Source organism: Lathyrus oleraceus, chromosome 3 (assembly GCF_024323335.1).
Source record: "Lathyrus oleraceus cultivar Zhongwan6 chromosome 3, CAAS_Psat_ZW6_1.0, whole genome shotgun sequence".
In the NCBI taxonomy this organism is placed as follows: domain Eukaryota; kingdom Viridiplantae; phylum Streptophyta; class Magnoliopsida; order Fabales; family Fabaceae; genus Lathyrus; species Lathyrus oleraceus.
In genome coordinates, this window is record NC_066581.1 from 270,086,342 (window position 1) to 270,158,430 (window position 72,089).

The 72,089-nt window shown below is 38.8% G+C and overlaps 4 protein-coding genes across 6 annotated transcripts; 2 read left to right on the forward strand and 2 right to left on the reverse strand.

Moving 5' to 3' along the window:
* Positions 1-25,366: 25,366 nt before the first annotated feature.
* LOC127126905 (uncharacterized) lies at positions 25,367-31,388 on the forward strand. 3 transcript variants are annotated; one of them, XM_051055935.1, is made up of 2 exons: positions 25,367-26,099; positions 31,063-31,388. In XM_051055935.1, exon 1 carries the CDS (start codon positions 25,700-25,702, stop codon positions 26,081-26,083), a length of 384 nt encoding a protein of 127 aa, XP_050911892.1. In that variant the 5' UTR covers positions 25,367-25,699; the 3' UTR covers positions 26,084-26,099; positions 31,063-31,388. The 3 variants fall into 3 exon arrangements, with proteins under 3 accessions (XP_050911892.1, XP_050911893.1, XP_050911891.1); XM_051055936.1 differs by lacking the exon at positions 31,063-31,388 and adding an exon at positions 28,020-28,574; XM_051055934.1 differs by lacking the exon at positions 31,063-31,388 and adding an exon at positions 26,451-26,875.
* LOC127130782 (triacylglycerol lipase 2) lies at positions 29,141-29,849 on the reverse strand. Its single transcript, XM_051059747.1, has 3 exons — positions 29,762-29,849; positions 29,572-29,667; positions 29,141-29,469 (listed from the first exon to the last, which is right to left on the reverse strand). Exons 1-3 carry the CDS (start codon positions 29,847-29,849, stop codon positions 29,150-29,152), a joined length of 504 nt encoding a protein of 167 aa, XP_050915704.1. The 3' UTR covers positions 29,141-29,149.
* On the reverse strand, positions 29,955-31,017 carry LOC127130783 (triacylglycerol lipase 2-like). Its single transcript, XM_051059748.1, has 5 exons — positions 30,826-31,017; positions 30,593-30,733; positions 30,405-30,515; positions 30,175-30,318; positions 29,955-29,999 (listed from the first exon to the last, which is right to left on the reverse strand). Exons 1-5 carry the CDS (start codon positions 30,940-30,942, stop codon positions 29,955-29,957), a joined length of 558 nt encoding a protein of 185 aa, XP_050915705.1. The 5' UTR covers positions 30,943-31,017.
* Positions 31,389-67,471: 36,083 nt separating the features above from the next.
* LOC127126907 (uncharacterized) lies at positions 67,472-70,998 on the forward strand. The gene is made up of 5 exons (XM_051055937.1): positions 67,472-67,662; positions 67,784-67,880; positions 68,182-68,260; positions 68,367-68,448; positions 70,657-70,998. Exons 1-5 carry the CDS (start codon positions 67,630-67,632, stop codon positions 70,795-70,797), a joined length of 432 nt encoding a protein of 143 aa, XP_050911894.1. The 5' UTR covers positions 67,472-67,629; the 3' UTR covers positions 70,798-70,998.
* Positions 70,999-72,089: the final 1,091 nt, after the last annotated feature.

A 72,089-nucleotide genomic window follows, 5' to 3' on the forward strand; every position in this document is an offset into this window, starting at 1 on the left:
TGAAGAAAAACAGAACAAATCCTTCACTTCCAGTTGGTATTCTACACTTGGAATGAGCTTGCAATGATGATGGATGATGAAGAAATGCTAGCTTGCTCGAGGGTTTTTGAGGTTTTGTGCAGAAATTCACTTTTGGTCAAAAATGCACAATGTGAGAGTGAGAGAATTCTCGTGGAGGCTGCAGCTAGCTAGGTTTTTCTAGGGTTGGAAACTCAGAAAATGAGCTTATATGTGACTGTTTAGAGTTGGTTTAAGGAATGGTAAGCTTGCTTATGTTTAATGACATGATTTGCATTTTGCTAAGTTGAACTAAATGGACATGGAGGGTGCAAGTGGTACACGAGTTGGGCCTTAAGACAGGCTGCAAGGGACCTATACTCTTGCTGTTTTGGGTCTGCACATGAAATGCTACACTTGTTTTACTTATTTCACACCATTTGCAAGAATTGCCAAGTTTGCATTTTTGTCCAAAATTGTGGTATGGTGATGGAATGGGCATGAATTAGGGCTTGGAGCAAGTTTCAAATATGATTCTAAACATTTCCCAATTGGCCAAAGTGAGAAAAAGTCAAAGAATCAAAAAGTCAATGGTTGGTCAAACTTGATTTTAAATGGAATAGGTCCAAAAATGCCATTTTGAATGGTAGGGTTTTAGGACATGATGAATGAATTTTTGGAAAGATGGTGTTAAATGGAGTGTGTAGGAAAAAATCCCACCAAATTTGGCCAAAGGAATCATGAGATATGCTCATTTGAAGTTCACAAATTTCTGAAATTGAATTGATCATATCTTGACAACCACACATGGGATTTTGATGTTCTTGGACTTTTTGAAAATGGGAGAACAAGATCTTCAACTTTCATGTTGGGCAAAAATTAATTTGAAGCTTGTATCATGGTTCAAGTTTAAGATCAAGAACTTTCTATTTTAGGCAGTTGAAATTACAGGTCCACTTGCTATTTCTGGAAATTTTCTGATTGACTTGATTTTCTTCCATGATGAGGTTGGACATGATATATGAGACTTATATAAGCATGAATGAACTCCTTCAAATCAATTCCATCCATCAAATCACTGATTAAATCCACAGTTGACCAAGTTTGACTTTTCTAGGGTTTTGGATGACTGGACCTCTTCTGATGAATTCCAAACCCTAATTCCTTGAGAACTTGATCCAAAATGATATCACAAGTTGTATGAACTCTTGATTAATGATCATGGTGCCCAAATTCTGCAAGAATGGCCACCATCCATTGCTTTGACTGACTGTTGACTGTCTTTGACCTAATTGTTGAGGATTGCTTCCACTGCAAGCAACAAGGTTAGAATGACAATATTTTTGTACTTTTTGGTTAATAAACATATGAAAGCAAAGATATACAAATGCAAGGTATGCTTGGTGATCAAGAAACCAACTCACAAGGCAACCAACCCACTAGGAGGAAAGCTAGGGCATGCAGTGATCCTTGAGGCCATGATATGAGATGATATGGCCCATGAGGGATCTTAGGGCCAAAATTGGGGTCTTACAGATGCCCCTATTTAAGGACATTCTAGTCTGAGAAGTGAAGTTTAGAAATCTTCATCTCGACGCGGTAGAATGGGCTTAAATAACAATAATGAGACAAATTTTGGTCCCTAAGAGACCTCATGATGCGAATGTATGCATGCAAAAGCAAATTCTGTGGGGAATAATTCACACAGAAGAAAAAGACGATCCATCGGAGTAGTATACTCACCAGGAACAGAGACTCTGACAAGACTCTTGTGGGGATAATAAAAGAAAAAAAATGCGTGAGCAGGGCACGACTTCAAGTTGTAGAAAGACAAAACTGACATAACGTGAACAAGACACGACTCTGATTAGGGAATACAGAAAACAGACTGGAGAACTCACTGGGGAGTGAAGGACTCACACTGGGGAATAAGAGAATTCCAAAGGAAAATAAATCCATTGGAGACACAAGCTGACTCCTGGGGAGAAGCAACAGGAGACTTCACTGAGGAAGTACCAAGGAAATGAGATGTCACCGGGATGAGGGTAACAAACTCGGGAAGGAACACCAAGGATACCGGGTTGTAGGTATGTAACAGGTGACCGACCAAAGGCGTGAATTGGTGTGTGTTCCAAAACACTCATCATCCTGAAGAGAGCGAAAGCAAACTTGTTTGTAGGATGGCTATTTGATTCTGTAAAGAATGCAAATCTTACTCAGTTGGGGAAACAAACAAAGTGTTCGACAAGAGAGTGCATGAGATATATTATTCACAGCCGTCAAAACGTGAATAATGTACTCGCATGGAAAATTATCCTGAACCGGGTTGTGGGTTGTTTGTAGGATAGGATCCGAAAACGTGAATTGGTTTGTGTTCCAAGACACTCATCACCCTGAAGAAAGCTAGAACAGCAGACTTGCTTGTAGGATGGACATTCGATTCTTCAAAGAATGCAAATCTTACTCTGAGGGAAAAATAATCAAAAGATTGACTCGAGAGCGAACGAGATATAATATCCATTACCGTCAGAACGTGGATAGAATTCTCACAAAGGAAGATTATCCTAAACCGGGTTGTAGGTTGTTTATAGGATAAAATCCGGAGACATGAATTGGTTTGTGTTCCAAGACACTCATCACCCTGAAGAAAGCTAGAACAGCAGACTTGTTTATAGGATGGACATTCATTTCCACGAGGAATATGAATCTTACTCGACTGGGGAAGATCAACAAAAGACTCCAACCAAAGAGTGCATGAGACATATTATTCATTACCGGCAGACCGTGAATAATATACTCGAAAGGAAAATTATCCTGAACCGGGTTGTAGGTTGTTTATAGGATAAAAATCTGAAAACGTGAATTGGTATGTGTTCCAAAACACTCATCATCCGTAACACGAATTGGTTAAAGGATGGATATTCGATTCCACAAAGAATACGAATCTTGCTCAGCCGGGGAAAATCAACAAAGGATTCCAACTATAGAGCGCATGAGACATATTATTCATAGCCGTCAAAACGTGAATAATATACTCGCAAGGGAAATTATCCTGAACCGGGTTGTAGGTTGTTTATAGGATAAAATCCGAAAAGAAAGGCATCGGGATACCAAACTAGGTATATAATGATGACCAATCAAAAGGAGCAACAGACATTACCAACAAGAGGGTAAATGAAAGGCGATCTGCTGAGGATAAATTGCAAGCATCCGGCAATCATCCACAGGGACTAGCTGGGGGGAACATTGATGAACAATCAATGGTCCGGGGAACAAATCACTAGCAAACGGTGAAAAGACCCACTGGGGATAAAATTGCTAGCATACGGCAATTATCCACAAAAACTTGCTAGGGATATAAGTGCTGATCTGAGCAACTTATCCAAGCGAAAGGAAAATCAACATCAAGAACTAGATGAAGATAACCCCACAAGAGAAATTGTCATCGGTTGGGATGACAACAAAGTTAACTCTGCAAAGAGAGAACAGGGTTTACAACTACCGGTTATGGGGTAGAAAACCAAAACTCCGCGTGGGGATAGAACAAATCACAAATCCGCACGGGAAACCAAAATAGGGTTTATAACAAACCACAAACTGCTGGAGAGTAGGAAAAATAGGATTTACAACTACCGGTATGAGGGTAGAAAACCAAAAACTCTGGCTGGAGAATAAAAGGGTGTATAACCACAAATTCTGTCGAGAAAGCCAGGAAAGATAGGACTTACAACTGCTGGTTTGTAGGCAGAGGCCCGAAACATTCCGCTGGGGAACAACCCACTGGGAAGCACAAGATTTGTGACAGATGGCCAATTCGGGAATTATCCGAAAAGACAGACTGAATTAAGACACGTCCTAATGAGGATATAACTCAAGTAGGAACATCCATCCCAATATATGTGTTGGGAGGAAACTGAAGAAACCGTCATCCACGAGGATATATCTCGGTGGGGAACTGCAGAAGGAAATACAAACATTTTCTGCTTACGGGGCGACTCTATATGGAGAGATTTTTAACACCCGACATCTGCTTGGGGGGGGGAGATCTGTAAAGAGATCTATATCACCATAGCAGGAGACACGACAAACAAAAGATATATGGCAAGAAATGCAACATGGATATCTGAATGTTTATGAGTATGCATGAATATGCGTGATTTATGTTTGATGAATGCTGACAAAACAGACAAGTCTAACACAAACAGGTTCAGGAACAACGTCCGGTACTATACTTCCAGGGAAATAAACCAACTGGAGAGTCAATCTGCGGAGATCTACATGCTGTAAAGCAAAGATCTGCGAGCACTGCTGAAGAAACAGAGAATCATAGACATCACCCGATCAGGGTACAGAGAGTCACAACGGGCAAAACAGCCACCAAGACAAGTCTGTAGGGGATAAGAGAAACAACCCAAGATATCTGTCGGGGATCTCAGTGTCAACTGAGAAACAACGAGTGCATAAGCACGAACTGCTGTAGAAGCAAAAATCCACAAAAACTCCGCTGAGGAGTAACCCACTGAGGGAGAAGGATATCATCCAAATAGAATCTAGCTGTAGAAGCAACTCTAATGGGGAAAACTGGAAGACTGTCGGCTACACTCTTGGGGAAAAAGCCACTGAGGGAGGACAGATCAATCAAGTAGATTCGGCGATAAACCACTCCGCTTGGGGAGAGTGCACGAAACAAACGGATCACAGTAAGTAGAGTCTGCAATACAAGCCACTCTACTGGGGATCACAAATAGTTAGGGAATCAATCCGTTCACTGGAGGATAGAGCCATCGTCTGACCATACCGGGGATTGAAGGAGTATTCAACGGGCGAAACTGCCGCAACAAACACTCTGCAGACTTATGCTGAGGAAAAGGTGGTTGAAAACCACTGGGATATCGACCCAAACAATCACCGAGGAGGAAAATAAATCCTGCTCTGCTGAGGAGAAATAAGCACTCTGATGGAGAGATAGCAACAAATCCGTGGACGACCTCGCCGGGAAAGGGGTAAAGTACCGGGTATTAAACCACTGATTTACCAAATCTTCAAAAAGAAAACGATCATGCCGAGGAAACGACAACCCTACTGGCACACTGCATGGGGAAAAGAGATAACAACTCTGCTTGCAACTCTGGGGGGGATGTCAACAACAGTTCTGCTCATGACTGTGTTGAGGGGACAAATAAAGTCCGGGGATGTCAACCCACTGAAGAAAGTGACGGGGCACCAAGGTAACAAACCATCAGCCGCCGAAACTTCTACAAGAAAAATCATCCATACTGGGAAAAATTGCTGCTGGAGAAAATGAAGTCTTCAACAACACTTGCTTGCGACTGAACTGGGGAACAGCCCCACCAACAACTCTGTTTGAAGAACAAACTCAACAAAGATCTGAAGAAAGAAGATACAACCAAACCAGGAACATGAACAAATGTCTTACCTGTTGGAAATCATGCAACCCTTGGGAAAGCACTGAGATGTTCTTGAGTATCTTTTCAATCATGTGAATGTTCACTTTGTCTAAACAAAAAAAATTTGAAAAATTGATTCGTTTAAAACAATGATATTTTATCAATTTAAAACATGCAAAACATTTGTTGAATTGAAACAAATAAGAGTGCAAATAATTGGATAAAAAGCTCAAATTTATTTGATGGAATGGTAGCCTGTAAATGGCAAGACTCCATAGATCTGTACAAATTTGAAATCAGTGATATATATTGGAAGAGGGCTACATTGAACATAATGATCCTTTCTCTACCAATTTGAATCTCGATGTATCCGAAGCTTCGGTTGACGACGAGTCGAGAATCTTCTGATGAAATGACGACTGGTGGAACAGAAAGTCTTATCAGGATGCAGTTACTTGCCAAATCCCCAATTTTTGCCTAGATTGCCCCAGGGTGAGGTACTCAATCTAGCGGGATGCAAATGTTCTCTCTTTTTTTCAAGTCTCTAATTTTTGCCTGGATTGCCCTTGCGGGTTCTCCACCGAGACGCTCATTTTTGCCTAAGCCGCCCTTTCGGGTTTTCAACTTAGCGAGCTATTCTGTTTTTTTTTCATTTGCATATACTTTTTTTTTTTTTTAGGCAAAGTATCTCTTAACTGCATCTGAATTCACAGGACGAGTGAAGTCCTCTCCATCCATTGTTGTAAGCATCAAAGCACCGCCTGAAAAGGCTCTCTTGACAACATATGGACCCTCGTAGTTTGGAGTCCACTTGCCCCTGGAATCGGGCGCGAAAGACAAAACTTTCTTGAGCACGAGGTCTCCTTCTCGGAACACACGAGGCTTGACCTTCTTGTCGAATGCTTTCTTCATTCTTTGCTGATACAACTGACCATGACACATGGCAGTTAAACGCTTCTTTTCAATCAAATTCAGTTGGTCGTAACGACTCTGAACCCATTCAGCATCAGTCAACTAGGGACTTGAGGGTATCATTCTTCTTTTTTTTCTCTTTTGAAAAAATTTTCCTGATTTTTTGATCTTTTTCTTTTGATTTTGTTTTTTTTTTCTTTTACCCTCTTTCCTCTTTTTTTTAAATTGCATTTGCAATGCCCCAGTTTGACTGTTTTGCTGATTCTCATGATACAGCTGAATGAGCCTCTTTCGTGCTCAAGAAGTTGGGTAATCTCATCAGGAATCCCCTTCAACATCATCTTCCTCTGCTTCGAATACAAAGACTTCAAGACTGGGAGATGGCGTTGGATCATTATGTTCAATGGGTTTTAGGATCAACCTGCATAATGATTTTGGTTAAGAGAAAAACTTTAGAATTTAAACAAATAAACCATTATGCAGATGAAAAAATGTTGCTTTTATTGCTTTTGTTTTTGTTTTTATGGTTTTTTGTGATCACTGATTTCATAAAGAAAAGCAAAAAGTGAAAACAAAGGAAAAACAAATGTTTTGACAATGCAAAAATTGAATGAAAATATCATTGTATATATGCTTTGCCAACAATGTCATCACTTCTCCTTTTGGCATGGGAGAAGGGTTTTAAACAAAATGAACAATTACTCTGATCTATGGACAACTGCAGGAACATCTACAGCGACCCAATTGTGGCAGACACCACCATGAATGATGAAATTGTTCAAGTCTTCTGCGTCTTCTTCTTCAATGATAGCAGCAGCTTCCTCTTCGACAGGTTGATCAGCATGGATGAATCCTCCACTGGTGAACAGACCTTGCTCGTTGAATGCCCCAGAACCATAGCCAATGCCAGCCCGGGATCGGTTATCTTCAAGTTCAAGCACTTTCCCCAATCCAGCAACTGCACCACATTCGATGGCCAGCTTTGCATCTTTGTAGGAAGTGAATGAAGGAGACTTCTTCTCGACAGGTTCATCTATAGATAAAGCTTGGAATGGAGTTCCAACTTCATCCTCAGCATCAATGTACGAGAAGGAAGACAGATGACTGACCAGGAGAGCCTTTTCTCCCCCTACTACGACCAGTTTCTTGTTTTTGACAAACTTCAGCTTCTGGTGTAGGGTGGATGTCACGGCGCCAGCCTCGTGAATCCATGGTCTGCCTAAGAGACAGCTGTAAGATGGGTGGATATCCATTACTTGAAAAGTAACTTGGAAATCACTTGGTCCTATCTTGATTGGGAGATCAACTTCCCCAATCACGGTCTTGCGCGACCCATCAAAAGCTTTAACAACAACCCCACTCTGCCTCATAGGAGGACCTTGATATGATAGACGAGAGAGTGTAGATTTTGGCAACACATTAAGGGACGATCCAGTGTCCACCAACACATTGGATATTGCATCAGATTTGCAATTCATTGATATGTGTAAGGCCATGTTGTGGTCTCTTCCCTCCTCAGGGAGATCAGCGTCACAAAAGCTCAGAGTGTTGCAAGCGGTGATGTTTGCAACAATGCTATCAAATTGTTCCAGGGTGACGTCATGATCAACGTACGCCAAGTCCAAGACTTTCTGCAGTGATTCCCGATGGGGTTCTGAATTCAGCAATAAAGAGAGGATTGAAATCTTGGAAGGCGTATGTAGAAGCTGGTCTACAATGTTGTACTCACTCTTTCTGATGAGCTTCAGCATCTCATCAGATTCTTCATCAACAATGCCACTCGGGCCAACAACTGAAGAATCTGGAGTCTTTTGTACAGAAGAGGAAGGCTGGGCGACAGCAAGTGCCGGGTTCTGAACATTCACAGCATTCCCTACAGGGTGCACAACAGTATCAGAAGCGGTAGCTTTGGCAGGCGCAGAAAAGATACGACCACTGCGGGTCAACCCACTAACATCAGCGATAGTGGTTACGGAAGTGGACGGCAATGGTACCTCAACCCCATCCTGGACAGCAACAGGATTGTATCTGAAGGGTATAGCTTTGTCGGAAGAATACGACACAGGGCCGGCTGGCTTGATAATCAAAGCAGGGGAAGCCTTCGGCTTGTTGCTATTATAACGAATAACAACCGGCTCGGGAAGTTTGAACACCGGGGAGATGACACTCACTTCGGGCTCAACCGTATCAACATTGCGATTCTGGAGAATCTCAATGGTACCCTCATTCAACAGCAATTGCAATTCTTGGCGGACTCGATCGCAACCCAAGCGATTGACCGAGCAGACGCGGCACTTGTCATGGTTATGCTCCAAATGACTGCGCTGACACAGCATTCTATGTAAATCAACCAATGACTGCCTGATATGGCTGATGTATTTCACTTTGTATTTCCCATGGTCCTCCTGGATCATGTTGACAGATTTCCCATGCGCGGGCAATGGGTTCTTGGTGACGTTTGGGCTTGAGTCCTCAAAACCCAGAATACCGCTTCTCACAAGGTCTTGAACCTTGGTCTTCAGCTGGAAACAGTTGTCGATATCATGGCCCGGAGCGCCAGAATGATAAGCACAGTGTAGATCAGGCTTATACCACCACTGGGGGTTGACCGGAATGGCCGGAGGGTCTCTCGGAGAAACCAACTTCCGCTCTATTAGAGAGGGATATAGCTCCGCGTACGACATAGGAATCGGATCGAAACTGATCTTCTTCCTTTCATAACCTGCGTTTGCTTGATTACTCGTATTCCCACGAGGCTGATAAGCCTGTTGCTGTGGACGAGATTGTTGATATTGAGGTTGTTGGTATTGTTGCTGATGTTGATACTGTTGAGGTTGATATTGCTGCGGTTGAGGAGTGTTGGCCTTGAAAACAGGTGCTACGTGAGCCACCTGGTGCTGATGTCCGGCACGACGTGCAGGCTTCCTCTGAACAGAGGGTCTTCGTTGTTTGGGTTGGGACTGCACGGCGTGGGCCTCCCCTTCTTTCCTTTTAAACGCTCCATATCGTTTAGAGGAAGAGCTGTCATCTTTTGCCAATCGTCCTTCCCGGACGCCTTCTTCAAGTCGCATCCCCATGTTCACCATCTCGGTGAAATCAGAGGGAGCGCTTGCCACCATTCTCTCGTAATAGAATGACCCAAGAGTCTTCAGAAAGATCTTGGTCATCTCTTTCTCTTCTAATGGTGGAGTGATCTGAGCTGCCAGCTCACGCCATCTCTGGGCGTACTCCTTGAACGATTCCTTGTCCTTTTGTGACATAGACCTGAGTTGATCTCTGTCAGGCGCCATGTCAACGTTGTATTTGTATTGCTTGACGAAAGCTTCGCCAAGATCGTTGAAAGAGCGGATGTTGGCACTATCCAGACTCATGTACCAACGGAGAGCAGCACCAGACAAACTGCATTGGAAGTAGTGGATCAAGAGTTGATCGTTGTCGGTCTGCGTGGACATCTTCCTGGCATACATGACCAGGTGTGCCAAAGGACAAGTGTTCCCTTTGTACTTTTCAAAGTCTGGGACCTTGAACTTGACGGGTATCTTGACATTGGGAACCAGGCAAAGTTCGGCTGCTGTCTTACCGAAGAGATCTTTGCCTCTAAGAGTCCTCAATTCCTTCCTTAGCTCAAGGAATTGGTCGTTCATAGCGTCCATTTTCTCGTGAACATCTGAGCCCTCAGATGCCTCAGAGTGATAAATGGTGTCGTCTACCCTAGGCATGGTATGCACGACGGGCGGAGCAGCAACAGGGACCGGGCTAGATGCCGGCATATGCGCAAATGTAGGCGCTGGAATGTCTGGCATGAAACCAGGAGGCATGCCCCAAGGAAAACCGGGCGGCATGGCATTAGGCTGATGGGCGCTGACTGGCACCGCTGAAGTAGACACTTCTGAAATGGCCGTCCTTTGAACAGGAGTTGCTGGAGGCGGAGTTGGCTGATTTTGGGTAGCAAGCAGTTGCTCCATCAAAGCGCCAAGTCTGGCGACCTCTTCCCTTAAACTTTGGTTCTCTTGCTCCAACTGCTCCATGATTCTGGCAGAGTTGACTCTTGTATAGTACCGGTGAGTCAGCTTGTCTTCAAAATAAATGAAGAACACAGATTAGAACCAGAAGACCGGAAAAAGGGTACCTGTTTATGCAGGATGATGCATGAAATGCTTGTGCAAATGCTTTGTTTTCAAGGAACCCTTAGGGTATTATTTGCAATATTTTGAATTTTTAAACATTTTAACTCATGGAAAATATTTCATTCAATATATTGTGAAACAAAGAAGTACAGCATTTTTGATTCAATTTTACAAAGAGGAAAGGTAAATGACATCCTATGGATCCCTAGAAGCTCGGGATGCTGGAAGACGAGAAGTGCACAACTTCTTGATCTCTCTCTCATAGGCGGCCTCCATATCAGCCTTCTCTTTCGCAAGTCGATCATACTTCCTCTTCCAGAATTTGGAAGACTGAGGAAGCAGAGAAGTCCAAGCGTCGTTCGGATCGTCGATCACTTGGTGCTCGAGAAATTCTATCATAGCATCCTTCTCCTTGAGCTGCTGCAGCAATTCCTCCCTCTCACGGATCCAAGCACGCGAAAGGTCTTCCTCTCTCAACTCCTCTACATGTTGGGTAGGGAGGGTTGAAGGCCCAGCCATATCCAACGGTGTAGGTCTCGGGTAATCATATGGCATCATGTAGGTAGCAGCCCTCTGTCTAACCCAAGAGGTGTACGGCTCCAAAGCAATGCAGTTCTTCGGGCCCAACTCATTCCTACTCTTCATGCGGATATTGCGCCAAGCGCGGACAAATCTGGCTTTCAGGCCTTGGGGATCTTTACCCTCCTGAAAGAATACACCTTCTAACAGAATGTTATGGGGTTTATCCTTTAGGGGGAACCCAAGCTGACGACGTGCGAGCGTAGGGTTGTAGCTGATCCCACCACATGTACCAAGAAGAGGCACATTGGGGAATTCACCACAAGAATCGATGATCTGGACGGTGTCGTACACACGATCATACCAGGTGATATCATCATTGGTGAGAGACATGAGTCTCTGAGACCACCGTAGACATCCCTTGTTCTCCTTGAAAGCGACCGTCTGAGGCAAGTGCGAAATAAACCACTTGTACAGCAGGGGTAGACAACAGACGATGACTCCTCCATTCTTCATATTCCTCAGATGCATGGAGACATATGCATCACCCAACAAGGTCGGAACTGGATTCAGAACTGAAAAGATTCTGATGGCGTTCATATCCACGAACTTGTCGAAGTTGGGAAACAGCACCAATCCATAGATGAGCAGTACGAATAGAGCCTCAAAGGCATCCTCACTCATGGCCTTCCCATAGAAAGTGGCTTGAGCAATAAGGAACTCGGAGGGAAACCCTTGAATTCCTCCTTTGGTAGTCAGGTTAGCTCTAATCAGGTCTTCATCTATGTGCAACAGGCGAGAGATCTCTCGAGCAGATGGAATATCCTCTAAGCCACTGAACGGCACTTGTTCCAGAATCGGAATCCCAATAAGGTGAGAATATTCCTCCAAGGTCGGCAATAGCTGGAAGTCTGGAAATAAGAAGCAATGATAGAGCGGATCATAGAACTGAGCAAGAGTGCTCATCAATCCCTCATCCACTTGAGTAGTCAGCAACGGCAGAAGCTTCCCATAGCGAGCCTTGAAACCCACGGGATCTAGTACATATGATGTCAGATTCCTTAACTCTTTGACATCAGGCTGTCTGAAGTTGTACTTCTTTGTATACCTCTTTGGTCTTTCCATGTCTGAAATTTTGCAAATACACCCTTTTTAGGTTCCTTGAAAATTTTCTCTTTTGATGACATGAATGCGGATGAATGCGTGAATGCATGAATGCAACAAACACACTCAAGGATCAAACAAAGCACACCAAACAAAGGTCGTGGGAAAGCTCTATGTATCCCTAATATCAATCATCCATTTTGGCGGATTTAGGTTTTCACCTTATCGACACCCAAGTTCTATTGATATTAACGGTACATGAACCGGTTCAGACATTCTTAATATCAACCAGCCGCTTTGATGGATTTTAGGTTTTACACCTGATCCGGGATCCATTGATATTAACAATGTTTGAACGACTCAACCACGAATCACGGGTTTGTTGAGAGTCACGAGCATGGGGTCTCGGTTAAGAACCGCCCAAAGGGAATGTACTAGGGTTTAAACCTGCCAGACATGTTCTACCAGAGGTTCCCATAATCATCGTCCCATCTCTCGAATATTATCGGAGGAACGAATACTCGTATTCCAAGAATATTCTCAAGAGAAACTCTTATGAGTGTAGTATCGCGTAACAATCGTATCAGAACTGACATCTGAACGACCTCCGCACTACGGTCCTAAAAATAGGCCAAGATGGGCTTGGTAAACTATGGTCCTTGGCTTCTGCGAAACATGATTGAAAGAATAATGCCTAACCACAAATAACTTGTGTGACATTATTAGTTCAACATGACCTCCACCAAGTGAATGGACTCGCAAGTCAACTGGCTAAGGAATACTCCACACCAGTCGACAAGACTATGCCATTCTCCTATCCTAGAGTGCACTCGAGTTCGGGTATAGAACTCATCTCACAGATCACCAAAGCAAACAGCAATATGTATATCAAGCAATTCACACATTACAATCAATACAGTCATCCCAAATTGTACAAAAATATGTCATACAACAATATAGCACAACAAAGGTGAAAAGTAGGCATTACCACCAAGGGATTCTCCCCAGCAGAGTCGCCACTTTTCTGTAGCGGTGTATTCGTCGCTATACGATCTATCGGTTAGATCATAAGCTAGGTAATACAATGAATTAGAGTCGCCACCGCACTTTTATTTATCCAAAGGATTGGCTAAAAAGCGAACAAAAGCCTAAGAAGTTTTACGCGTAGAAAACTAATAAAAAGATCAGAGATTCGGGGTAAGGGGTAAATTACGCAATGGGAAGGTGTTAGGCACCCACTACGTCCTAGGTACTCCTAGGGAGCCCTTTTCACACTTGTTGTACTAAAATTGTTATTTGTTATGACATATGTATTGTGCAAACATGATTGGGATGGTGAGAAAAGAATATACAAGTTTTATTGTGTTCGAACGGGTAAATCCGTTGCCTACGTACCTTCCATCAAAGGTAAGGATCAAAACGCCGTAGTTCGGCTAAAAGATTTCCAAAAGTTGGTGGATTGATTTTAAACAATAGCACTGAGGCTTTTCATTATCAATGGGAGAACACTCGACCAAAACCAACATCCACCATGCGAGGATAGCTTCGACGTACTGGAGGGGTTAACCCTGTTTTTAGTACGGAAGTCTTACTGTCAACTCACTAAGGATAGGCAAGATTTACATCAACCACAAAGATAATTGAAACCTATGGCTAATGTGAAAAGATTAACAATGGACAAAGCCAAAACAAGTGAATGAGTGAAGTTAATTGATTGTGATTATGAAAATGGAGTCAAAGTATGATTAAGATTGATTTGGAAGGAGTATTATGAAATGGAGTTTTGAAAAAATGTCAAGGACTTGGGTCCAGGTTTTCAGTTAGAAAAACATGAAATGTTTGCACAACACTTATGTCAAGTTTGAAAAGCAACAGTGTGAAAAGGTTTAGGACCTAATAGGGATGAATGGATGAGGGCGGATTGTAAAACTTCTTAGAAGGTTCACTTCTTGAAATCATATGGGAGATGATTCAAGTGTGTCCTTTGGAATGCAATGGATAATAACAAACAAGCAAGGATGAAATCCAAAAGGCGGATACCGGATGCCAATCACTGGGCTTATACCAATCTCCTAAAACAGAATGGGATATCAGATGCCACTCAATGGACTTACACTAATCTCCACAGAAGAAAACAAGAATGAAATATGGAATATGGACTGTAGAATAAGGAATATGGAATATGGAAGTCAACTGCCAATCTGTCTGGGCTTAGGTTAACTCCACACATATGATCATAGGAATACCAATGCCACATTGCAGGGACTTACAATGGATTCTCACATACAAGAACAATGCAATATGAGATGATGAGAAAGCAAATGCCAACTTGCAGGGACTTATAATTGCAAACTCTCATACAATCAAACAAAACAGATTATGATCACAGGAAAACAGATGCCAACTTGCAGGGACTTATAACTGTATCCTCACATACAAACAAAGCAATGACAGAAGATATGAGTGACCAAGGAGGTCTTGCACTCTATCCTTCCATATCACAGGAGCAAAGGCCAAGAGAAATGGACTTACAATTGTCCTCAATGGGTAAACAACAATGATAGCATCACAAAGACAAATGAGATGATCATGCATTAATGGCAATTGATGATGATGATAAATGCATAACATACAGGCAAACAAGTGCACATGAAGCAATCAATCAACAATGAGAATCAAATAGCACACTCTATAACCAAACAAGGAGGCTCATACAAGAGGGCTAGGCACTGAGGCCAACTGGAATAGGGTCAAAGATTTGCTCTTAACCTTGCCATTGAGAGGCTAAGGTGAAGCAGATGAAAGGAGATGAGGGGTGTGCCTCATTGCTCTTATCTCAGGTCTGAGAGAGCATATAATAATAGAAAGCGGGGGAGTTCAGAAAGATGGAACTCTCTCCCCATTATTGACTCAATTGATCTTGGGTTTTTATCTCAATGCTTCAACCATGTGATGGGAGCAAAGAGAGGACTCACTGAATAGTGGGGGATAGATTGCTTATCCCTATCTTCCACCAATTGCCTTACTTGAAGGACTTTTCCTGCTTGGGACAATTTTAAACAAACACAGGCATTGCCTCTTAAGGAGGACTTCAGACAGTTTGCCCGGTCAAATAACAGACCGGGACTCCAGACTACATGAAGAAGAAAGGTTTATACCTCAAAGCAAATGCTAAATAGCAAAGCAAGCAAGTTCAAAGAACTTAGGCAACTAAAGTACCTGAAAAAGTCAAACTTATTAGTAAACAAGTCAACAGTTCAAAACAAAGGAATGGACAACAGTCAACCATAAACAGAGGGACCAATTGTGCAAGGCACAAGACTCAAGTATGTGAGTCACACCTACAAAACAAGGGTTAGTACATGATATATGTAATCCAACTCAATCAAATTTGAATGACCTTTGAGGCATTGGTGCTTAACCTGAAACAATAGCTCAATTGTAAGCTCAAAAGACCACTAGGACTAGCCTAGGGTCAAAGGTAAAAGAAAAAAGTCAAACAGCAAAGAAAAGTCAACCCAATTCATGTTCAAACATTTAAGAAGCTATCTCAATTGGATTCACAATCAAATCATGCATCATTGTCATTTTATACACAAAAGAATGCAAAGCATGGCAAAGGAAAGCATATAGAGGTCAACAGCAAGACTTCATTCAAAAGTCAACCCAAACAATCCCAAAAATTATCAAATAAATCACACTCAATCCTAACATCTAGCATGGTAAACATGTAAAATTTCATGGCATTTGGATGAGAGGAAGGCAGTCAATGAAATTCATGAAGTCAAATCAAATTCAAGTAAGCAAAATGAAAGTCAACAAGCATGGGTCAACTTCAAAAAATCATATCAAATTGGAAACAGATGAGAAATGAATGAGATTAACACCAATGCAAATCTTGAGATGTCTAGTTATCACATATGAAATTTCATGATCATACAATAAGATTTGAGAATTTCACAAATGAAATGGCAATGTGTAGCACAAAAAGTCAACAATTGATTAGGCAGGGAAGAAAATTCACAATCAAATGGAAATCAGCATCATTAAATCCCAAAAAATTCATACACAAACTAGACATGTAAGAGTTCATTCATGCAAAATTTGGGGTCAATTGGATGTAGGGAAGCATGTGAACAAAATTCATGAAAATGCACATCATTGGTGTGACACCAATTGTCACACCTTACTTCAAAAATTTGTAACTCACAAACCACAAATGGGAAATGCATAAACTTTAAACCAAAATGAAGATGAGTGAGTATAGAACAACCACAAAAAATTTCAGAATCAAAGGATGCATCATCATTATTTCACAATTGAAATGGCACAAGGTATCAATTATGCATGCATGTTAAGAAACTTCATGCCAATTAAAATCCAGCCAATGAAAAATTAATTAAAAATCATAATCAAATATTAGACACATTCATGAACATGATGGAAAAAATTGCATGATTTTTTGATGAAAATTGAGAGAGAAATGAATTGTGGAAGTTGAGTGAAATGATTGGATGAAATATGAACAAACAACATAGCAAGATGGTCAACATGTGAAGTCAGCGTGGCATAAGTGTAATTCAGCGCTCACTTACTCAAAACACTGCGTTTTGACATACACAACGAAATGTTGTGATTGGCTGTTGCCCAATGCAACAGTACACGGGCCAATGGCAGTGCAAATTCTGGGTTCTCATGCATAAACCCTAGGGTTTCTAACAGCAAGGCAAAGCTTCATGTTCAAGCATCAACCAAACAAACAAACACACCATAATCAATCAAATACGCACGACTAAGAAACACCAACATCACATAACAGCATGGCAATTATCAATTATGCAACATCAAAACACAGTAAACCAAACACATATCATATGAATTCCTGGACAAATTAAGATAGCAAAACAGCAGGGCATCACCATCTTCATGAACTCAAAAATCTCAACATGCCCAGGACAATAAATTAATCATAGCAATAGCATCAACTAACATCAGGCAGCCTAAATCTCACAGTGATTTTCATTGAATCAACAACACATGAGCAAATCGATGGAAAGTATGTGTGGATGCAAAAATGTAAAACCAGATTTCTTCCTCATGTCACAACCATTTCAAGCAAGGCATAGCATTTTAGAATCAGCATGCAAAGACCTTTCATAAACATGGCATAGCAAGGCAAATGGTGGAGGTCGATTACTTACTTGGTTTTGAAGAAATTGTAGCAACAGTGGTTGTTTGTGTGATTCAGCTTGAAACAGATGAAGACAATGGTGTATAATGATGAATGGTTGGATAACCTTAGCTCATTGATGCTTGGAGACAATCAAATCATGATCTGCCATTGAAGAGCTTGAAGAAAAACAGAACAAATCCTTCACTTCCAGTTGGTATTCTACACTTGGAATGAGCTTGCAATGATGATGGATGATGAAGAAATGCTAGCTTGCTCGAGGGTTTTTGAGGTTTTGTGCAGAAATTCACTTTTGGTCAAAAATGCACAATGTGAGAGTGAGAGAATTCTCGTGGAGGCTGCAGCTAGCTAGGTTTTTCTAGGGTTGGAAACTCAGAAAATGAGCTTATATGTGACTGTTTAGAGTTGGTTTAAGGAATGGTAAGCTTGCTTATGTTTAATGACATGATTTGCATTTTGCTAAGTTGAACTAAATGGACATGGAGGGTGCAAGTGGTACACGAGTTGGGCCTTAAGACAGGCTGCAAGGGACCTATACTCTTGCTGTTTTGGGTCTGCACATGAAATGCTACACTTGTTTTACTTATTTCACACCATTTGCAAGAATTGCCAAGTTTGCATTTTTGTCCAAAATTGTGGTATGGTGATGGAATGGGCATGAATTAGGGCTTGGAGCAAGTTTCAAATATGATTCTAAACATTTCCCAATTGGCCAAAGTGAGAAAAAGTCAAAGAATCAAAAAGTCAATGGTTGGTCAAACTTGATTTTAAATGGAATAGGTCCAAAAATGCCATTTTGAATGGTAGGGTTTTAGGACATGATGAATGAATTTTTGGAAAGATGGTGTTAAATGGAGTGTGTAGGAAAAAATCCCACCAAATTTGGCCAAAGGAATCATGAGATATGCTCATTTGAAGTTCACAAATTTCTGAAATTGAATTGATCATATCTTGACAACCACACATGGGATTTTGATGTTCTTGGACTTTTTGAAAATGGGAGAACAAGATCTTCAACTTTCATGTTGGGCAAAAATTCATTTGAAGCTTGTATCATGGTGCAAGTTTAAGATCAAGAACTTTCTATTTTAGGCAGTTGAAATTACAGGTCCACTTGCTATTTCTGGAAATTTTCTGATTGACTTGATTTTCTTCCATGATGAGGTTGGACATGATATATGAGACTTATATAAGCATGAATGAACTCCTTCAAATCAATTCCATCCATCAAATCACTGATTAAATCCACAGTTGACCAAGTTTGACTTTTCTAGGGTTTTGGATGACTGGACCTCTTCTGATGAATTCCAAACCCTAATTCCTTGAGAACTTGATCCAAAATGATATCACAAGTTGTATGAACTCTTGATTAATGATCATGGTGCCCAAATTCTGCAAGAATGGCCACCATCCATTGCTTTGACTGACTGTTGACTGTCTTTGACCTAATTGCTGAGGATTGCTTCCACTGCAAGCAACAAGGTTAGAATGACAATATTTTTGTACTTTTTGGTTAATAAACATATGAAAGCAAAGATATACAAATGCAAGGTATGCTTGGTGATCAAGAAACCAACTCACAAGGCAACCAACCCACTAGGAGGAAAGCTAGGGCATGCAGTGATCCTTGAGGCCATGATATGAGATGATATGGGCCATGAGGGATCTTAGGGCCAAAATTGGGGTCTTACAGTAGGTACATGGAGCAATAGGCATTGTCTGTCGTCTTTAAGTCGAATTCTGCCGGGCTGCAGGGAGGTATATGAGCCAGGTTTTTGTCGAAGCTTTGGCTGTTGACAGTGTTTACCTCGGTCATGAAGTAGCTTTGGTCAGCCTCGATGTTTTCGACGATTCCATCTGGCCTCCATATGGCTATCCGCTGGTGCATTGAAGAGGGTACAGCTCCTACGCCGTGAATCCATTCCCTACCCAGCAGCAGGTTGTAGTTGGCTTTCGAAGCGATGACTATGAACATTGTAGGCCTTGTTATGGTTCCTACAGTTAAGTTCACTTGGATGACTCCCATAGTTGTCCCTATCTTCCCTTCGTAATTCGACAGCACCATGTTGTGAGGCTTCGCGTCCGAATCGTCTTTTCCAATCTTCTTCAGCATGTAGTGGGGCATCAAATTCACTGCCGCTCCCCCGTCCACCAGTATCTTATTCACGCCGACATTTTCCACCTTTCCTTTTATAAACAAAGGTTTCAAATGCGCTTTCATGGCGTCGTCTGGTCTTTCGAAAAAAGCGTTCTGCTCTTCGACGCATCCGTTGTTCATCACATAGTAGCAGACGGGCTTGTGTGCCATTGTTTCTTCCTCCATTTCGTCTCCTTCATCCTCAATTTCCATGACTCTATCATAGTCTCTAGGGAGAACAGAGACCACGTTGCAAACCACGTTGAAGGATGCCTCTGAGTCAGAGTTAAAACTGTCGCTTACTTCATCATCTTCCTGCATCTTCTCTTTCGACGCCACCGATTCGACAACTCTGCTAGGATTGATCTGGAGGGGAGTCTCTCTCCTGCTCCTTGTCTGACGATTGTTGCTAGATTCTGCTTCGTTTGGACCATTCATGTTCTTTTTCACCATCTCTATTTCTGCCCTCTTCTGCCTTTGGAACCTCCTCCATTGGGACCTGGACATGGGATTTTTGCCTTTGTAATTCTCTGACGGGTATGGTCTTGGCTTGTGTTTTTCCATTTCCTTCTTGTCCTCCATCGATGCGCCTCTCCGAACCTTGAACTTTCCCCATTTCTTCTGCCCCTGGGCGTCCCTAATGGGTTGAACCCATTTGTCGTCTGTCGCTTTGTCAGATGGTTTATAGGTGTTCTGGCGTCTCTCCCCGTGCCTCCACTGGTGGTGATCACTTCTCCTTGGGTCATATCTCATTGCTCCCCAATTCTCTTTCCTTTTGGTCTTATCCACCGCTTCCAGGTTGGTTGCTGCCTTCCTGTCGAAGACTGCGCTGCAGCGTGGGCACAACATCACTTCGGTTTTCATCCTTTGGCACCTCTTGATGAATTCCATTAAGTTTTCCTCCTCTCTAGGGTACGCCAACCTTTGGTACTCTTTCTGACGACGCTCTTCGCCCTTTTCGACCTGGTCTTTCTGAGATATTTCTACCATATTTACCCCAACATTTTGTTCGTCGGCGATGCTTAATTCGTTCATCTTCCTGATGAGCCTCTCCTCTTCGCCTTCGACTCCTTTTGGTGTCTGGTCGAACTCTTTCTCTGGGCAACAACACCAAGATATGGTCCTGGGACCATGTTTGCAACAGCATTTGTTCCAATTCCTTCTGGGGTCTTCCATTGTCCTACGCAGAATCCCACTGATCATGGGCTTCGAAGGACCGTTAGCGGCTTCCGCTTTGATTTTTGTGACCTCTTCACTGAAAGGCCCCATGGTGTTGACGCAGTTGGCGATATCACCTTTCTTTGCTTTGTTAGAATCAAGGCCTTCAGCAGCCTTGTTTTCAATCGCTGGGTCTTCAGTAACCCTCCCCTTCGTATTAGGGGCATGCTCAATTGCGTCGACTGTCTCCTCATTGTTTTCTGAAGAGGCATCTCCCCAACCGCTTGGTTGGATTGTGTTGATGTCGATCTGAGAGCTTGCCGGCGCGTTGTACTTCACAAGAAAATCATATTTCCCACTTGGCTGTCCCAAGCGGTCCCAATTCTCCTCTTGTCGAAACTCCACATTCTCGACAGCATTGTCACCGTCCTTCTTGTCGAAACCTTCAGTAGTTTCTATTCTTTTCTGGCTTGCGAGATCATCAGTAATCTCGACCATGTTGACATTTGCGTCGAAGCTTCCAGGGGCTTCCACCATTTCCAAATTGCCATCGGGAGCAACCTCGGCCTCCACCATGTTTACGACGGATGGCTCAGCGTAGTGGGCTTCGACTGCTTGCATAGGATTCGAGTCGATCTTCATCTGTTGTTTTGGTTTGTCACCAAACTTCAACCTTCCGTCCCGGATAGCATTTTGAACGAGATCCCTGAAAAGGAAACAACGAGACGTCTTATGGCCCAGAAAATTATGGTATTTACAAAAACCTCTCTTTTTCTGTTGTTCCATAGGCGGTTCTTTAGCGCCTGGTGGTTTTATTAATTGACCATCTTTAACCAACAGATCGAAGATTTCGTCACATTTGGTAATGTCGAACGTATAAGTCCTTTTGGGGAACTTATCGTTGGTTTCGACTGGGTTTCCGTTCGACGGAGTTAGTACTCTGCACGAATAAGGTGGCCCTTGTTTTAGTTCTGCTAGGTCGATTTCTTGTTCGTCGAAGTTACTTGGTTCGTGTTCGTCGAACTCATCGTCTTGGCGAACCCCTACGTAGGCTACTCTCTCTTTTTTATTCTTATTTGCCCTGAATTTTTCGTCCCTTAACCTTTCGACCTGTCTCACTCTATCCGCTAATTGTGCCATATCCCTCAGATATTGAGTATCTAGTTTCTTCCTTATAGAATAGTCTAGTCCCCCTGCGGCCATTTCGACCAATTCATGTTCTGGCACTGGGGTGAAACATCTAGCCTTTAGCAATCTGAACCTATTCAAATAATCATCTATTGGTTCGGAGTGTTTTCTCTTGACACTGGCTAATTCTTTCAGACTTATTTTTGTTTGTCCCATGTAGAATTGTTCATGGAACAGCCTTTCTAATTGGGTCCACGTGTATACTAAGTTTGCAGGCAAAGATGTAAACCAAGTAAACGCGTTTTTTGTTAAGGAACTAGGGAAATATTTTATTTTCAAATTTTCGTTACGGGCTATCTCCCCTGCCTCGATCAGGTAACGTGCCACATGTTCTATAGTGGACTCACTAGTGTCCCCTGAGAACTTTGTGAACTTAGGGACTTTCCACCTTGGTGGCAATTCTTCTTGCAGAATATATTCTGATAGTGGGGATGCGTAACTAGGCCTTTGTAAACCCATGTTCATCCCGTTTTGTGCCATTATCGTTTCGACCATGGCTGCCAAATTATTTTCGACAGGCGGATTATTATACCGCATCCGTTGTTGCAATACAACATCCGCGTCCTGGCCTCTCTGGATCACTATCCTTCTAGGCTCTTGTGGAATGGGGATTTCGACACGAGGCTGTTCGACTACATCCTCTCGGTTTCTGACGTTCGTTTGAGGATTTTCTAACGGTATTTGGTTTATCGTAGGTTCTTCTTGGACCGCTACCGCTGGGTTATGAACCCCTTGTTCTCTGTGTCGAGTTTGAGGGACTCCAAAGAAATCAGCAATGCGCGTCATTTGCGCTGCCAACGCTTGGTTTGTTTGAGTGGTGTTCTGTATCAGTGGATTAAACACCGCTCCCATTTGTTGCGTCAACATTTGGACCATATCATGATTACTCTCGTCCATCTGCTGTCTAATCACTTGCGCCGAATTATTTGTTATCGGCGGCACGTAAAGTGGTTGTTGATTCAGTCTACTCACGTTTCCACCATATCCTGACCCTTGTAAGGGTGAAGACACGTTGGCCATCGAGTCTGAATATATTAACGGGGAGTTATGTAAATTTGCCATCACCGAAGTTGGCATTCCGAAGGGTTGTTCCCTACCAGGCGGAGGCATGGTGAAATTCGTTACAAAAGGCCTAGAAGTGTTTCCCACAGGGGGGGTGTCCCAATGGGCATTTGTTGTGCCCTGAAGGACGAACTAGGCGCGTTTTGTGACATCGAAACCGCTGGTATCGACCCCGCTGACGAAGGTACAGCCTCTGACACAGGGACCGATCCTATATTGCCTTCTGTCGAAGGGATAGGGTTAGATACTGGGATGGATTCGTTAGGATTATTTGGCTGGTTCGCCATTTTCCTTACTCTTGTTCTTTTAGGTATTTCTACTTCGGATACGGCTAATTTACCGCTTCTCAGTCTCATACAAATGAAGGACAGATTTTGACTAGCGATTATCTAACTTTCTAAATTTTTTGCACTGTCCCACCGGGTGTGCCAATTTGTTCGCTGTGAATTTTGGCGAACAACCTCTGGTTTACCAAAACTTGTAGAATTGGGTTACTTGCAGGATCAACCACACAAATCCTAGGACATGTGCAGATCTAGATAGTCTTGAAGATGTCTAAAATCGCTTTCATATCTTTCATTTCTGTTCTCTAAGTGTTTTACGTCGAAATATGTTGATTACAATGTTAAGTGGATGTAAATTTCACAAGATAAAGTAAATGGCGGAAAATAACTGACGAAATGTAAAGTGTCGAAAAGGATAAAGTGCAGAAAGATAAATGACTGGAAAACATAAAAGGAATTTGTAATGAACTTTAAACTTTATAAAATAAACTTTGAAAGAATTGGTGTTTGTTTACACATACATTTTCCAAATATGACTCTTTTCTCTCACACGGGTACTTTGAGTGTTTTCAGGAATTCTGTACAAGTAAATGTTTCACACCTTTTTTAGATAATAACTACCCTATATATACACAAATAACATAACTGTTATTAACGACTAAATCCTAAAACTATGACACATGGCTCTCCTCCTTTCGCCAGATGCTTCCACGCGTCTTCTGCCAAACGTCATAACCTTTTAAATTCAAATTTACTTTTAAGTCGAAGTGACGTCTTCCTTCAGGATTTTTGTCGAATTATCAACATACTGCCATGTTCTTCCTGTCTGTCAAAAGTGCTTTTCCTAGGTGCAAAACGTCTTTGTCGAAATGACGAAACTTCCATTTTGTCGAAGTGTCGAACCGTACTTATTACTCAAAATCGTTTCAACCCATGTCATCATTTGTCGAACAAAATCATTTCTTACACCAAATCTCATGGCGTCGAAAACGCACGTATACAGGACCACAATGAGGGGATGCCAAATTTATCCTATGTTGTCAAACTAAACAGAAGTTGGTGCGACTGTGGAAAGTTCCAGACCTTCCATATTCCTTGCTCCCATGTCATTGTGGCATGCACACATACTCGCCAGGACGCTTACAACCATCTTTCTGATGTTTACAAGACCATTACTGTCATGAATGTGTATAACAAAAGCTTCTCAGTGCTACCAATGGAGGAATACTGAACTCCATACAAGGGTGACATAGTTTGGCACAACGATGAGATGCGAAGAAAGAAAAAAGGACGACCAAACAACACGCGTATTAGAACAGAAATGGATACGCCTAATAAAATGATAAGACTATATAGTATACGTCGTCAACCATGACACAATAAGAACAACTGTCTGAATCAAGGGAGCAACATCTGCATCATAAGATAGTATCGACAAGGTTCACAACAAACATCACTACAACATAAACAAACTTAAAACAGAACATTTCTAACTGATTACAACAATCAAATTTATGTCATCTCGTCCAAACATCATTTCCCTAACATCCTTATCAATTTTGACTCGCACCCAACCAAATATACTATTGAGTCTCTCAATATTTCTATTTTTTCCCTTATGGTATTTTTCCATCTAACCAACGAACTAACTCCCTCTTCAGTTGATCGAAACTACCGATGTTCCAGAAGAGCATCAACATCAGAGGTTTGTCTCTCGAATAAACCACTTTTCCATAGCGGCGACGAACATCAAACATGTTTGCAATATGATGAAATGAGATGTGGAAAAATGATTCACACAACACCTATATTTATAACACACAAAAAATGCACATTACACTGAGGTGTCAGACCAATTGGCATCTCCTATACAAAATAACACATGAACGTCAATTGGATTGAAAGCACCATGTGATGTAGCCAATCTAATTGACGTCTTCTCTCTAACTTTAGGAGCTGACCCAACTCAGAAAAGTGGGATTATTTTGAGAATTTTTTAAAAAATTAAGAATATTTGGATAAAAAATTAACTAATGCTAACATATGTCCTAAGGACACAAATTAATGATTTATTTATAGAAATATTCTCTTGGAATAAATATATTTAATTTTTTAAAATTTAAAATATTATTTTATTCCACATAAATTTTTTAATTGTAATATCATTATCTTGTGCCTTGCCTTAAGGGCACAAGTTAGCAAGTTCTTAAAAAAAATTCTCAATATTAATTCATTAAGGTGTGGTTTAAATACAATTATGTGTGTAAAGAAACCAACAACTAGTATTATGGATCCCGAACTCAATTAGAAGGACTAATTTGAGAACTTAAGAAAGTATCACGAAAGAATCATCATTTTAATAGTTACTAATTACTATCTGAATTGAATTTCTTGCTCAAAACACTACACAACTGCTTGCTAAGATAAACCCTAAAGCCAGAACTAGCGACTACACTAGTCACAAAAATAAGCAATAGCCCACCGTCGCCCGCACCGCCGTCTCCACCGCTCAATCAATACAGCTCAGACAACACAATACATAACACAACAAAGACAACCCCAATTTCTCCACTACCATCTTGAAATTTCAAACGCCGACAAATTATCAGACAATGGCCGGTGGTCGATTCCGCGAGCTCCTTAAAAAGTACGGTAAAGTAGCGATCGGCGTTCACTGTTCCGTTTCAGCAGCTTCCGTCACCGGCCTCTACGTCGCCATTAGAAACAACGTGGACGTTGAAGCCATCCTTGAGAAGTTCCACTTGGGCGCTGCTTCCTCGGAAGAAAACCCTAACCCTACCTCTGATACCGACTCTTCCACGGTATCAGTTAAGAGCCGCACGGCACAGATGGCGGCTTCGGCAGGCGGTGCTTTCACCCTAGCTTTACTCTGCAACAAGGCTTTGATCCCTGTTCGGGTTCCTATCACTATAGCACTCACACCCCCAATTGCGAGGTTCTTGGCTAGGAGGAACATTTTGAAGACTGGTGTATGAATGAACATGCGTTTTGGTATGTGTTGTATTGTTTATTGTTGATTTTTATAAGAACTACGATAACGATGAGTTAGATTGTTTAACATTTTTACTCGTTGGTTGTTGTGATTATTGATGAGATGAGACCTAAAAGTGGAATAATAACAAGGGGGTTTTGAAATTAGCAAACCCTTTGGTCTATGTTATATGCTTAGTTATCTATTTCCTTTGTTGATTGTGATAATTTGGTAGTGAAAGTTTAAGTTTTATTGATTCACTAATTTTATAGGATTAGTTGCAATGTTAAGGTGTTTGTATTTGTGAAAGTTACAGAAGTTGAAGAGAAGCGAATAAGTAACTAGTGGATTGTTTGTTTTTGTGCTAGCAGATTAGACTTGATAATGGTATAATCATGAGAGAAATTTGATTTGAAGAAGATTGCAAGAAGTGGCTTTTTGATTTTTGTAGCATAAATTCTGGACCATGATTTGATGCAGTCATTGCATTAAAAGGTCCATCAACATTTGATATTTTTTCCATCCATTCTTCACCCATGGATAGTTTTGCCCCCAAAATATATTAAAAAACACTTGTAAAGAGCTGAACCAGAAGCAGCATTTTCCTGCCACCTTATTGGTTAGATTATCTTAATTTGATGGTGTCAAGCCTTTGGCAGTAGGTAATGTTGATCACATCATATCTTAGGTTATTGCCAAAACTTAATTGATCCTAATATAAGAATACTTTGTAAGTTTGTAAGAGCTTATTGCAACAGACTTGATTTTATATGATGTGATTTTGACTTTTATATGACATGATGCTTGCTGAGTTTGTGTGTTACAGTATAAGTGGTAACGTCATTATCGTTTGTATGGGGCATCATTCATTTATAACTGCTGCCAACTGATACAATTGATTGTATCAAGAAATGTGTAGAAGAAAAAGAGGGAATTCCACCTGTGCTCTAAATTTTTAGGTATAGGTAGAGTTGTTTAGTAGATTGCTACTTTTTGATGCATAGGTACGGGTACGGCATCCGGTGCGGGTACTGGTACCGGTATGGGATTACGGCATTTTAAAATAAATGAAGGTACGAGTACGTTGATAAAAAAATAAAGGTTTTTGATAAAATGTGTGACTAGAGAAATAAATTGTTCGGTTCACAACAAAACGTCACTATAAAAGTTTTAAAAAAAAATAGTGTTAAGTTACAATAACAATGAAATTGAAATACATAAGTATTCTATATTGATAAATGAGAAAACAACAGATTTTATTTGAAACGGAAAAATGAGAAAAAATGGAGTACCACGAGTACCGTATGTGTACCCAGTGCCGGTACATCAATCATTTAGAAATACCCATGCTTCATAGGTAGATTGACATGCTAACTTCTGATCTCCACGGCATGAGAGATGTGATGTAACTTTTTTTCTATTTGGTTGATACCTGAGAGTATGGTGACACAGTTTGAGAAAGGGATAGAGAATAGGTGATTTGCTTCCTATCTGGTTAGCCTCAGTATGTAATTGGTTACTGTTTTGTTGTTTCTTGCTTCTAGTTAGCTGTTCATTTCTTATCTTTACAGAGCTGAAACATAGTCTTCTGTTGGCTGATGCAATACCAGTGTTATTAATAGCAGCCTGGAGCGGCGCTATCCCGGGATGTTGTCCCTGCGCGGCAACCCTCTGCCACGGAGGAGCACTGCGCGTCGCACTTTCAAATCGCGACCGCTACACGTGGGATAGTGGGTCGCGGGCGGTTCCAGGCCCAAGCGGGTTTTTGACCCGTTTTTGGGTTTTTAGTGTTTCTTTTGGGTGCAAAATGACTTTTTTGCCCTTAAAAAATAAAAATATTGGAAAGCTATTTCAGGTTGTGTTTCTCTCTTTGATGCTTCTTTCTTATCTGGATCCCGATCTTTACTATGTATGTCCTTTGTGTTGGAATGATAATATAGGTTGAATAGTTATACAGCAGAAACAGACCAACACGACCTTTAGTGATTCGGGAGTTTATGTGGATATGCAAAAGGAATTTCAAGGGAGGTACCATAATGGGTTTCTAATAAACTTAAATCATGCCGGTCAGTTGGTGTACCTTAAGAATGTTCTTCTTCACCTGAATAGAGTTGCAAGCGTTTATTGCTTAATAACCTACTTTACCTTTAGCCAGTAATCTACTTCCACAATCTAGATGATCCTTGTTCTAAAATCTCCTCAAGTTTATTTTGATGGTATTCATAGTCCTATTACTAAGAAAAGACAGGCAGTGTTTTCATTAGAGATGATCGGGGTCTATGGGTTATTGATTTCATGAATGAACCCGGTCAAGTAAATGGTATTTTGGCATAATTTAGTACTATTTTGGAAGGGCTAAAAATAAGCTATTCTTTCCACACACTGGTTCAATCAGATACAAAGTTGTTAACTCTTGAAAACTCTCTTGGTCTCATCGGCATCAATATGTATCTAGGTGATCCCTACAATAAGAAAAAGAATGGCTTTGTTATTCAGCTGAACCACCAGTTAAAGGTTTTAGGACAAGTTTGAGTTGATTTTTGTTGTTTGGCGAGTAGCTTTATTTGATCCAAGATGCTTGTCATTGTTTTTTCTTTCGACTCTGGTTGTTGAAACAGTTTATTTTATATATACCGATTGAAGAAGTTTATCAAAATTAATTCACTAATAAGTTGGTTGGACAGTTTGCAATTGCATTTTGTTCCTGACAAAATACAATAGGAGAAAAGCAAGAATGTGAAATATCATAAGCTTTTAACATTTGTTCTTGGAGTTTATATGTATTAGTAGTGGATTAACCTTTTAAACTTGGGACATGTTATATGTATTAGTTTTACTTTGCAGAGTAATATTTTCCTTAAGCCAAAAAAAAAACAGTAATTTTTCCGTCAACTCGCACACAAAATGTGAATATTCTACTACTCTTGGAGAGCTCCCAATCCACACAAGACAAAGTAGAGGCTCTTGTGATTAAATATAATATAGTCAATAGAAGATAAATCTTGTGATTAAATATAGAAAGAAAAATCAAACACACTCTATTTTCATTGAACGTTATTAGTAAGAAAGATCAATAACCATTGAAAAAATCTATCATTGGATCATAAACGATTTGTTTAGCAGTGACACCCATAATAAAATCAATATGTGCATAATCTTCATTGAACACTTCCACAAGCTTGTTAGCATCATGATCTTGGAGGTCATTGAGCAAAACCTTCACATCTTTAACATCAGCTAGCATATCTTTTCCTCCATAGCCAAGAAAAAGTGGTAATTCGTTTGGGATTTTGGTCAAATCATAAGTTGGAGGAACTCGTTGACCATAGTGTTGTACATTTTGTGCTTGATCAACATAATCATACTTTGCTATATTTCCTGTTCTGATCACTACTCAAATTCCATCATTCAACAGCCATGAAAATAAAAAGGAACTATTAGTCCTAATCTGAAATGCATAAAAATAAAAATGCTGATTTTTTGTAGACTTACTTTGAGAAAAATGAATCAAGTTTTTCGTTGATGTTGGCTGTGGTTCATGATCGAGATAGACATCTATTCTAGAAGAATTTATGCAGCAATTCGGACCTGTAAAATTTAAACCTAATTAATGAAAACCAAAATAAAATGAATAAAAATCAAGTGAATTTAGCTTATGAGTAAGATCTAAAAACAATATTACCTGTGAAAATTGACATTAGGTTTGCGCAATTCATGTGTAGTGTGTTGCATATGCCTTCCAAAAACTTTGCTCCAACATCACTGCCCATTGGAAAAACATCTAATAAATCATTTCCAATTTCTTTTTACCTTTTTCATTTGCACTCAAACATATTTAAGAAACTTAGGAAAAAAAGGAAAGAATTTTTATTCTCTTACACATTAGGATTGAATTCGCGGATGCCTAACCAATATATATCCTGTTATGTTATAAAAAAGAAAAAATATTTTAGAAAAATAATTTTGTAAACTACAAACCATCATTTGTATTTTTTTTTTACAATATTAAAATATATATGAATTAAATTTATATTTTAATACAGAGTTAGCTAAATATAGTAGTATAGTTTTTTTCTCTCTCTCTCTTTCACTTACATTAGCTATAAATAAGTCAGCAGCAAGTTTTGTTCCAATTGAAGAAATTTGATTCATATGAGCAATTGGACTAAGTAATGCAACTGATCTCAACATATCTAGGAGTTGTCCTTGTGATAAAGCAGCAAAAGCCATTAAAGTTCCCTGAAATATTTACATAATTAATTGTTACAATACACTATTTAAAAACATAAGAAAAATAAGGATTAATTAATTCATTAATTACTCACTTGAGAATGACCTGCATAGTGCATTTTTTGACCAGTATAGTTGTAAACATATTCAACTGAAGCAGGAAGATCATAACTAGCTAATTCATCCCATGACCAATCCCAATAAGCCTAATAATAATACATAATCATCAATAAATCAATAATCAATTAGAGATAAATATAATATAAGTATAGTAATTAAGAACCTTGTCATTAGGAGTTAATGATGTGTGCATGGTGCTATATTTTGTGCCGCGACCATTGAAAAGCCACACATCAAATCCACTATCTGCTAAAATAAATCCCAATGATTCTTCTGGAGAATTGAACAGCCATATTACAGCATCCTGAAATTAATCATAGGAGTCAAACATTTTAACTATGCATATACAATATTGTAGTAATAATTTGGTTATGTATTTGCAACATCAAAACTTACAGAAAAGAGACCATGTTGTACTACCACAGGTGGTTTGTTTGCTCTCTCGCCGGACCGCCCTGCCGGTAATCTCTGCAAGCTCAGGATGAAGCCATCCTGTGTTGTAACCTGAGTCATAAAAAATTTGCTTTTAATTAAATCTATGATTTAAGTTTGTAGCATATATTATATAGTTACATGTTATAATTTTTTTTACCTTATGTTCTTCACATGTGTAACCTTGTGTCTCTACCATAGTTTTGCAGATGCCATCCTTGGTAGAAACTAAAGAGGATGCTGAAAATTCATGGCTAGTGTGAAGTGTTTTTCTTCCTTGTGCTATTGTAATGCAAAGCAAGAATATTGGGATAAGATTCAGTAGTATTGTGCTGGCCATATTGACAATGTTGTAGTTCTACATGCTTCTGCATAGAAATTTTATAGGCTTCTTAATTTGGAGAGTGAAAACAAAATTGAAGATAAATTTGTACTTATGGTTGTAATTACAATTTGTAGCATATTTTTTTGACAAATTAGTTTTCAATCAATATAAAATGACATGGATAGGATGATTACTATGTTAATGTTAATTTTACTGTCACAAGTCATTATATAATATATTTGTTTATTTTGGAAATTTGGATCAAACGTAACTGCAATCAATGTTGTCTGAATTGTTGGAATTTTGGTCTTGGAGGGGAGTTGATTTGTCATGTATGAATGTGTGAACATTTGTTGAGTTTGATATTAAATTATAGTAGACAGTAAGACAAGTCAGGAGTAACTGTAGAACAAAAGCAAATATTTCGGATCATGTTTTTCTTTTGTATTTATTGTTCGCGTTAAAATAATAAGGTTTGCTAGTATTTTGTTTAAATGTGGAGGATCCCGGTCATAGAACTAATCCGGATTGTTAGCATATGTGGAGAAGTAATTAAAATCTCATTCTGATTAGTCAGAATATGAGCTAGTACATCGCCTCTGAAGGTATCAGACTCTAACATCATAACCCAGCTTCTGATGACAACTTAGACTCTAAAGGTGTAAAGTGTAATTGATCCGTACCTTGAACACAAATGATCTTGTCTTATCAAATCCCCACATTTATGGACAAAGTCAACCATGATTTTTCGTTTTGCAAGGCTCAAGAAAAATGGATGTGACACCTTCAGACCGTTATACCTTTTACTAGATACCTAGTACGATGAAAATATTGAGAGCAACACTATTATTTAGTGGATAAAGCTTCTGACCAGATGCAAGTTTCTAACGTCTCTCTTGACATACTTCTTCACTAAGTTTGTTGTTGTTCAAACCTCCAACGACTCTTTTAGTTTCTATAAAAGGAAGCAAAAGACTCAAAGGAAAGTTAGAACATCACAACATATAGAAAAATCTTAAAATAACTCTGAGTTGTTATTGTAATTGTTATAACATAAGATCTTAAGATTTCTTATCTTAAATCTATCTTAGATCAATCACACTAAAAAAATTTATATTTGAATAAGATGAATGCAATTTTAATTTTTTTATAAAATTGATAGAATAATTAAAAGCATTTCAGAAAAATTATTCAGAGTTCAATGATACTAAAAATTTAATATGATTACAAAGAACAATAACAAAATTAAAATAATTGACATTCAATAAAAATATCTCTTTATGCAATAAAATATATCAATTTAAATTGGCAAACAAAAATTGATAAACCAAAGACAATAAAAATTTGTTTAGTTAGTTTGATCAAACAATTTACTTTAGGAAAATAGCAACTTTCCAAGAATTTTTTTTTAAAATATCCAAAAATTTAAAAAAAATTTCAAAAATATACAATTTTTCAAAATAATTACACAAATGGCCAATTTTGGCCATTTTTTACACTAAGGCGCCACCCTAGTTGGCGCCTACCCTTAATGGGTAGGGCAAGTCGCCACTAGGAGTGGCGCCTATGCCCATTCCCTTCTTTTTTTTTTTTTTTTTTTTTTTTAAATATATATTTTTTTTTAATTTTTTTTAATTTATGAATTTATATTTTTTCTTAATTATATTAATTTATGTTAAGACATATATATAAATAAATTTTTTTACAAGATATATATATATATATATATATATATATATATATATATATATTAATTTATATATATATATATATATATTAATTTTTATATATATATATATATATATATATATATATATATATATATATATATATATATATTAATATAATTTATAAGTAATTAATATTATTTGTAAATTTTTGGAAAAAAAATTAATTTATATACGTATAAAGATATGATAGACAATATTTTTAAAGATAAAGATAAAGATATAAAGATAATAAACAGAAAATATTTTTATTTAAATAATAGACAAGACAAATATTACAAAGATATGATTAATCACATATGATGCGGTCCCTGGTACGATCCGCACGGGGGAGGTCTAGTTACTCGCCTAGACGGTTCACGTGGTGGTGGTGCTTCCCTATTACCACCCCTTGCCCTAACGCGCCCCCTTGCCGCTTGCCGTTGTGGTTGGGTTGAAGTCCCTTCAGTGCTGTAGGAAAGACGAGTCCCCTCTGCGCCCTCGAAGCTTTGTCTCGGTGGGACAAACTGACTACTGCTGGGTGCGCCCTCGAATTGTGGTCTTTGGTAGTTTAGGGTTGAATCGGGTTGGCCAAAGTGCAATGTTTGTTGTGATGTGTAGTAGTCCTGTTGGTAGTCCTCTTGTATACCCGTGTCGGGGCTAGGTGGAGGACTGGAAGAGCTTGGGAAATTGTCGTGTTGGAAGTGTTGGGATTGGTGGAAGTAGGGGGATTGATATTGTGGTAGGTGTTGGGACTGTTGATGGTGGTGGGAATGTTGAGTTTGTTGTTGGTAGTCTTCATGGTATTGGGATTGAGTTTGTGGTATGTATTGTTGATTTGGTTGGGGGGTGGACATGTGTTGTGGTGGTGGTTGTTGGTAATATGCTGGTGGTGGTTGTTGTTGGTAATAAGGTGGTGGTGGTTGTTGTTGGTAAAATGGTTGTGGTGGTTGTTGTTGGTAATAAGGTGGTGGTTGCTGTTGTTGGGAATACTGTGGTGGTTGTTGTTGTTGGGAATACTGTGGTGGTTGTTGTTGTTGGAAATATGGTTGTTGCATCCGGGGATCGTCCAAATAGAACGGGTCAGACACAATCATTTCTGGATTGGTATTTGCTCTATACCAATCCACATATTCCGTTGTCGGCTTCATTTCGTTGGGCGCCACCGGAAATTGTAGAACATAGTGGGCACGGTCTTTCCACATTTTACGAAACTCCTTAGCAAATTCCTTCCAATTTTGGGCATACCACTGGTGGCTGACTTTTTTTAGATGCCAAGGTTCCATAGACATTGGGGGGCCTGGGATTTCTTGCATTCCGAATTGAAGCTTGACACGGTCACTCTGGTGCATCTCCACAGTGGTGAACCGCATTATGGCCGTTTTTGCTGTCCAAACAGCTGCATCTTCGGGGTTGGGTTGATGTTCCAATCCCAAATATGGCCTCCAAATAAACTGCAAAGAAAAAAGTAAATATGTTATTTATCGAGAATGCATGATATTAATAAATCAGTTAGAAGCTGAGGGATTTAGTGGTAATACATCCTGTGCTCGGAGACGATCCAACAGTTGACGATAAAATATAATTTTATTTTTGGGGGTAAGACTGTAATCCAGTCCGGTTGTAATGCACCTAAACAAAAAAAGATAAATAAGATTAGTTACAAATATTTATAGAATAAATATACAAAATGAAATAAGATCATAAATTTACCTAGTTGCGTAGGGGAAGGAGTAGTCATTAGGATTTTCTGGGGCTAGCCTCGGCAATCTCCACCACCCCCATGTTTGGAGCAAAAAAGCACATCCAGAAAATGTACAGTGCTCATTTTGTGCATTTTTACACAAAGAGCTATATAGGAATGCTAATACTGTAGAACCCCAACTATATGTGCTTATTCTATCAATGTCCCCGAGCAAACTCAAGTACATAAAATTTATGCTATTTCCCGTCCCTTCGGGAAATAGCAAGTTCCCAAACAATAGCATAATGTAAACCCGGGTTTTTATGACTTTTTCTTGTTCGGAGGATTCCTCAGTCAAAGTTATGGAGTCGTGGTACAATTGTAGGCTAGATAATTTAATACCCTGACCCTTTGCTTTGGCAGACCCCTCACCCTCGACCAGATCTACCCCCAACATTTGAACACATATTTGGTTAGGCTGTTGAACATTTCCGGTCACAGGCTTACCATCTATTCTAAGACCTAAAAGCATGTACACGTCCTCTAATGTGACGGTACATTCACCAGTTGGTAGGTGAAAAGTGTGTGTCTCAGGTCTCCAACGTTCACACAGAGCCAAAATGAATTTGGCATCAATGGTGGCATTTACGACATGCATTACATGACCGAAACCCGCACGCTCTATGTAAGGTACGCACCATGGGTCTGGATAAGGCATTGGGTGTGAACGTTGACGAAATTTCTTGGGATCCTTTAAAAACAAACAATATAAACAATCATTATATTGGACTTTTAAAAAACTAATTACAAACATACGAAAGAGGCAATGTTCAAGAAAAACTTACGAATGAGGCAATGTTTGCCCTAGTTCCTCTGTGTTCTTGGCCCATGGTAAGAAGCGACATGACTGCAATGTAGGAAGAAGCTTGGTGGATGAGAAGTTTCGCCTGAGTTCTCTGAATAAAAGTGTTAGTGGTTGATGAAAACTTGCAAGAATGACCCTCTATTTATACTCGTTTTCAAGTAGACTGAATATGCAAAAATGTGACAAGTGTAAGGCATGCGTGGTAGTGTTGGCATGCATTGGTGGAATCTGATGATGCAAAAACGTGACAAGTGTAAGGCATGCGTGGGAATCTTGCAGAATAGGTGCAGACTAGGTGGCAGTGTTGGCATGCATTGGTGCAGACTAGGTGGGAGTTGTCTTGTCTTGGGGAAGACTTGGTGGAATCTGATGATGAAAAAATGTGACACGTGTAAGGCATGCGTGGGAATCTTGCAGAATAGGTGCAGACTAGGTGGCAGTGTTTGCATGCATAGGTGCAGACTAGGTGGGAGTTGTCTTGTCTTGGGGAAGACTTGGTGGAATCTGATGATGCAAAGGTGTGACACGTGGAAGGCATGCATGGGAATCTTGCAGAATAGGTGCAGACTAGGTGGTTGTGTTGGCATGCATTGGTGTAGACTAGGTGGTAGTGTTGGCATGCATTGGTGCAGACTAGGTGGGAGTTGTCTTGTCTTGGGGAAGACTTGGTGGAATCTGATGATGCAAAGGTGTGACACGTGGAAGGCATGCATGGGAATCTTGCAGAATAGGTGCAGACTAGGTGGTTGTGTTGGCATGCATTGGTGCAGACTAGGTGGTAGTGTTGGCATGCATTGGTGCAGACTAGGTGGGAGTTGTCTTGTCTTGGGGAAGACTTGGTGGAATCTGATGATGCAAAGGTGTGACACGTGGAAGGCATGCATGGGAATCTTATTTAAAATAAATAATTAAGCGTAAATAAGATTGAATATTATTTTAAACACATAATCACTATTTTACTTTATTTGTAAGAAACTACTAACACGATTTTAAGAATTTCTTTCCTATAACATGTTTGTTGTCATTTTATGGTGATCTATGTGCTTGCGCTTTTTTTATCACATTATTTATTATGCCAAAAGGGCATAAGTAAACTCTTAGGGGGGGAGTAAAGCATAATCTCTTTATCAGTGAGGGGAGTTTAATCACTCCAAATATTTATCCAACATTTTTTATTTACCACCCCCTTGAGAGATGCATTGTCCTCATCAAAATGGGGGGAAATATGGATAGGTGGATAGGTTGGCATGCGTGGGAATCTGCCAGACTTGGTGGTGAAGACTTGATGGGGAACAGGCATGCATGGGAATCTCTGAGACTAAGTTCAGGCTAGGTGGATAGGTTGGCATGCATTAGTACAGACTAGGTGGGAGTGTTGCATTCAAGGGTGTGACACGTGTAAGGCATGCGTGGGAATCTGCCAGACTTGGTGGTGAAGACTTGATGGGGAACAGGCATGCATGGGAATCTCTGAGACTAAGTTCAGGCTAGGTGGATAGGTTGGCATGCATTAGTACAGACTAGGTGGGAGTGTTGCATTCAAGGGTGTGACACGTGTAAGGCATGCGTGGGAATCTGCCAGACTTGGTGGTGAAGACTTGATGGGGAACAGGCATGCATGGGAATCTCTGAGACTAAGTTCAGGCTTGGTGGTGAAGACTTGATGGATAGGCAGTAAGATTCTTGCAGTATAAATATTCACACACATTTTCGCAAAGGTATTCACAATATCTTCACAGCAATCTTCACAAAACCTTGACAATAACTTCACAAAACCTTCACAAAACCTTCACAAAACCTTCACAAAACCTTCACAATGTCTTCACAAAACATGGCATCTTCATCACAATACAAAGTCAAAGCTCACGTCAATGGTGAGACTTATGAATGTCATATGTCTGGCTTCCTATTTAGAAACACCGAATGCACTCGTTTTTGTCTAAATAGAGGAGCTGACTTCTCTTATCTGAAGAGGAAGATTGAGTCCAAACTAAGACAACCCGTGTCCCAAATTTTTTATCAACAACCTTTTTTTTCAGAAAACAACTCTGTCAAGTTTTATAAGTCATTGATTCAAAATGACATGGAGACACAATACATGCTTCGTAACCATGAGTACTCTGGTTACGAATACATAGTGTTGTACATTGTGTTGGAACAACCTCAACCAACTCAGAATATTCAATCACAGGTTATTGATCCTGTGATTGATGACGAACAAGATGCTGAGCACCACGTTGAAGACGATGTGGTTGATGATGCTGAAGACGTGGTTGATGACTTGGTGAACCGTCATTCTGAAGACGAAGACCAAGCTCAAATACCTATAGCGCAACGCTACTCACCTCCTGCGCACTTCACAACACTTAACTTGGGCGAGGATGAGCCCTCATCAGATATGTTCTACAACCCATATATGAGGTCTGATGAGGACTTAAAGAAGGGTGACCAATTTCGGACCAAGGAAGAGTGTCTGTTAGCAATAAAGAACTGGCACTTGAAAAATTATGTTGACTACGATGTTATCAAATCAAATCCGAAAAGATACGTTATTGTATGCAAAAATCCGGAGTGTGGATATAGGTTGATGGCATCGTACAAGAAGAAGCATAATGCGTGGGTGATAGGGTCCATATCTCAAGCTCACATTTGCGTCAACACCAACATGGCACAGGATCATCGCAAACTTAGCCATGACATGATCTGCCATTCCATATTACCTCTAGTTGAGGCTGACCCGTCACTGAAGGTCAAAACAATTATCTCCCATTGTGTGGCTGTTTTCAAATATACACCGTCATACAGAAAGGCTTGGTTAGCGAAAACCAAGGCAATTGAACTGGTGTACGGTAACTGGGAGGAATCATACAAACAACTACCACGCTACCTGGCTGCACTACGATTGTATTCACCTGGGACGGTTACTATAATGGAGACCTTGCCTGCACAATCCCCTGACGGAACTCGTCTAGAAGGTAATGGAATTTTCCATAGACTTTTCTGGGCATTCCGTCCCTGCATCATCGGGTTCACATTCTGCAAACCACTTGTTCAAGTCGATGGAACTTGGCTGTATGGGAAATACAAAGGATCGTTACTGATGGCGGTCGCACAAGATGGCAATTCAAATATTTTCCCAATAGCCTTTGCATTGGTGGAAGGAGAAACAGCTGCTGCTTGGAGTTTCTTCCTTAAGAATCTTCGAACGCACGTGACTCCACAAGCTGGCATCTGCGTGATTTCTGACAGGCACGCTTCAATAGACAGTGCATACAATAATCCAGCAAATGGTTGGCATGACCCCCCGTCTACCCATGTCTACTGCATAAGGCATATTGCTCAAAATTTTATGCGGGAGTTCAAGGATAACTTCTTGAAGCAACATTTGATAAACGCGGGGTATGCATTAAACCAACCTGGATTCCAATACTATCGCCGGGAAATAGTGTTGGCAAATTCTGATGCAGGGAGGTGGATCGATAATATCGACAGAGCGAAGTGGACTAGATCATTACGACGATGGGGTGAGGTGGGGCCACATGACAACAAATCTTGTGGAATCAATGAACGGCGTGTTTAAGGGCATACGTAACCTCCCGGTAACCACATTGGTGAGTGCGACCTATTTTCGGATGGCAACGTTGTTCGTAACAAGAGGCAGGCGCTGGAATGAAGTGTTGCAGACGAGTCAAGTATATAGTGATGCCTGCATGAAGTTTATGAGGTAGGAATCTGCCAAAGCCAGCAGCCATCGGGTTACGGAATTCGACCGCCATGGCCACACTTTTAGTGTCAAGGAAACAATTGACCACAACCAAGGGCTGCCCAGACAAGAGTATAGGGTCCTAATACCAGACCGTTGGTGCGACTGTGGTCAATTTCAGGCCTATCGTATGCCTTGTTCCCATGTCATTGCAGCGTGTTCACACAGCCACTTCGATGCATTATCGCTAGTGTCTCCAATCTACAAAGTTGCAACATTGCTCAATGTATACGACAATCCCTTTCCGGTGGTAGCATTGGAGGCGTATTGGCCAGAGTATGACGGGGAAATTGTTTGGCACAACGAATCGATGCGGCGGAATAAAAGTGGTCGCCCAAATAGCAGGCGCATTAGAACTGAAATGGACGTCGCAGAGAAAATGCAGAGGAAGTGTAGCATATGTAGACAACTAGGGCATAATAAGAACAAATGTCCATATCGTGGATCTAGTTCCACAACTTAGTTTTCACTTTCATAAATCTGTGTACCAAAATCATTTTAAATTAAAGTTTACTTTTTATTCCAAATAGAAGATGACACTTGAACAACAAACACAAACATCTAACATTACAACACCAATTACTAAAACAAAAACAAATACTGGAACAAAAACAAGTACTAAAACAAGAACAAGTACTAGAACAATAACAAATACAACAACAACATGACAAACAACCATTAAAATCTAAGAAATTACAACAGTTAACACTATGTCGTCTGATCCATGCATCATTTGGATGCAATCAATGTCGCTTTCAACTTCAACCCACCAACGTATCGTTTCTCCAGTTTCAAATGAGAACCTTGTTCTAAGCCTCTGAATCCTTCTGATGACTTCACCAGGTTGGTAATCTCCCTCTAACCAAGACATCAAGGACCTTTTTAGTTGGTCCAACGAACGGATGTTCCAAAATTTCATCTCCATTGGAGGTTTCAAAGGCGAGAAAATAACATGCCCATCCCTTTTTAAGATTACTGGTTCAGGATCCGGGCGCCTTGATGATGTTCGCTGCCATGACGACGGTCTTGGGGATGCCATGAACTCAACTTGATACAGAAAGTGATAGGAAACAGTGGTGAAGAAAATGCAAGGAAATAACACTTTATTTATAGGAAAAGATCTGGGTTGTACACCAGTCTACCTAACCCTAATTACTGTCGCACTTGATTACTTAATCTTATAGGGAATTAGGGTTTCAATTAGGTCATAACTACCAAACTCTAATTATAACCGATCAATAAACCCTAATTATAATTGATAAATTAACCTTAACATGATTAACCCTAATTCTTCCAAAAAATTTTAAATAATAATAATTACTTATAAATTAAATTAGTATATATATAAATTTATATATATATATATATATATATATATATATATATATCTTGTAAATAATTTTATTTATATATATGTGTTAATATAAATTAATATAATTTAGAAAAAATATAAATTCATAAATTAAAAAAAATTAAAAAAAATTAAAAAAAAAAAACATATTTAAAAAAAAAAAAAAAAAATTTAATGGGTAGGCGCCACTCCTAGTGGCGACTTGCCCTACCCTTTAAGGGTAGGCGCCAACTAGGGTGGCGCCTATGTACAAAATTAGGGCAAAAATTGCCCAATTTTGTAATTTTTTGGAAAAAATGGATATTTTTGAAATTTTTTTAAAAATTCTGGATATTTTAAAAAAAATTCACTTTCCAAAACATTATACTTTCGAGAGTTGTTACAAAAGATTTCAAATGAGTTATAAGAAAATAGTCACTCAAATTTTCAAGAACACACTCTATTTTCTATCAAAGTGTTTCTCAATCTCTTTAATTATCTATATATATATATATATATATATATATATATATATATATATATATATATATATATATATATATATATATATGAATTGTTAAACATGTGACTCTATACACAAGAGGGAGTTTGGATTATGGAAGTTTGAAAAACATTGATTTAAAACAAATTGATTTTCTAAATTAGAGATTAAAAAAGGTTGAAAATGTAGCGCAAATTTTAAGTAAACAAAATAAGTGAAAAGTAAAAAATATATGGGAAGAAAGATAACACCAGAGATTTATAGAGGTGACATACACTTCTTACCAAGAATTGATCTTGAAACTATTCATTAATTTTTTAGAGCTTTTAGAAGGTTAAGTTCAAGAATCCTCCTATATAAGGAAATGGAGTTTCAGGGTAACTTCTAACCAAATAACAAACAAAGCGGTTAGTCTCCAAACAACGAACAAGTTTTAAGTGGTTAGTCTTATCGCAAAACAAATATTTTGCATAGGCTGATCTCAAACCAAGATGAAGTTTTGAGTTGGCTATCCTTCGAGCCAAATCGAGGTTTTACACAGGCTGACGACAAAATGGACCGAGATTTTTAATAGGCTTATCTCGAACCTTATGAGCTTTTACAAAAGCTGAACTCAAAAATCAAGTAAAAGTTTACACCAGACTGATCTCAAACAAATAGAGCTTTTAGTCGGGTTGAACTCAAGAATTGCTGTGAATATTTTTCACTAGTCATTCTTCACGAAGCCAAAATGAGAGTTTTTCTTTAATGTCGAAGCTCACGAACCAAATCGAGACTTTTACAAATCCCTAAAAGAGCTTTTACATTAGTTTAACTCCACACTAAAATAATCACTTCCTAAAGAAGAATGATTTACTCTTGGTAAATTTATAAGAAATTTCTCAGCTAGAACAAATCCCTCACTTAAACTCAAAAACGATCTTAAAGCACTATGGCTAAAATATGGGAGAATTAGAATTTTTTTTAGAGTATGAGAGAAAGAAAAAAAATGAGCCTTTTAGGTTTTCTAGATGTTTTGAAATGGTAGAAAAGCTCTCTCTATATAGGCCAAGAAATTGTATAAATTTAGAAACAATTTATGGGTCAAATAAATGTCCTAATCGATTAACTAATTGTTTAGGTACTTTCAATAATCAATTATTGCAGCCAAAATTGAAAGATTTTGCTAGAGAGTCATTACCATTCATTAAGGCACTATCACAATCGATTATTGACTCAAAAATCCATTATCTAATCGATTAGGGCAATTATCTAATCAATTTGACAGTTGCAAAAAATCTTCTTATCAATTTTGACCAATTTCCCAATCAACTGGCTAGACTCCAATTTTTGTATGGTGATTTATATTAAAAAATAGAGGCTCCAAAATTCTATTTAGTGTGTGTGATTTAGTCATAATATTTCCAAAAATTCTCTTGTATCTTTACAATACACTGATCACTCAGATAGACACGATCATGCAAGCTTTTACACTTCCTCTCTTTCACACTTTAAATCTCCAAGCCCCTTCGTCGGATACCAGTCATATAAAAACTTTACTGGAATCTTGAATCTTCTATTGGATTTGGCTTGAAATATCTTCATGTTAACTACCATCATCAAAGAGTTATAAATATATAATTGGTGATCATAAACCTCAATTCTTCATTTAAGTTAACTTTAGTTTGATTTAGAAGGATAACTTGATCTTGATCAACCACCTTGTACATATTTGCCTGCTTGAGCTAGCTTTAGTAGTTGTTTGACTTCATACGTTGTTATCATCAAAACCACTTCAAATGTTGTTACTACTTCAAGTGTTATCATCATCAAAACCATGTTATCATCAAATCTAGGCTTATTGAGTCTTGCTATCGATTAACTTTAACATCTTGGATCACTTCTTGATTATACCAGCAAGAACATGGTTCCACATTCTCCCACTTTTTGATGACGACAACACATCTCTTAGGGAGGTAGTAAAATAAAGGATTAATGCATCATTTAGTCCCTTAACTTTATAAGAAGTTTCACTTTGGTCCCCTAACTAAAAATGTTACATAGTGGTCCCTTAAATTCACTTATGTTAAACTTTTTGGTCCTTTCTGTTAGTTTCTATTGGAAAACATTAAAAGATGCCATACTTCACTATTTATATATGATGTGAAATTTATTTATTTTAATATTGTTATAAATCTGGTGAACTTAAATAAGAAAGGCACGAAGCTAAAAGACACCAACTCCATTGAAGACGATATCAACAATAGTTCCATAAACCAACTCCATTGAAGAAGATAATTAATCTATACGACTAAGGTATGATTTATCACCTGTAACCTACTAAAAACATGAACTTTTTGCTTTAGCCATCTTCATTAGTACTTCTGTTATCTTATGTAGGTTGAATAGGTAATAGAGAAGATGTTTAAGTGTGTTGTTCATCATTCTGGTGAATTTTCTATAGAGTTCGCTAACTCCACAAAGTTAGGGTATAAAGGGTTAGAGACCATTTGGGATGTTGATCCGGACTATTGGAGTTACTTTGAAATTTTAGTCAAGTTAAAAGATTTAGAGACCATTCTGGTATTACGATGAAATGAATGCTTGTGATATTGTGCTATTGGAGGATGACAAGGGAACTAAGAGGATGAAAAAAATTGCATTAATGACTGGGGAATATTATTTATATGTTAATCATCCTATTTCACAATCTGACATTATTGATGAACCGATTCTTTCATTAGAATTACATGATAAAGTTCATGTGGATGTGGGAGGTGACTTAGGAGTTAATGAAACCGATGTGGGGACCAATATGGTGCAAGATAGTACAAATGTGGGAGGTGACTTAGGAGTTAATGAAATTGATGTGGGGACTAATGTGGTGTAAGAGAGTACAAATGTGGGAGTTGACTTAGGAGTTAATGAAACTGATGTGGGGACCAATGTGGTGCAAGAGAGTACAAATGTGGGAGTTGACTTAGGAGTTAATAAAAGTGACATGGGGACCAATGTGGGTGATGATGGGATAAACTGTGACATTGAGGAGAATGTGGGGACCACTGAGGGACTCAATAGTAACCAGGAAAAAGCTGAGGGAGTTAATGGTAACCAGGAAGATGGTAGTGAAGATAGTGCTTTCGATGTCAATTTCGAAGACTCAAAAAATGATATAGAAATTGATGGAGAGGTAGTAGTTGATGTTGAGGAAGTGAGTACAAAGGGTGAGGAAAAGGGAAAGGCAAAGGGTAAGGCAAAGGGTAAGATTAAAGGGTAAGGAAAAAGGCAAGGGAAATATGGAAGGAAGTGGTTTGCTTGATGTTGTGAATAAAGGTGATGTCTTAGAGGCAAATTTAAGAGAATTAAGTGACATTGAAGTGTATGATAGTGATGACATTTGTTGTTGACATTGTGGATGGTTCATTTAGGGAGAAATATAGAAGAGTCCGTGATTATGACCATGAACTGTTAAGGGCAAACCCAAGATCAACTATTAAAATTATAAGTCATCCATTTCAAGGAGAAGAAGAAAATAATGAACACCCTGAGAGGCAAATGAATCCTTACTTCCAAAGGATGTATATATGCTTCAAAGCTTGCAAGGAAAACTTTTTTCAAGTGCAGAACTATTATAGGATTGGATGAGTGTTTCTTAAAGGGATACTATGATGGACAAATACTAGCTGCTATCGGGAGGGACCCAAATGACCAAATGCTTCCAATTGTATATGTTGTTGTTGAAGGTGAAACTAAAGATTTATGGAGCTTAGGAGAAAATAATGCTTGAAATCAACAGAGTTAATAAAGAGGCATTCAAACATTTAATCAATATTCCACCAAGATTCTGGAGCAAATCAAGTTTCAGGACAAGTATAGGTTGTGACACTTTGGTCAATAATATGTCTGAGGCACTCGACTCTGTCTTTGTAGCTGCTAGAGCCAAGCCAATTGTGACAATGCTTGAAGAAATTAGAGTGTTTCTAATGCATATATGGGAATCAAATAGGAAAAAGATTGGCAGATATGAAGGCATAATACTACCAAATATGAAAAAGAGGATGTAAAGGGAATCATAGAAAACCAACCATTGGAATGTGAGGTGATGATTAATTTGTTGTCCTTTTACTCTGTTAAATGTCTATGTTAAATACTAAATTAGCTTATGTTTAATATTCATCATGTTTTACATACGTGCATGTGAATATGACTATGAGATTAGGCATATATCACTCGATGGAGAAAAATATGTTATCAACCTTTCCAAGAAAGAATGCTCATGTAAAATATGGATGCTGATAGGGCTTCCATGCTGTCATGCAATGTCATACATGAAGGATAAACATTTATAAATTGATGATTTTGTACCTGACTGTTATAATAAGGAACTATATAAAGCTTACTATGCACCACTTATTTATCTAGTTAATAGGGAAACTTTATGGACAAAATCTAATACTGTTGATCTGCAACCACCACTAATCAAGAGATAACCTGGAAGACCCAAGAAAAAAAGGAATAAAGAAGCTGGAGAAATGGTGAGGCATGTGTCACACTTGAAACAGGAAAAACATAGAATCAAGTGCAGTCGTTGTCACAAGGATGGTCACAACAAGGCCCCCTATAAACTACCACAACCATCTATTTCAAGTAAGCCACCACAACCATCTATTTCAAGTCAGTAAAACCATCTGTTTCAAGTCAGCCACCACAACCAACAATTTCAATTCAGCTATCACAACCAACAGTTTCAAGTCAGCCACCATCCAAAAAGAAAAAAAAACTTTAAAAGGGTGGGAAACCTATTTCAATTCAACCTTGTTATTTGTTATGGCTTATAATGACTTAATGACATGGCTTATAATTCCTTTTTGTATTGGTATTGATGTGCCTTATAATGGCTTAATGACAATGTCTTATAATGCCTTTTTGTAATGTTATTGATATGCCTTATAATGGATTACTGAAAATGACTTATAATGCCTTTTTGTAATGTTATTGATATGCCTTATAATGGCTTATTGACAATGACTTATAATGCATTTTTGTATCACTTTTTGGAATGTTATAGATATGTCTTATAATGGCCTTATGTTATTGAATATTGTTTAGTTACATATTTCACAGGTTTTATTTTTGTTCCAAGATTTATACCACTTATGTATCAGTGTTAAAATGGAGAATAATAAACAAAAATTTCTATTGTGTTAAAACATACAATAACATTCTTCATTAAACCAACAAAAGAGTACATTCATAGTGTGAAAATTGTTGGAGAATTGCCATCCAAGGCGCAGCGGAATTTAAAAATTTCTCCATTTAGTGATCCTTACGAATGGGCATGATCAGTGATAGAATCGTTACCTCTTGTGGCGATTCAAACCTTTGGTGCAGATCTCTGATAATGATCAAAACCTTTGATACAGATCCACAGGGCGATCACGAACGTTGAACGATGAAAACGTCTCTACTCAGTCCACACGAACGGATTCCTTCAATCGCAGTGCTAGCTGTTTGTGAATGAAGGCTTTGAGTGAGAGAAAGAGAGATACGAAATTCCAACTCTTAAGTTGTGTTGTATTCCCATACAAAGCTTCTGCACAAGAGCTCTATTTATAGAACCACTTGTGTGGGCTTCAAGCCAAAAAGCCCACTTAAGTGCATTTTGGCCTATATCTCATAATATGCCAAAATCACTTAAGTACTTGGTACCTTACCATATTTCGTATTCTGCTTAAGTACACCGTACCTTACGATGTTCCTTAATTATTCTATCTCTCATCAATCCGTCCTTTGTGTGTGACCTATAGGTTTTCGCGGCGTTGGCAATTATATTAAATCACGCATTTAACATAATAAACAGTGAGCGGTATCTAGCAACACATCACTGCTACCCAAGTCACGAAAATGTCATGTGATCTGACAAAACCTCCTGTGATAATAATTATGTGTATAATTACCCCTTTGCCCTTATGTCTATATTGAACACAAGGTATAGATCGTGTCACCCTTGTCCAGTTCAATATTGGGCCCATAGACATTTATCCTGTTACGCAGGATTGGCAAATTCCATCTAGGACACTCATGTCCCTCAGCATGCTTCGTGGAGTACCCATCAACTGTCTTTATGGTCATCCAGTTACGGATAACGTTGGATCAGTAATAAAGCACTCAACTCTACATCTAGGATCCATAGTGGTTTCAGGTCGAAGAGTGGCATACACTATTATCACCATGAGAATAACTTATGACACTTTGCATAACTTTCTATATAGTATTCTCATAGCGGGTCAATCCGGTATAAATATTACTCCTAATATTCATACCTATGTTTAAGACTTGATAACTCTTTATCCATGATCCATGAGATGTGATCATCAGTCTACAAACATAATAGTCTTAATGCTTTAATGTTATCCCACTTCACATTAAAGCTCGACTACGGATACTTTAAGAATAGTGTCCTTATGTTTAATGTGTTCTCATGATTAAGTCACACTTAATACATTAAACGGACTATCTATTCTAGGGACTTTATTAATCAACCATAATAAAGAAAATGCCTTTTATTATTAATAAATAATTCGATACAAGTACCAAAAGTATTGGCCTCTAGGGCTTACACCAACAAAAATAGAACATCAAATTACCCTAATCCTAATTGAAATACATTGTTAGAAACACAAGGTTCAACCCTAAGCTCAACATCCCAACCAAAATGGACATTTTCAACCATCCTCTAGTGTAGATAACCTCATTCTTCAATTTTTTAAAGTTTCTTCTTTTTTCTTTTAAGCTTTAAATCCCCTTCATCAACAAATTTATCACCTAACCACTTGAAGAAATTATAATCCTTATCCATGTGATTTCTGTAATTTCTACAATCCCAAAATTTTCTCCCATAGTTGATACTGTTCACATCACTAACAGTACGAAGACCACTTTCATCTTGGCAAAAACACTCAATTATATTCTTTCTACGAAGCACAAACCCTGATGTACCAATGCTTTGGTTGTTTGACACTGAAGCACTGCTTGCATTCTTTGACATTGAAGCATTGATGAAAGATGGTGATTTTACCATAATTTGGAGAAGAAAAAGGAACACGATGGAAGATGGATGAATAGGAAGTCACAAACTAATGAAAGATGGATGAATAGTGAAAAACAAAGATGGAAGATGGAAGAACGAAGATGAGGAATAGGAAACCATGAACCCTAAACCGTTTATAACACAGTTGTTGAGTGTTCAATGTACTACTTGCATATCTGGCATGCCACCTCAACCATAATTAATGTTTTTTCACCCAAAATGACGAAAGGGACCAAATAGTTTAATGGAAGAGAAGTTAATGGACCATTACATAACATTTTTTAGTTAGGGGACCAAAGCGAAACTTCTCTTAAAGTTAAGGGACCTAGGGACTAATTATGCCTAAAATAAAAAAACATGTAGATAAAATTTGGAGTGGTTAAACTTCCCCTAACATGAGTAAAGAGATACATACTCCCCCTTTGTTAAAGTAAAAAAGGTGGGTAAATATGCTAGACATAACTTTTAAATAGTAAGCACATTATTCACATAATCAAACATATTACTAAGAAGGAGAAATGTTATCTTATTAATTCAATGTCCAAAATTCAAATTACAGAAAAAATAGGAAATTGCGAGAATTGAAAATGCGGGAAAACAGGACTTTAAACCCCTTTAAAAGCTAAGAGACACATAAGTGAGGCTAATATTCACTATCCTCATCATCATAAGTGAACATCCCCAGATGTAGATGTCTTAAGTATTGGGACAAGTGAAAAACAAATAACTTAATCTTCTCATTAGTCCTTTTTAGTCTCTTGATTATGTTCTTAAGTAAATCTTCAGCATATGGTACTTCTAGGATGTCATAGTCGAAATCTTCTAGATTCATGGGTGCTTCTTTTTCCTGTTCTTCCAAACTTCTTTACTTTTCCTTTAGAGGATTTTTGAATTATTTTTTCACCAATGATCTCATACCTCATAATTCCTAGTGGTACTTCTCCTATTTTTGTTACTTCTTTCTCATAATATTCTCCTTCAAGATTAAAACCATAGCGTTCCAGGATTTTTGTGACCAGATCGCCATATGGTAAGTATATCCATTTACTTTTGATTTCCAACATATATTGTATCATAGGGACTCTGGATTAATCAGAAAAGATGAGGCAATGGTCTTGCAGTTGTCTCGTTGTTCATCTATCTTAAAGAGAGATCCATCATAGGGAAGATCCTAAATTTTCTTAAAATCTTTCAAAGGTATGAATATCTTGTGTTTTCTTACTTCAGGATAAATTACTCCATTGGTGAAATAGATATTTGAAAATAACATTTTGACTAATGATGAGTATACTTTTCTTAGAGGGTTGCAGATGAAAGTTGTTAAGTTCAAATCTTCAAATATCTTAAATAATTAACATTCTTAAAATATTCCATCATCCAAAGTTTGAATTCGCAAAACGAGTTTGTTTTCAAAGTCTTGAAAAAATCTTCATTCTTGTTGTTGAGATGAGAAGTCACCCGTGAGAGGGCTAGAGACAAATCTTAACCTCCTAGGTTCCATGGTGATAATCATGAAATACTAAACTTATACTCTCTCTCTCTCTCTCTCTCTCTCTATATATATATATATATATATATATATATATATATATATATATATATATATATATATATATATATATATATATATATATATATATATATATATCACACCTTTTGGCATTTTGAGTGTGCAAAATTTTAACAAAATCATTGAAGAATCAAATCCTTCCAAAATAGTCCATCTAATCTATTAGTTTTTTCCCTAATAGATTAGATCATTATATTTTTGAAGATCTCACATGTTTATCATTAAAGCACTGATTTGGTTTACTTGGAGGTGAAAATTAAATTTGACATCTCCTAAAGTGATCAAGAAAGTTTCAATTTGGCAACTTGTGCATCAAATTTTCAATGCACATAAAACATTAATATATAACATTACACACCAAACTTCATGCATACATAACAACCTGCACAACCTTTTGTTTCTATATCAGTTGCAGACCAAAAATTCACATGACAAGGCCAAGAAATTAACATTCTCAACCAATAGACATCAGTTCATTTGTAGTCCATTAACATCATGTCAAAAGGAACTTGCAATACAATGTTAACAATTAGTTCACATGTCAATAACAACAGCTGTGCTACAAAGCAGGGTTTGATCAGGATTCAAACAGGGCAAGTAACACAAGAATCAAGCATAGCAGAAACTGATTCAACTTACAACAGGGCAACTGAGTAACACAAGCATCAATCATACATCACCATTCAGCTTACAACAAGTCCATTGTTTTGAATTTCAAACAGACAAGTAACAAGCATAACATACAAGTGCAACAAGTGAACAAAAGAGACTACTACAGTGGTATTCCAAGTTCACATATATAGCAGTTCATGTGCTAAATAATTGAAAACAAACCATAACATTCACTAACATCCAACAAACTTTCCTAACTAACTAACACTAACAACCAACTAACTTTCCTAACTAACTTCAATTCACAACCTTCTAACTTCCTAACAGAATCTAAACATAACCAACTGTCTAACTAATTAAACATCCAATACATAGTTAACAGAAAATGGAATTTTTCAACTAACCTATCACATTTCCAAGATAACAAATAATGAAGCTCAATTGAATTGGATTGACGGATTGAAGGGCTATAAAGCTAACTTCATACCATTGCTTCATCAACTACACTTTCTCTTTAAATCAAACACAACAATCCTCTTTTATATCCATACATCCTTCGGGATAATCACCTCATGGTTAAATACCCATATTTGGATCCTAAACCCTCTTATTCATGTTCACCTTATCAGTCCTCTCGTGCTTAGGGAAACCATATATATCTTGATCGCCTTGCCAGCTCTCTCGTGCTTAGGCAAACCATCTCTTATTCATGTTTGCCTTATCAACCCTCTCATGCTTAGGCAAACCATCTCTCATTCATGTTTCCTTGTCATTCCTCCAGTGTTTAGAAAAACACCCTCTTTTGTCACTTTGGCCATACCATCTATTGGTTAGCGCCACACTCTTTGATTCAGATACACACTCATTTGTTCTCTTTGGCTAATTACCATATATTAGTTAATGCCACACTTTTTCTATTCAAGCAATTTTCTTCGCCTTTTGGGCAACCTAATCAATTCTTTCTTTCTTTTCCGTCTTAGTTCCATGAACTACATACTAATTTTATTATTGCACTATGAGGATACTGTCATACAGTGAACTGACTTTGTGTGTTTTTGCTTTGGAAAGCAAATGTCGCGGTTAGCAAGAGTCGCCACCGACTTTTCTTTTATCCAATAAGGAAAGGCGGAAAAGAACAGGAAAGACCTTGATTAGATTTTGGGTTCGGGAGGTACATTATACAAAGGGAAGGTGTTAGCACCCTTTGTATCCATGGTTATCCATGGGCTCTTAATTGCTTGATCACTTATGTTATTTTTCTTGTCTGAAAAAAAAGTGTTTGTGAACTGCTTAGAAAAATGTTTTGAAGAGAGAGTTTAACTTTGTAATGATTCTTGTACGAGTGTATACAAAGTATTTATCTCGTTTAATTTTGAAAGCGGTTTAGAAAAATATAACTTGGCAATGATCCTAGTACGAATGTATGCCAAGTGGTGATTTTCTAATAGATATTTTGCAAATTTGTGGGGTGTGAAAAATATTTTAAGTTGTGAGTCAGCAATTAAGAGTTATACCTACCCAGGTCTTTATAGGTATTTCCTATCCTTATGAGGGTAAAACTGTCCTTACTATTGCGAAGTAAGTAGTCTTGTCCTTTGGATGTAAGGGACATCGTGGGGTCATCGATTGGCCATTGAAGGCAACATTTGTAAGGATACCTTAGCATTCGAAGGGACGATCATCATTTAACCGTAGGCTACATCGACGGGTCATCGAGGGACAAAATCATATATTCGCAGGCAGCATCCGAGGGACTATGATTTATCTTATAGGGACATGATGATTTAATCGAAGGGTCTTTGCTAAGTGTATCCCCACATTCGCGGGACATGACCGTAATACCGTAATACCGTAAGGCAACAAAGAGAGGGCCAAGATCACATATTCAAAGGCAATATTTTATAATCAATTAGGCAATTAGGATGGATCTCCACAAGGGTATCCCACAAATAAAGTGGAATACCTAGCAAGCTACCTTTACCGGGAGTATGTGAACCCTTACAAAATTCAGCAAACAGGTCAGAACACCAAATCAGGGTGCAATCGAGAATTGCACCAAACAAAAGGAATCACAACAGTAATAGGGTCAGGTAAACAATGCATGGCTATGATAAAACATGTCAGATGAGCAAAGATCAGAACAGAAAAGTCAGCGACTGTCACGTTCGCTGCTGCCTCGCCTAGCGAGGGCTTAGCGAACACTCGCTACAAGTTCGCTTAGCGATGTGCTAGCGAACGGCTGCGGGTTTGAATTTAAGAACAGTACGATTTCGGCGAGCTCCAAACCCTATGGCATCCATTACAGAAATTACATGGTTAAACATTCAAGATATTATTTTGCACATTCATACATACTTAAACCCATATGCAAAATCTAAGATGTGTTTATAAATTCAATCACAATGCCACATGTAAATTAAGAGCATCAAGCGGTAATGATAGTGCAAACCTGTTTGCAATTGAATTGCAACGTTGAATTGGCAGATCGCTCTTGGTGTCGGATTGAGTTGGGCGGAGGTAACCTTTGTGCAGATGAGTTGCCTTCAGGGTTTCCTTTAGGGTTGCTCTGAATTCTCTTGGTTAGCCTCCAGGGTTTGCTCGGTTGCTTCTGTTAGGGTTTCCTTGCTAGGGTTTCTGTCCGTCTCCTTCCGTCCTTTTCTCTGACTGATCCCCCTATTTCTGGATGAGGTCTTGGTATTTATAATAGTTTTTGTGACCTGATGGGCTCAGAATGAAGCCCAAAAATTCTGGTATTCGCAAGCTTCGCTAGGCGAGTGGCGCAGCGAAGGGTTCGCTAGGCGAAGGATTTGCTCGCCTAGCGAGCATGCCAGTTTGAGCCATTTTCTGGTTTTGGTCATCTGTGAGCTGGGTCTTTGTTCCTTTAAGGTCAATGTCTTGAACAATGAGTTGGAGTGCCTTGAAGAATGTCTTGAAAGATTAACGGGCAAATTTTAGGGTATGACAGCTGCCCCTGTTCAATATTCTTGAACCGAGAGAGTTAGAATGGTATGTACGCCATTCGTGGTCTGGAGGTGGAAGATTATTGAACACTTAGAATGCCCTAAAAATTTGCACTTGTCAATTATTCTTGATGGAGATGGGCTTAAAGATGTCATCCAGGAAGTTCGATGATGAGAGCTTCAGAGTGCGTCGTACATCAGACCAATTTGAAGACATGGGTGCCACGCCGGGTCATACGCTAGACCGTATAATGAGCCATCCATTAGGTGGTATTAGGGTGAGCTGAACCTGATGAGATAAGGATCCGAATGGGTCATACCCTGCTGGGGATAAAGGATCAGAATGGATCATACGCTAGATCATATCTGAATGGCAGAATGAGTCGTCCCTTAGGCGGGTGATTTCATTGGGGATGAAAGATCAGAATGGATCGTACGCTAGATCGTATCTGAGTCGTAGAATGAGCCGTCCATCAGGCTGTATCTGAGGATGAAAGGGGATTCGTACTCTAGACCACGTTTCAGAATGTACCGCACGCTAGGTAGTATCTGAGGAATAAAGATCAGAATGGATCATACGCTAGATCGTATCTGAGGGGATGAACATCCAAATGGGTCGTACGCTAGACCGTATTGGAACAGTTGGAGGAACCATACATTAGGCTGAATCAGAATGAACCGTACGTTAGGTTATGTCTGACAATATTTGTATATGTTGTATTTGCAATAAATGTCTGGGATGGGCTTAAAGATGCCACCATTAGGAGGATATCAGAGTGCTTGTCGGAATGGATGTTCATGTGGATTATATCTGAAAGATGTAAATGTAATCGATAAAGATGTCCGTCTGAATGGATCTTTATTTTGACCGTATCCGGAGGATAATTAACCTGAAAAATAAAGTTAGCTTCATGCGATGTCATGATGCATGAGATGTTTTATGCTTCTGAGAATAAATGCGAACAATGTATGCATGCGTATGCTGTGAAATGATGTAATGAATGAATTATGTGTCTGAAAAGTTCTTCCAGGGGAAAATAAATCCCAATATTCTGGTTGGAGATACTTGTATTGATGACCCTTTCTTAGCTGGGGATACTTGATTTCTGTCTGATGGTGGAAATATCCAACAGAGCCTGGTTGGGGATGGAAGAGATGACCCGTCTGTCTGGTGATGCCGACCTCTTCTGGGAAATAGCTGGTTTTGTTGGGGAATGGAATTAGCAACCGGATTCCTTGGAACGCATGGTTAGACCTTCTCCTCGATCCTGAAGTCTTTTAGTAATTGCTATTGCTATTTTATGCATGTATTTTTGATAAACATCGATCATACTCAAATGCATATATTAATTCAAACTAAATAAATGGACGTTTACGCAAACAAAACAGAGGAAGTAAAACAACAACATTTTTTCGAAATAAAATTGTATTGATTTTGAAAGAGGGCCTATAAACAGGCAATTTGTGAACAAGGAGACAGAAATCCTAGTAAGAGGACATTGTCATGAAAACAAAGAGAAAGTTATGCAGAAAAAGTCCTATTGATTTTAATTCCATTACTGTCATTATGTCTTCAAGCCTCTCATCTCCTGCAATCGGATAAAAGTGATTAGCTTGTTCAGTCTTTTGAACTTGGGTGAAGCTGACTGAGAATGGGACATAGTCATACGCTTTAATCCCTAATTTTTTCCTGGACCGCCTTTTCAGGTTTTCAGTCCACCAGGATACCCTTTTTTGCCCAAGCCGCCTTTTCAGGTTTTCGACTTGCCGGGTGTACATTTTTATATGTTTATCCCTAAGTTTTGCCTGAACCCTTTTGGTTCGCCAGGATGCCCTTACTTTTGCCTAGATACGTCGACCTAGCGGGTCTCTTTTATGCGCAGTATTTTTTAACTATGTCCGCGTTCACAGGATGCGGGAAATCTTCGCCATCCATTGTAGCAAGCATCATGGCTCCACCAGAGAATACATTTTTAACTACAAATGGCCCTTCGTATGTGGGAGTCAATTTGCCTCTAGAATCACCTTGTAGTAGAATGATACGCTTGATCACCAAGTCGCCAATTTGATACACCTGTCTCTTGACTCTTTTGTTAAATGCCTGGGTCACGCGCTTCTGATATATCTGCCCATGACAAACAGCCGCAAGTCTCTTCTCATCAATCAAATTTATCTGATCGAGTCGAGTCTGAATCCATTCATCTTCATCTAAGCCCGCCTCTTTCATGATTCTTAGAGAGGGAATCTGAACTTCCACTGGTAAAACGGCTTACATTCCGTAGACTAAAGAGAACGGAGTTGCCCCTGTCGAAGTGCGCACTGAAGTGCGATAACCATGAAGAGCAAATGGTAACATCTCATGCCAGTCTTTGTACGTTACTGTCATCTTTTGTATGATCTTCTTGATATTATTATTAGCAGCCTCCACGGTGCCGTTCATCTTTGGCCGGTACGGAGAAGAGTTATGGTGTTTTATTTCGAACTGCGTGTAGAGTTCAGTAATCATCTTGTTGTTCTTCCGGAGAGAGCAGGTTTCTCAGATGTATATAAGATCCATCTTAGAAATCAATAAAGTGGTATGATTCAATATATACTGTCTTAGTCGGCGAGCAACCCAAGCCAAAGCACAACAAGTTTTCTCGAGCTGCGAGTATCTTGTTTCACAGCCGGTAAACTTTTGCTAAGGTAGTATGTGGCATGCTCTTTTCGACCAGACTCGTCATGTTGCCCCAACACACACCCCATTGAATTTTCTAACACGGTCAAATACATGATTAGAGGTCTTCCTTCAACTGGTGGCATAAGAATTGGAAGTTCTTGGAGATACTTCTTGATTTTGTCAAAAGCTTCTTGACGTTCATCATTCCATATTATCTCTTGATTTTTCTTCAGTCATTTGAAGATGGGTTTACAAGTAGCAGTCAAATGGGAGATAAATCGGGCAATGTAATTCAGGCGTCCCAAGAAACCTCTGACTTCTTTCTTGTCCACTTTAGTACCGAGACTTACAATTTCGATTGATTCCTCATGCGGCTGTATAGTCTTTTCTTCTTGCAGTAACAGTCTGGCAAGCTATCCAGGTACTTCATAATCTTCCTCACTTCCATCCTCGGCTTGGTAGATCGGATTTTCAAAGTCATAATGAACAGTAGCAGAATTATTATCAACAGGATCCAGAGTGGATATTGTCATACGGTGAACTGACTTGGGGTATTTTGCTTTTTATCGCAATGTCGCGGATAGCAAGAGTCGCCACCGACTTTTCTTTTATCCAATAAGGAAAGGTGGAAAAGAACAGGAAAGACCTCAATAGATTTTGGGTTCGGGAGGTACATTATACAAAGGGAAGGTATTAGCACCCTTTGTATCCATGGTTATCCATGGGCTCTTAATTGCTGGATCACTTATATTTTTGTCTGAAAAGTGTTGGTGAATTGTTTAAAAATGTTTCGAAAAGAGAGTTTAACTTTGTAATGATTCTCGTATGAATGTATACAAAGTATTTATCTCGTTTGATTTTGAAAAACAGTTTAGAAAAATATAACTTGGTAATGATTCTAGTATGAATGTATACCAAATGGTGATTTTCTAGGACTTGCAAAGTGTGAGGGGTGGAAAATGTTTTAGGTTATGATCCAGTAATTGAGAGTTATACCTTCCTAAGGTCGTTATGGGCATTTCCTATCCTTATGAGGGTAAAACTGTCCTTACTATTGAGAAGTAAGTAGTTTTATCCTTTGGATGTAAAAGGGTCATTGTAGGGTCATCGATAGGTCATTGAAGGCAACAGTTGTAAGGATACCTTAGCATTCGAAGGGACGATCATCATTTAACCGTAGGCTACACCGAAGGGTCATCGAGGGACAAAATCGTATTTTCGAAGGCAACATCCGAGGGACCATGATTTATTTTATGATGATTTAACCGAAGGGTCTTTGCTAAGTGTATCCCTACATTCGCGGGACACGACCGTTATACCGTAATACCGTAGGGCAGCAAAGAGAGGTCCAAGATCACTTATTTAAAGGCAATGTGTTGTAATTACTTAGATAGCCGTAATCAATTAGGTAATTAGGTCCACATTAAAATCAATACATTAAGATCAATTAAGCCATTAGGGTGGATCTTCGCCATGAAATGAATACATTAAAATCAATTGAGTAATTCAGGGTGAATCTCCATAAGGATCTCCCACACATAAAGTGGGATACCTAGCCGGCCGTTTTCTCGGGAATATGTAAACCTTTGCACAATTCAACACACGGGTTAGAGCATCAAAGTAAAGTACAATTGAAAATTGCACTACAACACAACAGTCATAATCTCAGGCCAAATGATGCAGAATTATAATAAGTCTTGGTTAGATAGACATAAGGTATAATAGAAAAGAAACAAAGCAGCCACTGTCCCGTTCGCCTCTGCCTCGCCTGGCGAAGGCTCAGCGAATGCTCGCTACAGGCTCGCTTAGCGATGTGCTAGCGAGCGGCCACGGGTTCGGAGTTTGACAGCAGCATGACCTCCGAAAACCTAAACTTGTATGGCACTTGATTACAGGAATAACATGTACAAACATTCATGATATTCAAGCATATTTAAATTCGCATGTGAAATCAAATTACATATTCGAAACTTCAATCATGATGCTTTATGTATATAGAGATTACCGATTAAAAGCATAAAACAATAGTGATGCGCAAACCTGCTTGCAACTAAGCTGCTATGTTGAAGAGACTGATCGCTTTTGGTATCGGATGGAGTTGGGCGGCGGTAGCTTCGGAGCGGAGGAGCGGCCTTCAGGGTTTCTTCACTCGGAACTCTCTAAAGTAGCCTCCAGGGTTTCTGTGCCAGGGTTTCCGTCCGTCTTCCTCTGTTTTTTTCTCCTCTTTTTCGTGACTGAAGTTGTGGTATTTATAATGCTCTTGTGGTGACCTAATGGGCTCAGAGTGAAGCCCGAAAATTCTGATGTTCGCATGCTTCGCTAGGCGAGCGTTGTAGCGAAGGTTCGCTAGGCGAAGGATTTGCTCGCCTAGCGAGCAGGCAATTTGTGACCTAATGGGCTTAGAGTGAAGTCCAACAATTCTGGTATTCGCAAGCTTCGTTAGGCGAAGGAGTTGCTCGCCTAGCGAGCAAGCTAGTTTGGGCCTTCTCTGAATTGGGCCTGTTGTGAGCTGGGCTTTTGTTCCTTTAAGGTCAGTGCCTTGCAGAATAAGTCGGAGTGCCTTGAAAAGTGCCTTGTAATATCAACGGGCAAATTTTGGGGTATGACAGATATGGATCTGTTATTTGTTACGTGGGTGTGTGTAAGAAAACATAGCTTGTTTCGAAGATGACAGGAAAGATAAAGAGCGCAATATTTGAATGCAAAAAGTCCATTGATTTATTGAATGTGAATATGCTTATGAAAATAACAAAACATTTAACCAAATTTGATACACTAAATAAGCAATAACAATTACTCCTGACTAAAGGACATCGGGATAGTGTCTTCAGCCTTCCAATTATTGAGTCTGTCACCAATTGTTGGGAAAATCCAGCTATCCAATTCACAATCGTTATCAGCATCTTCTACAGCATTAACAGTCTTGTCATGATTAGGCAGAGGAGCAGTGATGACATTAGGAGTCTCCGGAGGATCAAAATCAATTTCTCCAGCATCGATCATATCCTGAATCTTATTCTTCAACAACCAACAATCGTTTGTATCATGCCCGGGGCTATCGGAGTGATATGCACACCTGGCATTGGGATTATAACGAGGAGAAGTAATGTTGGGATTCGTAGGAGGATCTCTGAGGGTAATCAACTTTGCTTTTAGCATACCCTGCAGTGCCTGTGCTAAAGTCATATTGATTTTGGTAAACTGCCTTATTGGCCTGTCTTGTCTGTGCTGGAAGTTTTGAGATGGCGGTGCTGCAATCGTAACTGCTCCAATGGTATGGTCACGATTTTTCTTGTTATGACCCCTTTGACCGTACACATCATTTGATTCGTTCCTCCCCTGATAGGACCTTTTGGTGCTTGCAGAGGTAGCCGCCTGTATCTTTCCACTTCGAATGCCGCTTTCAACACGTTCACCTGTCAATATAAGTTCAGTGAAACCCGATGAAGAACTTCCCAGTAGATGGCTGTAGAATGGGCCAGTCAGTGTACTCATGAACATGTCTACTAATTCTCGATCAGTCATAGGGGGTTTGACTCTGCCAGCCAAATCTCTCCATTTTTGAGCATATTCTTTGAAGCTTTCTTTAGATCCCATAGTCATATTCTGCAACTGTAGTCGAGTAGGCGCTAGTTCAGAATTATACTGGTAATGCTTGTAGAAAGTTGTCGCTAAATCAGTCCAGGTGCGGATGTTGGAGCTCTCGAGCTGATAGTACCATTCCAACTGTGTGCCAGCCAGACTCTCTTGGAAGAAATGGATCCATAGCTTCCTATCAGTGGTATACGGATGAATCTTTCTCACATAAGCTCTCAGATGCATCTGAGGACAAGACGCACCATCATACTTAGTGAAAGTGGGGATCTTGAATTTGCGAGGAATGGCCACATCGGAGACCAGACCCAAGCTTTCGAAATCCAAACCGGGCGCCTTCTGGCCCTCCATAGCTAGCATACGTTCTTCCAGCAACTTGTACTTGCCATCTCTTGGAGAGTACTGTTCATTCTCGTAATCTTCATCGTCGTCCTCAGGGTTGAAGAGATCAACATTCTCCTCTTCTGAATCATTCTCTGTCTCCTCTTCTTGATCCTTCGGCATTCTGATCTTGACTCCTGCGGCCTGTCCTTTAAGCCTTCTTCCCGGGTTAATGTAACTCACAACTTTCTTGTCTTTCTTCTTCTCGAGCAAAAGAGCCTTCAGTTCCTCCTGCCCCTTGGATAAGCTCAATATCATCTCCTGGAATTTAGCATTCTGAGCCTGAAGATCTTTGACAGTTTGTTCGAGGGCCATTTTTCTGTTTGCAAGGAAGACCGTGAGAACATTGATCCCTTAGAATACCTGTTATGCAATGTTATGTTATGCTATGCAATGTATGAAATGTTTTCAAGGACTTTTGGAATTTAACTTTGCGTAAACCACCAAAAAGAGAGGAACTTTTATTAATAATTTCTATAATCAATGTTCATTACAACAAAATAATAAAATACAATGAAAGCTCAAGTCTCCCAGGGACGGCTTCTTTTTGGGCGAAGATATGCATTAAGTCTTCATTCCTCATTAAGCTGGCTGGTAAGTTCTAACACTTTCTTCCTTTCAGCACGGAACTGGGCTTCAAAAGTATCCCTTTCCTCTCTCAACTGGATCCAGGATCTCTTCAGTTCTTCAACATCGGTAGGTATATCTGGATAAGGAATGATCTGAGGAGTACCTCCTTCAACTCCTGGTTCAACAATCAATGGTCCGACTGCAAGATATGGCATGGCAAGTTCACGAGCTCTTGCGCGTACCCATCTGAGATAAGGTTCCATAGGAATAGAGTTTTTCTGTCCTAAAGTGCTTCTTTTCACCATGCCCCAAGCTCGTACAAACCTTTGACGGAGACTTTGAGAATCGTTGTCATAGTCAAATACAGTGCCTTGGATAACTATTTCATGTGGACCATCTCTTCGAGCATAACCAAACTGTCGTATGGCTAAAGCTGGGTTATAAGTAATACCTCATCTTATCCCTAGGAGTGGTACGTTAGAGAATTCTTCGCAACGGTCAATGATGATAACATTTTCTTTGAGATGAGGACACCAACGGATGTCTAAATGGGAGAGCGACATTATCCTTTGAGACCATTTCAAATTCTGCTCGTTCTTCAAGACTGATTGAGGAAGGTGCGAAATAAACCACCTAGACAATAAAGGTACGCAGCACATGAGAGTCCCTTGCCTCTTCATAGTACGGGTGTGAAGGGAATGCAAAATGTCTCCAAGCAAAGTAGGCACAAGGTTATGAGTGAGAAATATCTTAATAGCATTCATGTCTATGAATTGGTCTGGATTAGGGAATAACACCAAACCATAGATTAGTAATGCTAGAACATCTTCGAAAGCATGGACATCCATAACTTTTAAGAATTCTCGGGCCTTATTTATCAGAAATTTGGCAAGTAAACCCTTAATTCCACTTCTTGTTACCCAATTAGTTTCAATGTCGGACTTTGTCATGTGTAAAGCTGCGACAACTTTTTCGGATTTCAGACTCTTTTCTAAACCACTAAAAGGTGTTTGATCAAGGATAGGTATCCCAAGCATCCTGGAGAATTCTTCTAATGTGGGTACCAACTGATAATCTGGGAAGGTGAAGCAATGATGTTTAGGGTCGAAGAACTGGAATAAAACTCTCATCATATCTTCCTTGAAACCGGTGGTAACTAAATTGAGGAGAAAACCATGTTTCTTGATGAACTGAGCATGATCGGGAAGTTCTGACACTAAATCCTTGAGTTGAGGAGAGGTCACTACGAAATTAATCCGGATAGTCTTCCTGGAAGCCATAGCATTTTTAACAGAGCAAAGCTAAATCCCTAAGTCCTTGAAATGGTTAGTACAATGCTATGATGTCATGATGTTATGATGTTATGATGTCATGATGTTATGATGTTATGATGTAAGCAAATAATAAGCACAAACAAGTCACACAACAATCATCCCTAAGTTTTAAGGTTTGCATGAGTTCCATAGGTAAGTACCCTCCCCACTGAAGTTTGGTTGGTTCAACCTGTCCTAGAATAGTAACCGGGTTCTAAAAGGATCTCCAATCATTGACCTTCCTTTAAGTCCACTTCAGTGCAACACCAAGTGGTTGACCAAAGCTTCCCTAAAGTCCAATCTCAAAGAGTGTAGTATCGAGTCTCAACCAACCCCAGTCGGAACCGAAGTCAGTTATCTCACTACTTTCTAATGGCCAGGATGAGTCAATTAGGGTTCTAAAGGTCTGGTTAATGCTTTGATGACACCACGCAAACGCCAAATTTCTCCTCAAGTAAACATGAGGAACATCAGGATATCCAAAGTGTCACATTAACCGTAGCCATCATTTTAACCATTCCAGTATACGTCGGATAGTCGCGATGATCTATTGCTACTTACCTAAGGTACACTAGATCCGGGTGTAGGATCTTTCACTCAAGCATAAAATACCCAAGCAACCCCTTAAAAGACAATTCAAATAAGTGATCTTGTTTTTTTTTTTTTTTTTAAGGTAACCTCTCTTTGTTGTCCCCAGCAGAGTCGCCAGTTCTGTCATACGGTGAACTGACTTTGTGTGTTTTTGCTTTGGAAAGCAAATGTCGCGGTTAGCAAGAGTCGCCACCGACTTTTCTTTTATCCAATAAGGAAAGGCGGAAAAGAATAGGAAATACCTTGATTAGATTTTGGGTTCGGGAGGTACATTATACAAAGGGAAGGTGTTAGCACCCTTTGTATCCATGGTTATCCATGAGCTCTTAATTGCTTGATCACTTATGTTATTTTTCTTGTCTGAAAAAAAAGTGTTTGTGAACTGCTTAGAAAAATGTTTTGAAGAGAGAGTTTAACTTTGTAATGATTCTTGTACGAGTGTATACAAAGTATTTATCTCGTTTAATTTTGAAAGCGGTTTAGAAAAATATAACTTGGCAATGATCCTAGTACGAATGTATGCCAAGTGGTGATTTTCTAATAGATATTTTGCAAATTTGTGGGGTGTGAAAAATATTTTAAGTTGTGAGTCAGCAATTAAGAGTTATACCTACCCATGTCTTTATAGGTATTTCCTATCCTTATGAGGGTAAAAATGTCCTTACTATTGCGAAGTAAGTAGTCTTGTCCTTTGGATGTAAGGGACATCGTGGGGTCATCGATTGGCTATTGAAGGCAACATTTGTAAGGATACCTTAGCATTCGAAGGGACGATCATCATTTAACCGTAGGCTACATCGACGGGTCATCGAGGGACAAAATCATATATTCGCAGGCAACATCCGAGGGACTATGATTTATCTTATAGGGACATGATGATTTAATCGAAGGGTATTTGCTAAGTGTATGCCCACATTCGCGGGACATGACCGTAATACCGTAATACCGTAAGGCAACAAAGAGAGGGCCAAGATCACATATTCAAAGGCAATATTTTATAATCAATTAGGCAATTAGGATGGATCTCCACAAGGGTATCCCACAAATAAAGTGGAATACCTAGCAAGCTACCTTTACCGGGAGTATGTGAACCCTTACAAAATTCAGCAAACAGGTCAGAACACCAAATCAGGGTGCAATCGAGAATTACACCAAACAAAAGGAATCACAACAGTAATAGGTTCAGGTAAACAATGCATGGCTATGATAAAACATGTCAGATGAGCAAAGATCAGAACAGAAAAGTCAGCGACTGTCACGTTCGCTGCTGCCTCGCCTAGCGAGGGCTTAGCGAACACTCGCTACAGGTTCGCTTAGCGATGTGCTAGCGAACAGCTGCGGGTTTGAATTTAAGAACAGTACAATTTCGGCGAGCTCCAAACCCTATGGCATCCATTACAGAAATTACATGGTTAAACATTCAAGATATTATTTTGCACATTCATACATACTTAAACCCATATGCAAAATCTAAGATGTGTTTATAAATTCAATCACAATGCCACATGTAAATTAAGAGCATCAAACGGTAATGGTAGTGCAAACCTGTTTGCAATTGAATTGCAACGTTGAATTGGCAGATCGCTCTTGGTGTCGGATTGAGTTGGGCGGAGGTAACCTTTGTGCAGATGAGTTGCCTTCAGGGTTTCCTTTAGGGTTGCTCTGAATTCTCTTGGTTAGCCTCCAGGGTTTGCTCGGTTGCTTCTGTTAGGGTTTCCTTGCTAGGGTTTCTGTCCGTCTCCTTCCGTCCTTTTCTCTGACTGATCCCCCTCTTTCTGAATGAGGTCTTGGTATTTATAATAGTTTTTGTGACCTGATGGGCTCAGAATGAAGCCCAAAAATTCTGGTATTCGCAAGCTTCGCTAGGCGAGTGGCGCAGCGAAGGGTTCGCTAGGCGAAGGATTTGCTCGCCTAGCGAGCATGCCAGTTTGAGCCATTTTCTGGATTTGGCCATCTGTGAGCTGGGTCTTTGTTCCTTTAAGGTCAATGTCTTGAACAATGAGTTGGAGTGCCTTGAAGAATGTCTTGAAAGATTAACGGGCAAATTTTGGGGTATGACAGATACGTAGGCACGAGGATTCGAATCCTTGGCGAGCACATTAGTTATTAATTATCCTTTCTCTTTTCATTCACCCTTCATCATTCACCATTCAATATCTTCAACATCATCAAAATTTATCATTGGTGGTATACCTTCTCTTTGGACTAAATACAATTTTTCTTTGGATTCCATACATATCTTTGGGTTAATTACAATATGGTTAAATACCTACTATGAACCAAATGTCTTTTTTTTAATCTTTTCGACCATATCATATATTGGTTCATGCGACATTTTATCTTTTCGGCCATACCATGTATTGGTTCATGCGACATTTTATCTTTTTGGCCATACCATGTATTGGTTCATGCCACTTTTCTCTTTGGTTCAAATATCCCTTTCCCTATGGGTTCAAACAACATTATCCTTTGGTTCAAACAATGCCTTAATCACATTTCAAATCCTTTTTTTTTTCTTCTTTTCCGTCTTAGTTCCATGAACTACAAAGCTCTTATTCCTTATTGCACCATAAGGATACGTAGGCATGAGGATCCCAATCCTCAGCGAGCACATTAATTATTCAATTCTTTTTTATCTTTCGTAAGTAATCTTTAGATAGTAACACCCATATGAGCAAAGAACAATCAAAACGGTTCACGTTGAGTACAACGGATGTAAGGGGTGCTAATACCTTCCCCTTGCATAACCGACTTCCTTACCCATTTCTCTTCCCATGGGTTTTATCGATGTTTCCCTTTCCTTCGGGAATAAATAAAGTTCGATGTCGACTCTGTTGTATCTTCGAGTGTGTGATACGCTCGGGTATTTTTCGCGTACCTTCAATGAGTATATTAATTATTGGAGTGCCTAGGATCGGTCATGAATGTAGATCATTATTAATAGTATAAGACCTAGGCAAAGTTATGGAGGTGAATATGGAAAACCTCTCCTTAGTGGGCATTTTTCAGGACTCCTGGGGTAGGTTGCACCGTAAACCCGCCTGAATAGATAGGTTTAGCCATTCATTATGGACGTTCTGACTAACCATCTTGTAATATGATTGAGCATAAATTTTTAGGGTATCGAATTTGGGCATAAATTTTCCTACACCTTGGCTGAAGGATATCAAAATAAGAAAGGAAAAAGTCCTTTTTCTTCAAAAGATCCAAAATGATCATTTTCTTTTTCGTTTTGGGCTTCCTCTTAACAACATTCTGGAAGGCTTCATCAAATCTTATTGGGCCTAAATTCTCATAATCCACAACCAAAGGCCCAATATGCTTAGCTGATTCACACTCTCCAATCTTAATACCTTCTCCAGGAGTCCTGATAAGACAAATCCCAAAGACAAAAAAAATCCTTAGTCAACTCCACATTCTCCTCAGTTAAAGCACACATAATCACATGATTAGAAGTCTCAACAAGTCTAGGACACGCAACGGGTGACACCAAGTCCCTAGGCTCCACACAAACCTTATTGCTTTTTAAAAGTTAAAATAGAACATTTGGTGGAGAGTTCTGATCAATGTTATTATTCTTAAAAACCACCAATGCCTTTTCTCAACAAATTCCATCACACGTCTTATCATAATCATGTTTTGATACCCGAGACATACCATCATCGACATTAACTTCAATATACGTTCCTCTAACTTCTGAACTGACATAGAAATTTGCTCATCTATCTTATTCGTCCTCCCACCTATCAGAATTATCCACTGAACCAACAACCTTCTCCTCTGAACCAGAGTTTTTATCAGCGTTTCTCCCTGCAAGTAATCCAATTGGACCCTGAGCTTCTTCCATGATTTTGATTCTAAATTTTTTGGAATTAATCTGGATGCTAAACACTTCTTCAATCACCGAGGCGCATATAATTCTATACATAAAACAAGCAACATCCATTATGGAGTGGTTGGACGTATTATCATCACAACAGATGAAAGTTCCAATGGCGGACGTTAAAAACTCAAAAAATCTTAAAGACCAAGCTTGACAAGGAATACCAAGGCATCTAATCTACATAGTTCTTTCAGGGTCAACATCCTTAGGTTGCCAAGACCTAATTTCTTTGAACCATTGTCATAACCAAGAAGAAGCCTCCTCGTTTGCACCCAAATGAGTAACTTTCATAGAAAAATATATCTCCAGAATGAAAGATATATTACATTCTATATGTTAAGCCAGGATTTCCTACGATTCCAATGAAAGCCTTTTGGAATCTAGACAACTCCTCTTTGTTCGACGTAAAACTCAAAGGACCGGAGAACCATCTATCAGTTTGGATTGTTGAAAAACTGACTCTTTGCCACTAATCACCTCCGTAAACGATCTTCTTCCTATGTTGTGATATCTTTGATCCTTAAAAGGCTTTTCAGTCGGACCCTTGAGCCCCCTGGACTGATCAAAATGGTCACCATATTTCTTCGCTGCCTCTCTTCCCTTCCCACTTACCTCCAAACTCTTCATCCTAAAATCTTTTCTCTGAAACCTTGAAAGATTAGTGAATAGTTTCCTACCTTCGATGAAAGTGTTATCCAATTTCGCATCCATCGTTCTTTCATCTTTCATGTTGAAGAACCAAATAAAACTGTATTTGTTTTCTCTTTTGTCTCTTTTCGGAGGTATTATCACTTCATCGCTATCCTTTAAAACCTTGAGAGCTTCATATAGATCTTTCATCATCACCTTATCTGCGAAAGATGTCAAGAAGAAGGTGGAAATATTATATTCCCCACTTCTCTTTTTCGAACGTCCAGCGTCCCATTTGTCACCATCTCCCCTTGATGTTTGATTTGAAGACACCTTTGTCCAACCTTCATCTTCGTTAACCTCCTTACTCATCTCAGGTAACACACAAGAGAAAATGATGAAATGCATTCTATTTTTGTTCCATTTGATTTAGACGGAAAACCATTTTTTATTTCATTCCATCATAAAATATTCAACCAATAAAATAAATTATCCATTAAAGTTTACTTTGTTTCACTTTATTCCACTTCTATTAATTCCGACCCTTTTCAATTAAAAAAAAATGTATTTAGAGAAAAAAATGTATTTAGAGTTTTTCAGCATTTTTATCTCAAAATTTTAACATCATCAATGCACACACTAGAACACTGTCTAGTGTCTCTTCTCTCACAACCCTTTCCCTTCATTCCTTCTATTCAGTGTGTGCGGGTGCATCGAGAGCCACGTAGACCGTGACAGCCCTCGACACTTCGCCGGTGAAAATGATCGTCTGCGTCGCCGTCGTCGGTCACCAGGTGAGTCCCCGTCACTTAACCGTTCTGCTCTTCAATTCCGTTTTCTCAACTTCGATCTGATCTCAAACTCTGATTTTCAATGATTTTTTCGATTTTTGTTTGGTTTTTCCGATGACCGCAGAACAATCCGTTGTACATACAGAGCTTCACGGAGGCCGATGATGCTCTCAAGCTCCACCATATCGTCCATTGCTCGCTCGATGTGGTTGATGAGCGAGGTGCGTTCACTATTCGATCATGCTCATTTCAATTTGGGGATTTCTGGTTACTTTATTTATTTACTTGATTTTTTCTTTGCTGCAAATGGTCGAGGTTTTGGTACCCTTACTTTAGAGAAATTTTCATTTTTTTTTTGTTGCTGTTTGGGGTTTTATTGTTGGATTTGGGATTTTATTTTTCTTGTATGCAAGTTTTTTATTTTGCTTTTTATGATCTTCTAATTTAGAGAAACGTTCAATTTGTTATTTTGTTTTGTTAATTTGCTTTTTAGGAATCTAATGAAATGTGCTTGCTTGGCAGTGAACAATCCTAAAAAATCTGGACCGATGTTGAATGAGACGTTTCTGGGACTGCTTTATCCTATTGAAAATTACAAAGTGTGAGTGCATTTGTTGTCTGTCTGGATTTTTTTTATTTAGTTTAGATGTAATTCAACAACCAAAAGTGGATGATTTTCATTTGTTGATCCGCGTTGTCATTTGCAGCTATGGATATCTGACTAATACGAAGGTCAAATTTATTTTGGTGACCACGGATCTAGATGTTAAAGATGCAGATGTAAGAAATGTAAGTATCAATAGAATTTGATGGTGTTCTTTCATTTCCTCTTGTCATCTTGAATGGGAGTATTTGACTGATGCAGTAATACTTCTAGCAACAATTTTGATTTTTATGTTTAAGAGTGTATTTTATTCACGGTGGAATACCACATCATCGTGCATTGAGCTGAATCTATAGTTTGAGCTTTGATAAAATTGTCATTGGGATGGCTGAAAAGCAATCCTGCCGTCAAATCAAACATATGCCAAGTAAATGGTGAAATGCAGTTGTGTTAAATACCTGCAATGGAAGAATGGGTAATTCTTTCTGTTAGCTTAGTTATATAACTAGTTAGAGATCTTTCTGCTGCCAAAAATAGAAAGGAATGTAATAACGCGAGGTCTATGGTTTTGGTGTTAAACAGGTCACTTGAATACCTAGGGTGCCGAGTGGTGACCCATTTCCATTGTACACTCTTGGCCTCTAAACACATTGGTTAGATGTCATTCTATCCGTATTTGAAGTCTTCTGTTTTCCCTATCTAATCTATTTCCATCACCGAGCTAAAATCAATGCTGAGTTTTCTGGTTAGGTGGCTGTCGGATACCGTTTGAAAATTTCTTTTTATTCATTTTAACTGCTGCCTGATACCAAATAATTTGAAAGGGAGCACCTACATATCGCACATAGGAGATGCTGATGTTTTTTTAGCATGAGAGCAGTGAATGGTAAAGTAACACAATGTTAAAATTGTGCTCCAGCTATTGCTGTTGTAGACTGTTTTTGTTAGGCATCTCAGTTACTAAATTGAATGTTAAGAGAAATGGAAAGGTTGACAGGCAGTTAATAGCCTCATATATGACAATGTGGGAAATGCAAGGAGGGAGGATGTTTGGGATCTAAATTAAAAACGCCATGCACACACGGTGGATGGGTAGTATTAGGAAGGTAATTGTTACATAATTTACCCTTTGGGGAAATAGTTGTGTCCGCTAGAATTTAGTTATGTCAGTGGCGGCACTTGCAACTTTCCTCCAAAAATATGAATTGTTTTTATACCAAACAATAATTTTGATAAACATTGCAAAAAATCAAGAAATCATACTGCATTCTTCATCTCAATATTCACAATACCAGTAATTGCAAGAATTCTAAGATGACCATAAATTAGAACCTTGAATCTATGATTCAGTATACTATTTTTTAAGTGAGAGACTTCATTCTTTGGTAATGGGTTATTTTCATAGCTTTCCTTTGATGCTTTCGACATGGTTAGGGAGTTTTTCTTTAGAAATACAAAGTGATGGCATGCTCTTTTGCTAATGGTTTTTTCTTGTTTTGTTTCACTTTGGTTCTTGTTGGGAAAGATATATAACCCTTTCTTCTAGTGATATTTGTTTTTATAAAAATAAAAAATTGCTGTTTTTTTTAAAACTTAACACAGTTGTTTCACTTAAGGATGTGTTACTTTCATATTTGCCCAGTCTTTATCTCCAGTGATAAAATTGTTCTTTTTCTTTCTCACATCAGTGGTCTACAACTGAGAGCTCCGACATGATTTCTTTCACAAAAGTTGCTTATAAATTTACAGTTTTGTATCAGTATCACTATGCTTGATATACCTTTCTTGCTAATTGAATTCTGATGGAAGTTTTGAATACACAAATTTACCTACTATTGGTCTTCCTTTGTCACATAACCTATGAAGCACTGGCATTGCTAATGTAAAAAACATAGGACATTGATACCTATATATATTTATAACAATTAAATACAATATGAACATTATTTATAAAATATCTAAATCTGAGAATCAAAATATATATATGTCCATTTAAATTGAATAATTTGTTTTATTATTACAATAAACGTTATAAAACAAGATATGATAGTCTTTCAGCTGCATTCATCTATCTACTACCGAGAAGCTAAAAATAATGTAATTAAATTTAATATATTTAACCCCCTCATTGATCATGGTTGTTTTGACGCATCCTCAACCCCTATAAATGTGTTTGATACGTGTCTACGAAATGTCTAAGGTGTATTGAAGCAAAACAAAAATACTTTTCTCGAGACATTTGTTTGCATTATTGCACATGAGCCGCACAGGTGTCTGGCACAAAAACATGCCTGGTCTTAGAAGAGGTGTCAGTGCTCTGTAGCCCATTACTCTGGATATGAAATATTGTACTGTTTGATGTTATTTTCACTGTTGTAACTTTTGATATACAGTTTTTCAGGAGATTCCATACTGCATATGTAGATGCAGTTTCAAATCCATTCCATGTGCCTGGTAAAAAGATAACATCCAGAACTTTTGCAGAAAGAGTGAGCACAATTGTCAAGTCATTTGGTTTTAGTTCGGCTGCGTAAACATCAAATGTTGGTGCTAGAATTATCCTTGTTGATATCTGGCACAAAACTTCTTTTTTTTATTTCTCCTTTTCATTGTAAATTTAGTATTCCTTAGCAATTGAACTACGCAGTGGTAAAACATTCTTAGGAACATTTTCACAGATTTATATGTTCATTGTTCCATATATCATTAAAACTGAATCTTCACATTTGTTTTTATTTTTATTTTTATGTTTTTTATTTAAATTAACTGATATCCTTGAAGGAAAATTTATATATTACTGAACAAGTTGATCTTTAATAGTTATGCGTTGCTTTCCTGGAATGGTTGGGAGGAAGAATATTTATCAGAGTAGCTTTGTGGGGTGGTGTTAGTAGCACGCATGGATGGACAGCTTTCGAAGGGAAAGAGAAATAGACATAAAAAAGAATTGTGCTCTGTAGGAGATGAATCACATTTCTAGGTGTATATCTTAGCAATGGAGGAAGTGAATAGAAGAGTGTTTGAGGATTAACATATCAAATGTTTAGCTAAAAGAGGTGGTATATGTAGTAAATTTTAAGTAGGGAACATTCCTTTACGTGTCTTTCAGTTAGAGCTAACCCAATAAGCAAAATTACTTGGGAACCGGTGATTAAGAAAGTGAGACGATGCCTCTGTCAAGAGGGTGTTGTGTGTACTATCGCAGTCAACTCTTTTACCATGACCAGTCTAGTATGTCTAGTATCTATTCTTTTTCAGAGCTTGCCATGCATTGTCATTAATTGAAATCTTTAAATAAACAATTATTCTGGTGAGAGTGAGGAATTGAGGAGAGTAAATTGAGTTAAATGGGTTAAGGTTGTTGAGTAAAATGGTATATAAAATCTTAACGAGAATTGATAATGCTGGTAATGGAGGATGTTGGAGAGAAATTGTGGCATAAGTTCACTCCTTTGGAGGTAGTAGTGTTTGTTTGACAAGTTATATAAAATCAAATGGGATCATAATTAGTGAAGCTCAAGAGTGTATTGGCAGGTCTGGAAGTGAATAAAATGTCTTAACATTTAATTATTGAGTGTCTAATTTTCTCTCAAATTTGGACAGATATAGCCGGTTGGTTAGGAGTACAGACAATGTTTCCTAATGTAGGTTTTTTTTTCTTCTTTCTTTCTTGTTGAGATTTTATAAGGTAGATTTTTGGAGGAGAAAACATTAACTCTTTGGTTTACTTGCATTTTGTAAACTTAGAAGACAAGTAACATGAGTTTCTAGGAAAAAGCTATATCAATAAAGGACATTTTGCTGAAGAGATAAAACTTGTCTTGGA

What these genes read in the sequence shown, in the direction of transcription:
- LOC127126905 (XM_051055935.1), top strand. Translation starts at nt 25,700, where the DNA reads ATGGCCGGTGGTCGATTCCGCGAGCTCCTTAAAAAGTACGGTAAAGTA.
- LOC127130783 (XM_051059748.1), bottom strand. Translation starts at nt 30,942, where the DNA reads ATGACTCAGGTTACAACACAGGATGGCTTCATCCTGAGCTTGCAGAGA. An exon ending in TACAACATGGTCTCTTTTCT is followed by an intron (nt 30,734 to 30,825) that starts GTAAGTTTTGAT and finishes GATTAATTTCAG; the next exon opens with GATGCTGTAATATGGCTGTT. An exon ending in ACTATGCAGGTCATTCTCAA is followed by an intron (nt 30,319 to 30,404) that starts GTGAGTAATTAA and finishes TAAATATTTCAG; the next exon opens with GGAACTTTAATGGCTTTTGC.
- LOC127126907 (XM_051055937.1), top strand. Translation starts at nt 67,630, where the DNA reads ATGATCGTCTGCGTCGCCGTCGTCGGTCACCAG. An exon ending in TCGCCGTCGTCGGTCACCAG is followed by an intron (nt 67,663 to 67,783) that starts GTGAGTCCCCGT and finishes CGATGACCGCAG; the next exon opens with AACAATCCGTTGTACATACA. An exon ending in AAGATGCAGATGTAAGAAAT is followed by an intron (nt 68,449 to 70,656) that starts GTAAGTATCAAT and finishes TTTGATATACAG; the next exon opens with TTTTTCAGGAGATTCCATAC.
- LOC127130782 (XM_051059747.1), bottom strand. Translation starts at nt 29,849, where the DNA reads ATGGGCAGTGATGTTGGAGCAAAGTTTTTGGAAGGCATATGCAACACA. An exon ending in CCTAATGTCAATTTTCACAG is followed by an intron (nt 29,668 to 29,761) that starts GTAATATTGTTT and finishes TAAATTTTACAG; the next exon opens with GTCCGAATTGCTGCATAAAT. An exon ending in CTTGATTCATTTTTCTCAAA is followed by an intron (nt 29,470 to 29,571) that starts GTAAGTCTACAA and finishes GAATTTGAGTAG; the next exon opens with TGATCAGAACAGGAAATATA.